This window comes from Aquarana catesbeiana, linkage group LG11 (genome assembly GCF_042186555.1).
Source record: "Aquarana catesbeiana isolate 2022-GZ linkage group LG11, ASM4218655v1, whole genome shotgun sequence".
In the NCBI taxonomy this organism is placed as follows: Eukaryota; Metazoa; Chordata; class Amphibia; order Anura; family Ranidae; genus Aquarana; species Aquarana catesbeiana.
The window spans coordinates 130,297,688-130,369,776 of NC_133334.1; positions in this window are offsets into that span (position 1 = coordinate 130,297,688).

Below are 72,089 nucleotides of genomic sequence, written 5' to 3' on the forward strand. Positions count from 1 at the left end.
TCTTGTTACAGTATTTACAGCTACCTGAAGAAAATTGCTGGTGTTCTTTTGATCCTGTTAGTACCACAGTCAGGCAGCTAGACTATTTACAGTTAGGGTAGTGCATCCTCCTCACAGTGTTCAGTTAACGCTACAAGTTAGTTTAGTGTGACCTCTGCACAGTGTTCAGCTAAAACTACAAGTTAGTGTAGTGCGTCCTCCTCACAGTGTTCAGCTAAAGCTACAAGTTAGTTTAGTGTGACCTCTGCACAGTGTTCAGCTAAAGCTACAAGTTAGTGTAGTGCGTCCTCTGAACAGTGTTCAGCTAAAACTACAAGTTAGTGTAGTGCGACCTCTGAACAGTGTTCAGCTAAAGCTACAAGTTAGTGTAGTGCGTCCTCCTCACAGTGTTCAGCTAAAACTACAAGTTAGTTTTTTTGCGAGCTCTGCACAGTGTTCAGCTAAAGCTACCTGTAGAAGGTTGGTGGTGTTTTCCTGATCCTATCACTACCGCAGGCAGCTAAATAAGCTACAAGTTAGTTTTTTGCGAGCTCTGCACAGTGTTCACCTAAAGCTACCTGTAGAAGGTTGGCGGTGTTTTCCTGATCCTATCACTACCGCAGGCAGCTAAATAAGCTACAAGTTATTTTTTGGCGAGCTCTGCACAGTGTTCACCTAAAGCTACCTGTAGAAGGTTGGTGGTGTTTTCCTGATCCTATCACTACCGCAGGCAGCTAAATAAGCTACAAGTTAGTTTTTTGCGAGCTCTGCACAGTGTTCAGCTAAAACTACAAGTTAGTGTAGTGCGTGCTCTGCACAGTGTTCAGCTAAAGCTACTTGTAGAAGGTTGGTGGTGTTTTCCTGATCCTATCACTACCGCAGGCAGCTAAATAAGCTACAAGCTGAGAAGGGGGGAGATTGTTGTTTGTTGTCAGGTCTCTCACTTACCAGACAGGTGAGTCCGCTTGGGCAGAGGGTAGGCTCCCTTAGGTATCCGACTCGGGGCCCCTGATAGAGCAGACAGGAAGCCCGTGAGTACGGAGTGGTATGAGGGCCTGGTATATGGATCCTGGAGAAAGGTCGTCTTTCTAGCAGAAGGTAGAACTCAAGAACGCTGGAACTGATGCTGAGCAGGAGCTTACTAGGCTGGTCACACACAGGCAGAGGTCGGCAACGGGCTGGCAGCAGAGGTACAAAAGGAGCAGGCAGAAGCAGGGTCAAACAAGCCGGGGTCGGGTTCAGGCAGCAGTCAGGGAGGTCCAAAAGGCAAGCCGGGTTGTAACAGGTCAAAACTTCAGAGATACGGAACACAGAGAGGATCACGGAACTTAGGCACAGAGCTGTTGATCAGGCAGCACCGAACAGGGATTGAGGCAGACGTAAATAGGCAGATTGGCGCCAAACGCGGCGCTCGTGCACGCGCCGATTTGCTCAGGCGCCCGTGCACTCGCACGCGCCCGAACACACCCCCGAACACCGGCGTGCATGCCAGCACTACCAGGCACGTCCGCAGTAATGCTCATAGGCGAATGCGCACTAGCGCGAATGCGCGTATGCACGCGCGCCCAGACACCACCCTGCACACCATGGCCGGCCAGACCAGACACGCTGGCGCCCCCAGGAACACGCGCCTCAGCACGCACAGGAACACGAGGACCAACACGCCCCGGCGTGCACCGGCGCCCAACCAGTTAACCTCTCTGACAGTGCCTCCTCCTCAAGGGCAGACTCTGGATGCTCAGCTGGGCCATCTTCGAGGCATGAGAAGCTTTAAATGACTGTAGGAGCTCCCTGGCATGCAAGTTGCTTTCTGGTTCCCAAGCGTTGTTTTCGGGCCCATAGCCCTTCCACTTTACGAGGTATTGGACTTGGTTGTGTCTTCTTCTGCAATCTAAAATTGCCTCCACCTCGAACTCCTTTTCGCCGTTAACTAGGATAGGCTTGGGTGGGCCGATACTGCGGCCAATAAAGGAATTGGGGGTGACCGGCTTCAAAAGGGACACATGGAAGACTGGATGTATCTTCAAGGCGTTGGGTAAATCAAGTTCATATGCCACATTGTTAATTTTCCTTTTAACCAGAAAAGGACCCAAGTATTTGGGACCTAATTTTCTGGACGGACAGGCCAACTTTAGGTTAGTAGTGGCTAACCAGACTGGGTTGCCAGGTTCCAAGATGAGCTCTCCGTGTCTCTTCCTGTCAAACATCCTCTTGTAATCTTCCTGAGCTTTGGCCATGGTATTCTGCAGTAATTTGTTGTTTATTGAAAAAAAGTCCAAGGTTTCAGATACTGCAGGGACGGAGCAATCAGGTATAGACCCAGGCAAGAAGGATGGATGGAAGCCATAATTAGCATAGAATGGTGACTGATTGGTAGCTGAGTGCAGTGAATTATTGTAGGAGAACTCTGCGATGGGAAGTAGGGAAGCCCAGTCGTCCTGGGAGAACGCAGAGAAACAGCGGAGGTATTGCTCCAAGGTCTAAATCGTCCTTTCAGTTTGTCCATTTGACTGGGGGCGATAGGCCGAAGAAAATGACAATTCAATCTCCAAGGAGCTACAGAGGGCTTTCCAAAATCTGGAGGTAAATTGGACGCCTCTGTCAGAAACTATGTTGGTTGGTACTCCATGCAATCTGACAATTCCTTTGATAAAGATGGTAGTGGTTTTCATAGCCGAGGAGGTGCCCTTCATGGGGAGGAAGTGGGCCATTTTAGACAGCCTGTCTACCACAATGAAGATGGAAGAGAAACCTTCTGATGGGGGAGTTCAACAATGAAGTCCATTGAAATCATGGTCCATGGCCTCTCTGGGACCGGTAAAGGTTTTAACAGACCCCATGCCCTTGCCCAGCTATTCTTGCTTCTGGCACAGGTATTACAGGACTCAACATATTCCTTGCAATCCTTAACATGGTGAGGCCACCAGAAGGTACGTTGTACTAGATCGATTGTCTTTCGTGCGCCAAAGTGACCGGCCAATTTGTGGTCATGGCACAAGTTTAACACCCGTACCTTTAGCTCCTCAGGGACCACAATTTTGTTTTTGTAACAGAACAGCCCGTTTTTGGTACAAGCTTCAGCAGGTGATGTCATTCCCATAGAGGACCGTCTGATCTGAGAGATCAGATCTTCTTGCAACAGCAGGAAATTCCCAGAAGGGAGGATGGTGTCTGGAGGTAGGGATTTTTCTGAATCAAGGAACATGCGGGAGAGAGCGTCGGATTTGACATTCTTGGATCCGGGTCTGTAGGTGATGTGGAATATGAATCTGGAAAAAAAAGTGCCCATCTGGCTTGCCGGGGTTTTAGTCTCTTAGCCTTTCTCAGATATTCCAAATTTTTATGGTCTGTGTAGACCAAAATGGGGTGAGCAGCACCCTCCAAAAGATAACGCCATTCTTCCAAAGCTGCCTTAATGGCTAGAAGTTCCCGATCTCCCACGTTGTAGTTCCTTTTGGAAGAAGAAAGTTTACGTGAAAAGAACCCCACAGGGTACAGGAGCGCTTTAGCGCCTTGTCTTTGTGAAAGCACGGCTCCTACCGCAACTTCGGAAGCATCCACTTCTAATACGAAGGGTAAGGCTGGATTGGGAGGTTTGAGGATAGTGGCTGAAGTAAACAGAGCCTTGAGGTTTTCAAAGGCCAATTGCGCCGGGGTCCAGCAGAACCGGGTTCCCTGTCTGATGAGTTCAGTAATGGGAGTTATTATCGAAGAGAATCCTTTAATGAACTCCCTATAAAAATTGGCGAAGCCAATAAAGCGCTGTACTCCTTTTTTGTCTACAGGTGCAGGCCAATCCAAGATAGCAGATACTTTTTGCAGGTCCATCTTGATACCATCGGGAGAGATGACCAGGCCTAGGACCTGAATAGATTGGAGCTCGAACTCACATTTTTCGAGTTTGGCATAAAGCCCATGTTGTCTGTGTCGGGTAAGTACGTTTCGTACGTGTTTGCGGTGGTCAATCAGGGAAGCAGAGAAAACCAGGATATCGTCCAGATAGACAATGACGTATAGGTCCAGGAAGTCACGGAAGACATCGTTGACGAAGTGCTGGAAGGTGGCTGGCGCGTTACACAGGCCAAAGGGCATGACGAGGTACTTGTAGTGCCCGAATCGAGTACGAAAGGCCATCTTCCACTCGTCCCCCTCTCTTATGCGGATCAAATTGTAGGCTCCACGGAGATCCAGCTTGGTGAAGATGGTAGCGGATCCTAATCTTTGAAATAGTTCAGGCACTAGAGGTAACGGATATCTGTTCTTTATAGTAATCTTATTTAGTTCCCGGTAATCGATGCAGGGACGTAAGGAGTGATCTTTCTTCTCCACGAAAAAGATGCCCGCACCTGCTGGAGATGTGGAGGGAAGAATGAATCCTTTCTTTAGGTTTTCGTCGATATAGGCTTTCAAGGTGCCCAGCTCCTGCTCAGTTAGGGGAAAAATCCTCCCGAAGGGAACTTCAGTTCCGGGTAAAAGCTCTATCGGGCAGTCGTAGGGTCTGTGTACCGGGAGAGTTTCTGCCCCCTTCTTGCTGAACACATCCAGGAAATCCCGGTAGGTTTCGGGAAGATTTTGACAAGACTTGGCATCCGAATCTAAGCAAAGGCACTGAGATGGTGTCATGGGGGTTCCCAACAAGCAGTGTTGTTTGCAATAATTGGACAAAAACTGGATCTTGCCTGTGGACCAGTCGTTACTGGGATTGTGAGCCTGTAGCCAAGGCATTCCTAAGATGATTGGAAAGAGATGAGAGGAGATGACATCCAGGCGTAAGAGTTCCTGATGTTCCGGGCGAATAGTGGCCAGTAAAGGAACGGTCTCCTGGGTAACTGGTCCGGAGCTGAGGGTGGAGCCATCCGCTAAGAATACTGCCAGTCCCTGGGCCTTGGGTTGGATAGGAATGTTATGGTTTTCGACGAAGGTTCAGTCAATGAAACCGCTGCATGCTCCCGAATCAATAATGACTGGTACTGGGATGTTCCTTCCAGGTAGCTGTAACATAACAGAAAGTGTTAAATGGTTACCGGATCTGGGTGAGACAGGTGCACACAAAGAAGAGGACGGCAGGCACTTACGTTTCTTGTTGGGACATGCCCTTGCAAAATGTCCTGGTTCTCCGCAATACAGGCACAGATTGAGTGCGCGTCTGCGCTTCTTCTCCTCTGGGGTCAAAGAGGGACGGAGCAGTCCTAGCTGCATGGGTTCTGGAGCTTCCTGGGTCGAAACAGATGAGACAGGAGAAGCTTGATTCGGGGCACTAAGAACCCTGGGCAACATCCAAGTGGGACGTGGGTGGCCAACGGAACTCTCAGAACGTCTCTCTCTAAGACGGCGGTCAATCTGGATTGACAGGTTTATGAGCTCATCCAGCGTCTGAGGTATTCCCACACGTGCCAATTCGTCTTTAAGGGGGTCGGATAACCCCAGCCGGTATTGGTGACGCAAGGCCGTGTCATTCCACTCCGTATCAGAGCTCCAACGTCTAAACTCTACAGCGTAATCTTCGGCCGCTCTGCGACCTTGTTGTAGAGAGTGCAAGGCGGCTTCTGCAGTAGCCGTTAGTTGGGGGTCCTCGTATAGCTGAGACATTGCTATGAAGAGGTCATCCAAGGAGTCCAGAGATCTGGATTTTTGCTCCAGTAGACGGTGGGCCCAGGTCTGAGGCTCGCCGGTCAGAAGTGAAATAATGAACCCCACCTTAGTGGCTTCCAAAGAAAACGTACGGGGTTGTAAGGCAAAATAAAGCTCACATGCATTGCAGAATGCCCGGAACTTGCAACGTTCTCCAGAAAACTTTTCAGGTGTAGGCACCCTGGGCTCCGGTGGGAGCATTACTACAGAGGGTGCTGCGGAAGGGTTAGCAGGTGCTGCTCCCTGAGGAGATGCTGAGAGGGCCTGGACCTGTCCTTCCAGTCTTGTATAGCCTTCCTGTAGGCTTTTAACCGCCTGGGTGAGGCCTGCTAGGTGCCTGCAAAGTTCATCCATGGGGGAGGCCCCCTGCCCGGACTCAGTCATGGCTGCCTGATACTGTCAAGTCCCTCACTTACCAGACAGGTGAGTCCGCTTGGGCAGAGGGTAGGCTCCCTTACGTATCCGACTCAGGGCCCCTGATAGAGCAGACAGGAAACCCATGAGTACGGAGTGGTATGAGGGCCTGGTATATGGATCCTGGAGAAAGGTGGTCTTTCTAGCAGCAGGTAGAACTCAGGAACGCTGGAACTGATGCTGAGCAGGAGCTTACTAGGCTGGTCACACACAGGCAGAGGTCGGCAACGGGCTGGCAGCAGAGGTACAAAAGGAGCAGGCAGAAGCGGGGTCAAACAAGCCAGGGTCAGGTTCAGGCAGCAGTCAGGGAGGTCCAAAAGGCAAGCCGGGTCATAACAGCTCAAAACTTCAGAGATACGGAACACAGAGTGGATCACGGAACTTAGGCACAGAGCTGTTGATCAGGCAGCACCGAACAGGGATTGAGGCAGACCTAAATAGGCAGATTGGCGCCGAAAGCCGTGCTCATGCACGCGCCGATTCGCCCAGGCGCCCGCGCACCCGCACGCGCCCGAGCTTGCCCCCAAACACAGGCGTGCACACCAGCACTACCAGGCACGCCCGCAGTAACGCCCATAGGAGAACGCGAACGCGCACTAGCGCAAACGCTCGCACGCCCGGACGCCACCCTGCACACCATGGACGGCCAAACCAGACACGCCGGCGCCCCCAGAAACACGCGCCCCAGCACGCACAGGAACACGCGCACCAACGCGCACCAACGCGCCCCGGCGCGCACTGGCGCCCAACCAGGTAACCTCTCTGACATTTGTATTGTTCATTGTAATTAGCTCCTGCTATTGTGTTTATACTACTGTGTGAAGCTCGGTGCCCACAAGTCTGTGTCCTACAGGTCATGTCTCTGAGTCATCTGGTCTGGGTAAATTTTTTAGTAAATTAGCTTGTTAATTAATTAATGTTAATTAATGTTATTAAGTTAGCTTTGAGTCATCTTGCTGTATAAATGTGTGTGAGATCTCAAATAAAGAGTTAGTCCTAATGTACTCCAAGACTGGTGTTGTCTAGTTCTTGGGGGTTCCTATAGCCAGATCCATTGGACTCGTGTTCCAGAACTTAGGAAGCGGTATACTGTCGGAAGCACTCAAGCGGAGTGTGGGACGTTGCGTGACATTGGTGGCAAGCAGCGGGAAGCTTCCGGCAGTCTGGGAAATCTAAACCTCCACCTGGATCCAAGATCAGGATAGCAGACTTCAGTCACCCCAGTGGAGATATGGACCTGGCATCAGAGTTCCTGGGGCTGCTGCAGATCATCCTTTCAACATACACCAGGACTGTGTCTGAGGATGAATACCTGGAGCTTAGGCAGCAAATTCGGGTGGAGCTCTGGATTGGAGCCCTCCAGCTCGCTGGTATAAAACAGGGCAAGTGCTTTCCAACCCAAGAGCAACGGGCCAGTGACCAACGGGCATTGAGGATGGCATTCCTGGGAGAGCGGCCCCAGGAGCAATGGGTGACTGAGTTGGACAGGCTGGTCCAGCAGGAGATAGAGCTGGACAATCATTATCGGGCTCTGCAATGGCACGCAGAGGAGGGATATTTAGGGGAGACAACAGAATGCTCTCCAGAGGGATATGACTGGAGGCCCTGGATTGCTGTGGGAGAGCCTTACAGATCATTTTATGTTTGGCGATGAAGGGGAGCCTGATCTTGAGGACCTGCGAGAATATAGAGAGGCTATGCTCGGTCTTGCAGGGGTCACAGAGCTCAAACCTGATCTGGACCATTTGCTAAGGAAGGAACAGCATCTGGAAAGGGCATACAGGAAACTGCTAGAACACATTCAGCAGCATGCCAGAGAATCGGCAGTGGAAAATCTTAAGATTGCCGTCCCCAAACCTGAAGTGCTGACCACAGGGCAGAGCTCTGCTAACCTCTGTCCAGCACTGATAACATCTTCTGGGTTCCATGGACAGGAGATGGTGAACCTCTATCCCCAGACACCAATTATAGAGATAGGGGATTTAATAGACTTTTCTGCTGAGGAAGAACAACCTGATGAGCCTCCAGCAGAAGAGCTGGTATTAGGGCCAAACTTCACTGTGCTCTGCCCAGCACCAACAGCAGTATCTGTGGAGTTACAACAAACTTCTCCAGCTGAAGATCTGGCAACTGGACAGAGGGTCCAAGACCTCTGCCCCACACCTGTGGCAGTTTTGGAGGCCCAGGGTGAGAAGGTGGCAATCACTTCCCAGCAGCAGATACAGGGGGAGAAGAGAGAGGAGGTGTGTGTTGTCCCTCCCCAACAGTTGGCCAGGGTGGAGGAAGTGGCTTTCCCTCCCCAGCAAAGATCAGTGCACCTGGGAGACAGTACCATAGACATGTCGTCCAAGCAACCAGATGAGGGAATGGAGAAGGAAGCAGCCTGCTCACCTCCCCAATGGCAGCTACACAGTTTGGGAGTGGAGGAAGCCAGCCTCCTGCCCCAACAGTTAGCCAGAGCGGAGGATGCGGAGTCCCCAGCAGAAGTGCTGGCAACAGAGCAGAGTGTTACCAACCTCTGCCCAGCACCGGCAACAACTACAGAGTTCCAGGGAGGTGGGGCAGTCGGCCTCCCTCCCAACAGTTAGCCGGAGCAGATGGTGTGGGGTTTCCAGCAGAAGGGCTGGCAACAGGGCCGAGGACTGCTGGACTCTGCCCTCAACTAACAGAGGATGGGACTTCAGTCTCCACCTGTATACCCCAGGGATGCTGGGCAGTTGGCCCAGATCCCCAACAGCATGACAGAGTGAGCCCAGTCACCCTGTCTTCTCTCCTGCGGCAGAAAGGACTTCAGGGAGAAGGGCCAGTCCAGGCCTCTCCCCAGTGGCAGATATGTTCTCTGAGAGAGGCAGAGGTTGGCTGGGTGAGTAATGCTTTGTTTGGAACAATTTATTTGGGGTACTGTGTGGGTACAGGCATTAGAGGACTGGAACTACTTACTAACTTCAGAGTCAACCCGTCTAGGGTCTCCTCCTGTGTTAGTCTTCTGCTGAAAGGGGAGAGATGTGACAGGAGGGCCAGTGGAACTCAGAATCCCTTGGAAAGTAGGGGATGTCCTTGTTTCAGCTCCCCATATACCTCTTATGTCTAAGTGAGAAAATATATCTTGGACTACTTAAAATGGGACAGTAATATTTGTCCACAATATCTCCCAGGATGTATGTAGAGACTATTATTTGTTTGATTCTGAACTCAACCTGTTAATTGAGTGAGCTGATCACATTAGCCTCCAGGACTGGCTAGGAGACGAACTGTTGATGACTAGGCTGAGGAGGGGGGGAGATTGTTATTTGTATTGTTAATTGTAATTAGCTCCTGCTATTGTGTTTATACTACTGTGTGAAGCTCGGTGCCCACAGGCCACGGTGCCCACAGGTCATGTCTCTGAGTCATCTGGTCTGGGTAAATATTTTAGTAAATTAGCTTGTTAATTAATTAATGTTAATTAATGTTAATTAGGTTAGCTTTGAGTCATCCTGCTGTATAAATGTGTGTGTGAGATCTCAAATAAAGAGTTAGTCCTGATGTACTTCAAGACTGGTGTTGTCTAGTTCTTGGGGGTTCCTATAACCAGATCCATTGGACTCGTGTTCCAGAATTTAGTAAGCGGTATACTGACGGAAGCACTCAAGTGGAGTGTGGGACGTTCCGTGACAGTGGTGTTCTCATACTACAGGCAGGCAGTTGATTTTGCTAGCTGCAGTATCATATATATATATATCCCAGCTTAGTGTAGCTACAGGCCATTAGTATGTCTGGAAGGCCAACAAGGAAAGGCAGACAGTCACAAGCCAATAAAAGAGGGCTCTGTGTCTAGAGGCAACAGTGCTGGTCGTGGAGACGGTGCATCCTCATCAGCACGTGGCCGTGGGACACGCTTGGCCTTTTTTTCGGCAGCTGGCCGTGTTGAGCCGCAACATGCGGAAGACTTGGTCGAGTGGATGACCATGCCGTCCTCATCCTCCTCATCCTCTCTCACCCATGCTCAGGGGACTTTGTCTGGCAAAGCAGCTGCCAACACAGCCTCTTCCCTCGGCTCAATGGCATCAGTGACTCCTTCCCTAGCCCCACCATGTCCTCCTGAGGAGTCCCTCAAACTGTTTGACCACAGTGTTGGGTACATGCTCCAGGAGGATGCCCAGCGTTTAGAAGGCTCTGATGATGATACTGAGCTAGATGAAGGCAGTAACGTGAGCACGGACAGAGGGGGTGCCCAAGAAGGACAGCAATCTGGCAGTCATGCTCCCCCTGCTGGAGCATACTGCCAGATTTGCTCCAGCGATGAGGAGGGAGGGGATGATGAGGTCACTGACTCAACGTGGGTGCCTGATAGGAGAGAGGAGGAGGAGGAGGCACATCACCAACAAAGCAGGATGCCCTCCAGGGGCCAGCCTAAGGGCAGCACACTGACTGCATCACACCCCAAAGCTCTGCATGTGCAGGGCGCTGCTGTTGTTGCGTGTTATTCCAAAAGTTCTTTGGTGTGGGCCTTTTTTGAGACGAGTACATCAGATCGCACCACTACTATTTGCAACATATATCTCAAACGTATCTCGCGTGGCCTAAACATCTCCCGCTTGGGCACCACATGCTTGACCAGACATATGTTGACCTGCCATGCAGTTCTTTGGCAAGCGTATCTAAAAGACCCACACCAAAGAACAAAGAGGACCTCTCCTTGCTCCTCATCAGCTGAGATCCCCAACCCCACTATACCTTCAGTCCTCTGTGAGACCTGCAATTAGAGGAATGAAGGTGTAGAATTAGGTGTATCACAGCCAAGTACTTGTGGGCAATCTGCTTTCGGTACACCGATGTCAGATTGTACCAGGCAAATTTCCCTGCCCCAGCTGCTGCACCGCCAAAAGAAGTTTGCTCCCAGCCATCCACATGCCCAGCGGTTGAATGCTAGCTTGGCAAAAGTGCTAGCACTTCAACTGCTGCCTTTTCAGTTGGTAGACTCTGCCCCCTTCTGTGAGTTTGTGGAATGTGCGGTTCCTCAGTGGCAGGTACCCAAACTACACTTTTTCTCACGGAAGCCGATTCCGGCTCTCTACCGGCATGTGGAAGGCAATGTCTTGGCCTCGCTGGACAGGGTGGTCAGCGGTAAGGTGCATATTACCGTATTACCGCTGATTCATGGTCCAGCAGGCATGGACAGGGACGTTACCTAAGTTTCACCGCGCATTGGGTGACTCTGCTAGCAACTGGTAAGGATGCAGGACAAGGTGCAATAGTGTTGGAGGTTGTTCCGCCACCACGCCTCCAAAATGCCACTACTAATGATTGTGACACACCTCTCTCCTCTACCCCCTCCTCTTCTTTTTCCTCCATGGCCTCTTCCTGTGCTTTGTCCTCAGATTCAGCGGTGCTCCGTAGCTGTTCAAGGGGCTACGCAAGTATGCAGGCCAAAAGATGCCATGCGGTGCTTGAGCTGGTGTGCTTGGGGGACAGGAGCCACACTGGGGCAGAGGTTCTGTCAGCTCTGCAGGGGCAGGTTCAGAGGTGGTTGACGCCACACCAACTTAAGGCAGGAATGTTGGTTTGCGACAATGGCACCAACCTCCTCTCTACCCTCCGACAGGGACAAATGACCCATGTGCCCTGTTTGGCTCACATCCTTAACTTGGTGGTGCAGCGGTTCTTGGGCAGGTACCCAGGCTTACAGGATGTCCTGAGGCAGGCCAGGAAAGTCTGTGTGCATTTCCGCCGGTCATATAATGCCAGTGCTCGGCTGGCTGACCTCCAAAAGGAATTTAACCTGCCCAAGAACCGCCTAATCTGTGACATGCCCATCAGGTGGAACTCAACGTTGGCCATGCTGCAGCAGCTGCACACGCAGCAGAGGGCCATCAATGAGTATCTGTGCAACTATGGCACCAGGAAAGGGTCAGGGGAGCTTGTTTTTTTTTCCCCACGCCAGTGGGCTATGATCAGGGATGCATGCACTGTCCTGTCACCATTTGAGGAGGCCACGAGGATGGTGAGCAGTGACAGTGCATGCATCAGTGACACTGTCATCCTTGTCCACCTGTTGGAGCACACGCTGCGTGGAATAATGGACAAGGCACTTGAGGCAGAACAGAGGCAGGAAGAGGAGGACTTCCTTAGCTCTCAAGGCCCCCTTTATCCAGACAGTGTTCTTGCATGCCCGCCGATCACACAGGAAGAGGAGGAGGAGGATTGTGTCAGTATGGAGGTGGAGCCTGGCACTCAGCATCAGCAGCAGTCTTTAAGGGATCAGTCCCAAGAAACACATGGACTTGTACGTAGCTGGGAGGAGGTGGCTGCGGACCATGTCATCCTTAGTGACCCAGAGGACTCCGGACCGAATGCCTCAGCAAACCTACGCTGCATGGCCTCCCTGATCCTGCAAAGCCTGTGTAAGGATCCTTGTATTCGTGGTATCAAGAAGAAGGACCAATACTGGCTGGCAACCCTCCTTGATCCACGTTACAAGGGTAAGGTTGCGGACCTTATCTTGCCATCGCAGAGGGAGCAGAGGATGAAACATATTCGGGAGGCCTTGCAGAAAGGTCTGTGCAACGCGTTCCCAGAGACTGGGAGGTTACAAACTCCTGTTTCTGGACAATGTGTTGCTGAGGCTTCGGTCAGTCAAAAAAGGAGCGGTGGAGAAGGTGGCCGTCTGACCGATGCGTTCAGACAATTTTTTAGTCCGCAGACCCAAGATATGATCGGTTCCAGCAACCATCGCCAGTGTCTGTTTTACATGGTGAAGGAATACCTAGGGGCAAGATCTGACTTGGACACCTTTCACACCGAAACTCCTCTGGGTTACTGGTTCTTTAGGATGGATCACTGGCCAGAGCTTGCACAGTATGCAATCGAGCTACTGGCCTGTCCTGCGTCCAGCGTTCTTTCAGAACGCACATTCAGTGCTGCTGGAGGCTTTGTAACTGATCACAGGGTGCGTCTGTCCACCGACTCGGTCGATTGACTGACCTTCATAAAAATGAATCTGTCTTGGATCACCACCAGCTACCAAGCACCTGATGCTGATGTAACCGAATAATTTTTTTTGAAATCTCAGATCCCTTCAAAGACTGCCTATGCTGATGCTGAGTGACTATCCTGAGTAATTATCCTCTTCCTCCTCAATGATCACGCTGATAGCTTGTAAGAACATTTTTGGTTCTGGGTGCCGCCACTAGTGCCTAAGGCCCAATTTTTCAGCCCCTGTTTAACAGGGGATTGTAATTACAATTTTTGATGCAATACTTTGCAGCAGAGCTCGTTCCTGCATTCCAACTAGAGTATCTGTGAGGGGTTGCAATGTTGTGGCACCAGCACCAGTGCCTAAGTCCCAATTTTTCAGCCCCTGTTCAACAGAGGCGTGTAATTACAATTTTTGATGCAATACTTTGCAGCAGAGCTCGTTCCTGCGTTCCAACTAGAGTATCTGTGAGGGGTTGCAATGTTGTGGCACCAGCACCAGTGCCTAAGTCCCAATTTTTCAGCCCCTGTTCAACAGGGGCATGTAATTACAATTCTTGATCTAATATTTCACAGCAGGGCCCGTTTCTGCGCCCACCAAGAGTGAGTGAGGACTTACAGTGTTGTGGCACCAGCACCACCACCACCACCACCAAAGGCCCAATTTTTCTGCCCCTGTTCAACAGGGGCATGTAATTTCAATTCTTGATCTAATATTTCACAGCAGGGCCCTGTGAGGGCTTACAGTGTTGTGGCCACAACAACACCTAAGGCCCAAATTTCTGCTGAGTACATAAGGCAGGCCCCTACTTTCAAACATCCAACTTACAAACGACTCCTACTTGCAAACGGAAGGAGACGACAGGAAGTGAGATGAAATCTACCCCTAGGAAGGGAAATTCTCTCCTCTAAGAGTTAATATGGGAAAAACATTTCTCCTTTCCACTGATGCTTTATCACCAATCCTTGTTTCACAAAAAACCCAAATTTTCAAAAAACATTTGTCATTGGGACAAAAAGTTAGGTGAAATCTTCTGAAGAGGAGCACAGACAGCAAAACAAATGTCACAGGGGTGATAACCCTTCCCTATGTTTTCCAAAAAGCTTAAATTGATTTTTGGAGCTAAACACGTTAAAAATGTACCAGTTCAAAATTACAAACAGATTCTACTTAACCACAAACCTACAGTCCCTGTCTTGTTTGCACCTCCTGTGTACTGCTGTTCAGAATACTGAGCCTGTATACTGCTGTTTCCTTTTTTAATTTGGGTGTGGGGTTCCCCTTAATATCCATACAAGACCCAAAGAGCCTGGTAATGGACCGGGGTGTACCCATGCCCTTTGTCTCACTGATTTTCATCCATATTGCCAGGACCCGATATTACATTAAAGCCGCAAGCAGATTTAAATGACTTTTTTCCCTTTAAAAATGACATTTTGTGCAGGGACTGTTCTAAGCCCGGGAAACATGCGTCATTTTACAGGCATACTATAGACACCCCCCAGGTACGATATTTAAAGGAATATTTCACTTTTATTTTTTTTACTTTAAGCATCATTAAAATCACTGCTCCCGAAAAAACTGACGTTTTTAAAAGTTTTTTTTGCATTGATACATGTCCCCTGGGGCAGGACCCGGGTTGCCAAACCCTTTTTAGGACAATACCAAGCAAATTAGCCTTTAAAATGAGCACTTTTAATTTCAAACATTCGAGTCCCATAGACGTCAATGGGGTTCTAACGTTCGTGCAAATTTTCAGTCCGTTCACAGGTTCTGGTGCAAACTGAACCGGGGGGTGTTCGGCTCATCCCTAGTCGCCAGTACAAAAATGTAAAGAAAGACTGGCATGGGGGTCTCCCCCAATCCATACCAGGCCCTTTGGGTCTGGTATGGATTTTAAGGGAAACCCCACGTCAAAATGAAAAAAATAAAATGCAGTGGGGTCTCCCCCAAAATCCATACCAGACCCTTATGCGAGCATGCAGCCTGGAAGGCCAGAAAAAGGGGGGATGAGTGAATGCCCCCCTTCCTGAATAATATCAGGCCACATGCCCTCAACCTGGGGGGTGCTTTGGGGCGGGGGGCTCCAAAGCACCTTGTCCCTATTTTTATGGCGACAAGGGCCTCTTCCCCACATCCCTGGGTGGTGGTTGTGAGGTTGGTGGGCGGGGAGCTTATTGTACCCCTATTAATTCACCAAAAAAGTGTCAAAAAATAAATAAATGCACACACACAGTTTTTGACAATTCCTTTGTTAAAAATAATAAAAAACAATGTCCCCTGATGTAGAACCATTGTCAATCATGACACCACCCCACCTGAGTAAAGAAAAAAAAGCTCCACCCATGATGAAATGGAGAATAGTAGGTATGAGCGCTTCTGCTAGAAGGGTCCTCCGGGGGCTATATACATTCAGGATCATTTAACGTAGCAGGATTGCAAGCTGACAGGCACTCAAGCAGCACTTACAAGAGAAAAGCAAGCTCTGGATAAACAAAGATATGCAGAAAAAGGCACTCCTAAGTGCAGTATGTCAGTGATTTTATTAAATGCGAACGGTTCAAATCACTTACAGGATTACAGAGTAAACAGGCTTATCATTGTATAAAGTCCTCCTGAGATGGTATTCCCATGTCACTGTGCTGGCCAGCAGCTGCTGGAACTGAGGGTCTGGAGGAGCAAGATAGCTTCCGCACTTTCTGAAACCATCGTGGAACACAGGGCAAAATTGACTAGTGACTAGTTTCAGAGCGTGCTCAAAGGCTTCTTCTTCAAAACTTCTTGGTTCCTGCAGCTGCTGACCAGCACAGTGACATAGGAATACCATCTCAGGGGGACATCATACAGTGATGAGCCTGTTTACTCTGTAATCCTGTAATGCGGCGTACACACGAGCGGACTTTACGGCAGACTTGGTCCAGCGTACCGGATTTCGTCGGACAATTCGATCATGTGTGGGCTCTAGCGGACTTTGTTTTCTCAAAAGTTGGACAGACTTAGATTTGAAACATGTTTCAAATCTATCCAACGGACTTGAGTCCGGTCGAAAAGTCCGCTCGTCTGTATGCTAGTTCGACAGACAAAAAGCCACGCTAGGGCAGCTATTGGATACTGGCTATGAACTTCCTTATTTAAGTCCGGTCGTACGTCATCACGTACGAATTCTTCAGACTTTGGTTGATTGTGTGTAGGCAAGTCCGTTCATTCAGAAAGTCCGTTGTAAAGTCCGTTGAAAAGTCCACCGGCAAAGTCTGCTGTGAAGTCCGCTCGTGTGTACGCGGCATAAGTGTTTTTAACCATTGCCTTTTAATAAAATTGCTGACATACTGCACTTAGAAGTGCCTTTCTCTGCATATCTGCCCACAACCAAGGCTACCGCCGTCTGCCTGCTCCCCCATCTGACAGTTTCTAAATAGGTAAAGGGTAGGGCCACCTACTAATGTACCTCTACTCATTCACATAGTGGGGGCTGGGATCTGGAGGCTTCCAGATTCCAATAAGCCTGCAGACCCCACAACCATCACCCAGGGCTGTGGGGAAGATGCCCCTGTCCCCAACAACATGGGAACAAGATGCTTTGGGGTGGGGAGGCATTTTGCAGGCATGTGGCTTGGTATGGTTCAGGTGGGGGGCTGTCATGAAGATCCTGCCAGAAACAGAAGATCGGGACAAGCTGGTGTGTGATTGCGGGTGCCAATGTGCATGCATGAGTGTGCACGCGCAAGCACGGGAGTGCGCATGGTTCCTAATGCCAGGTGGGCTATTTAAACCAGGCTGACATACAGAAGCATTGCTGTCTGATATACAGCATTCCCGTGTGTTACCTGCTATCCAAATCTGTTCCTGTGTATTACCTGGTTTGTCTTTTGACTATTCCTGCTGTCTGCCTGCATCTGACCCCGGCCTGTCTTGACGTTGCATCTGCCTGCTCCTCTGGTCCTTCTGCCATCTGCCTGATACCGACTCGGCTTGTTCCAGTGACCCTGCTCCTACTTCTTCCTTGTCTAAAATTTACCTGTCTGTGTATGACCTGGCTTGTCTGACCCTTCTTAGTTGCAGTCCTGTGGGATCCTCCTTCCAGTCTGCTCCAGTCTCCAGTCTGCTGCTTCTGTCTGCTGTTCCAGTCTGCTGAGTACCTTGCACAGTGCCATCTGGAGTTCCGGACTCACCTCCTTGCTGTTGATCCTGCCAGGCACTCGTGCTACTCTGCACTCCTGCACCTTCTGTTTACTCTATCAAGGGCCTCGAGTCAGAGGCATAAGAGAGGCCTTCCTCTGCAGTTTGGGCTCATTTATGTGACATTGGCATTTGCTTGTCCCCACCTTTCCTGGCCTGCCAGGCTGCATGCTTGGATAAGGGTCTGGTATGGATTTTTGGGGGGAACCTACACAATTTACTTTTACAATTTGCTGTGGGGGTTCCCCTCAAAATCCATACCAGTTAGGTCTGGTATGGATTGGGGAAGGACCCCCATGCCATTTTTAAAAAAAAATTGTATTGGCGGCAATGTTTTTTTTTTATTCAGCTGTCAGCGGGGAATCCTGCTGATAGCTGATGATTCATCTGTTATTAACGATGTGGCGGCAGGCTTCCTGGCTGGCTCCTTAACAATCAGCTATTCACTGTACAAAGCCTTGTGGTCAGGTGCATTGCTTCAGCCAATCAGGGCATAGAATGCACTGTACAGCGTGCAGTGCATTGTGGGATGCTCGGCAGGCAAACATCATGCTGGGTGCTGTGCAAATTTGGGTGGTTGCCGAACACATGACCAGGCTCGCCCAACACAACCAATCACTAGTTTTGAGCACTGTTGCATGACAGAGAGGTGATATCACAGCTCCCTATAGACCAGTGGTTCTCAACTCCTGTCCTCAGGACACACTAACAGGCCAGATTTTAACATTACCTTGGGAAGATGCAGACTAGAATAGTGCACTTGCTGAGTAGCAAATGATATCACCTGTGATGTATTTCAGCTATCTTGAAAACCTGACCTGTTAGTGGATCCTGAGGACAGCAGTTGAGAACCACTGCTCTAGACCTTGACACTAACCAACACTGGATATTTTGGTAATGGCTGAGATGGAAGAAGAAAAAGCAAGGATTGCTTAAAAGAAGTATCAGTGGATTCAGGGGGAGAGGGTACTGATGGAACAAAGTGTCAGTGTTTCTTCAATATGCACTATTTTTGCAATAAAAGCAAGAGAAATTCCCCTGGCGGACTTTAAAGGCACATTTAAGAAAATAATATTTAGAAAGGTATGTAAAGTAGGTAACAGTTTATTAATTACAAAAAATAATCAAGTAAGTCACATAATCACATAGTTAAAAACAAGGAATGCAGTTCCATAAATACAAAGATCAATGATACCAATACATTTGCACCCGACGCGTTTCGGAGTTACTTATGCCTCCTTCTTCAGGGGTGATTGTAGGGTTTGCAACAAGAATTTTATTGGTATCTATGGATATAGATTATGCATTCCAAGATGAGTTTAAAAGAAACATAGAAGTATTGACGTACTGCCCATCGGACGCGTTCCCTGGTTGTAATGTGTAGAGCTTTAGTAAAGTATAACAGCAGTGTTCACAAAGCCACTGTCGAGGTGGAGATAGGAAGGTATGGATATGTAAGATGGTTTTGTTCTTCCTTCCAATGGGAAGGAGGGCCCAATGTTAACGGGCGTATGGCAGTTTAGATCTGAGATCACACTGGGGCCAAATGTGTATCCTGGTCCGCCTAAAATTATAAAGAACAGTAACTGATGGTGAGTGTGGATCAAGTGTGGTCCAAGTAGCAAGTGTTACAGCACCTCACACCGAAAGCGTCCTGTCAGCAGCAGATGACGTTTCTTCAATATGCACTATTTTTGCAATAAGGTGTTTTGTGTTAGGCAGCCCAATCCTATTTTGAATGGGGTGCCCACACAGTATAGTGCACTAAAAAACATGACTCTTTCCTTTTTTTATAATGCAGCACACAATGCTGAAACACATTAATTGATTTATGCTGGCAAGGTGCATTAGAGTGAAATTTTAAATGAAGGGCATTACAACTTGCAACAACAATCTGTTGTTGATCATGCATTACCACAAGGTGTAGGTGTGAAGTTAGCTTCAAGATTTTTAGCTTAAGTTGCTGTTTTACAGTTTTAAAAATAAAAAGATAGAGCTCTAGAAATGCAGCTAGTGCAATATGGAAATGGTTCCAAGGTCCAGGTGTGTCAGTAGGCAAAGTTTATTCACTGCTGAGACCAGAACGGGGTTTAGGGGTTCTGGTATATATCAGTGTTTGCAGCCAGCTGTAGAGAGCAGAAGCGACTCTGTGGATATGGATGAGAGAGAAAGAGAGATAGAGAGAAAGGAGCGGCACCACTCTGAGTGCAGTATGTCAGTTAAAATTCAATGTTTACTAAAAGTAATATAAACTCACATTTTTGGTGAGATAAATTGTGCATGGCATAAGTAGCTTGGGCTCCTGAGGTTCAGCTGGGCATCGGTGGTGGTCAGCAGTTCCCGGTGGATCCAGTGGTTCCCGAGGCTCTGAAGCTGAAGACGGTCACACAACAAGCATGTCAGCAGTGATGGACAGGAGGCGTGGTCAAGCTCGCATTCAGCTTGCATGCTCCTTCATCAGGCATATGGAGCAGCCATCTTAGGTGTGGGTTTTATGGGATTGGAGAGGGGGCGGTACTTGTGACTACAGCACACAGCTGACCAATGTCAGCAATGGATCTTCTGCTGGTCACTTGTTGCTGGGTGTGCAGATGACTGGGTGATAGTGCTAGCATTGATGCCGATTTTACACGCTGTTAGCATGCTTAAGTTCATTAGTAGGATAATTATATAGGGATCAAATTAAGGAATATAAAAAGTGAAAAGATTTATAGAATAAAATCAAAAAGAAAAAAAATATTATGGATTATTATCAACATGATTGCTAGTATCATTATGTCCACCGTGGTATACTTGCAAACGGAGTTTGCAGAAAAAATGACAAACACTAATGACCGTAAGGGCCTGTTGAAAAATATATGTAAAAGATATATATTGAGAATATAAAAAATTATCTATAAACAATTATCTATTAAAGTCTCATAAATTATCTATAATGCCCCGTACACATGATCAGACATTGATCAGACATTCCGACAACAAAATCCATGGATTTTTTCCGACGGATGTTGGCTCAAACTTGTTTTGCGTACACACGGTCGCACAAAGTTGTCAGAATTTCCACTCACTAAGAATGCGGTGACGTACACCACATACGACGAGACTAGAAAAGGCCAGTTCAGAACCAAGCGCGGCACCCTTTGGGCTCATTTTGCTAATCTCATGTTAGTAAAAGTTTGGTGAGAGACGATTCGCTACGCGTGACTTTGTCATTGTGTTCTTGTTCGTTCGTTACTGTTTTTCAGGTCGCTCTTCACAGGCCTTGCTGTTCTTTAGTGCGTTCTGTTACTGCGTTCTGAGCAGCCGACCGTTTTCTAGCCATGTTGTGTATACATACTCCTCGTAGAGTTCATGCTGTGCGGGGGCTTGGTGTTGGGGTCCTGACACTGACACAAGTCCAGTCCATGAACAGGGTGGGGAGGAGTTCATGGACCAAGAATTGGTTGCTTCAGCATGACCAGTTCTGTCATATGCCTCAAAAGGGGATTTTGGGACTTTATATGAAGCAGTCAGAATGCAGAGGTATAGATGAGAACATTTTAATAATAACATGGTATAAATTATTATAAAATATTTTGCATACATATACAACTGTAATTGCACAAGATATGGACATGATTATATCATAATGAATACATATCAATAATGAAATTGATCAAATATTACACAATGGCATAGCCTGCAAACACCAAGTGACTTGCCCGACACTGCATCTGTGATCATATGATGTAAAAGGTTAGACATGGTGAGTAAATTGTAACATCGGATGTAGCTTATGCTCGACGCGTTTCGTGACTAACTATCACTCATCAGTAGCAGTTACATTGTGTTGCCTGTAGAAGATATAAATATAAGGTAAACCAACTCTGTATAGAGGAGGAAGGGAATCAGATAATTTATATTGACCGTGGCTAGTTGACTAGGCACACTTACCGAGGCAGCAGTGAGTACGGCATGTGGCAGCCTGCATGAGATGCATGGGAGGCATAGATCTCGCCACGGGGGCTGAGGGTGCATATAGGGTTGCAGCAACAGATGGCATGGGAGGTGCATGGGTGCATGAAAGGTGTCCATGTGGGAGGGGAGGTGATATGGCTCATCGGTTGAGGTATCTGAGAATAAAAAAGTGTTGGTGTTATGACAAAAAATGTGAAAGAGGAAGATAATTTGTTACAGGAAAAAATGATAAAGTGAGTGAATGAAGAGATAGGTACATGATATGTGAATAGTGAACGTGATAACTCTAAGGGTGTGTGGGGTTGTGTAAAATGAGATGGTGAAAGGTGAAGAAAATATACCCAATGGTAGGTGAAAACCTATTCTAATGAAAAACTGTTCTAATAAACCCATGAAGTGAACTAAACCAAAACAAAACCAAAACAGGGAATACTTACCCAAGGGCTGCATTAGATGCCGTTCCAGCGGAGAATTCGCCAGTACGCAAGAGACTCCAGGAGGAGACCGGCCGTGGAGACAGCCCGCTCCCAATGGGGTATGTATATATGCACGCCACCAACGCCACGTGCGTGCCCGGTGGGAGGAGCAGCGACCGCACCCGAGCTAAACCACCGCTCAGTGTTTGGCACCAACTCCTCCCCACAATGGGCACGTGGGTGGTACTAAGAGCGTCAGTGCGGCGGCGTCAGGGATGATGTCATACGCACGACGCAGGTGTCGTGGCGCCGATGCGCCGAGAAGTGTCCTCCCGACCCTCCGGCCACCCTGAGAGTGTGCAAGGAGGAAGGGGGAGGACCCGCAGGGTGCATCGCAGCCCCTGCGGCAAGACTGAACGCCCCCAACAAGCATCAACACTGCTCGGCACGCCACAGAGGCACATAACACTGAACCAGGGGAAGGAATGCCTGGAACAAGGACATGGTGTTCATGTGGATCACAGGGCTAGTGTCAGGAATGCCAACTATGATAGAATAAATATAAACTGATTGTAAAAATACATGAACAAAAACAATTACAATTGATTAACCTGGACAAGCCCGCCAGGGCATGTAAGTCTCAAAACAAACCTCACGCATGGGTGGCAGGGGAACACTGCCAACCCAATTTTCAAACTGCTTCCATCCCTAACTTACTGTAGAAAAAAAAGAGGATTTTGGGACTATATATGAGGCATGGGTAGGTGCCTCCATCTCTATTTCCAATACATCAAAAGGGGATTTTGGGACTTTATATGAAGCAGTCAGAATGCAGAGGTATAGATGAGAAAATTTTAATAATAACATGGTATAAATTATTATAAAATATTTTGCATATATATACAACTGTAATTGCACAAGATATGGACATGATTATATCATAATGAATACATATCAATAATGAAATTGATCAAATATTACACAATGGCATAGCCTGCAAACACCAAGTGACTTGCCCGACACTGCATCTGTGATCATATGATGTAAAAGGTTAGACATGGTGAGTAAATTGTAACATCGGATGTAGCTTATGGCTCGACGCGTTTCGTGACTAACTATCACTCATCAGGAGCAGTTACATTGTGTTGCCTGTAGAAGATATAAATATAAGGTAAACCAACTCTGTATAGAGGAGGAAGGGAATCAGATAATTTATATTGACCGTGGCTAGTTGACTAGGCACACTTACCGAGGCAGCAGTGAGTACGGCATGTGGCAGCCTGCATGAGATGCACGGGAGGCATAGATCTCGCCATGGGGCTGAGGTGGCGTGCATATAGGGTTGCAGCAACAGATGGCATGGGAGGTGCATGGGTGCATAAAAGGTGACCATGTGGGAGGGGAGGTGATATGGCTCATCGGTTGAGGTATCTGAGAATAAAAAAGTGTTGGTGTTATGACAAAAAATGTGAAAGAGGAAGATAATTTGTTACAGGAAAAAATGATAAAGTGAGTGAATGAAGGGATGGGTACATGATATGTGAATAGCGAACGTGATAACTCTAATGCCCCGTACACACGGTCGGACTTTGTTCGGACATTCCGACAACAAAATCCTAGGATTTTTTCCGACGGATGTTGGCTCAAACTTGTTTTGCGTACACACGGTCGCACAAAGTTGTCGGAATTTCCGATCGCCAAGAACGCGGTGACGTACACCACGTACGACGAGACTAGAAAAGGCCGGTTCAGAACCAAGTGCGGCACCCTTTGGGCTCCTTTTGCTAATCTCGTGTTAGTAAAAGTTTGGTGAGAGACGATTCGCGCTTTTTCAGACTCGTGGCTTTCAGATTGTTTTCTGCCATTCAGTTTGTGCTTGTGGGTTTGTATCTGCTCTTCAGTGCGTGCAGTCAGTTCGTATCGGAGTTTTCTGTGCGATCTTGCCCGCTCATTGCTGTTTTTCAGGTCGCTCTTCACAGGCCTTGCTGTTCTTCAGTGCGTTCTGTTACTTTGTTCTGAGCAGCCGACCGTTTTCTAGCCATGTTTCGTATGCGTACTCCTCGTAGAGTTCGTGCTGTGTGGGGGCTTGGTGTTGGGGTCCTGACCTTGACACAAGTCCAGTCCATGAACAGGGTGGGGAGGAGTTCATGGACCAAGAATTGGTTGCTTCAGCGTGACCAGTTCTCTCATATGCCTTTGCTCCGTGAGATCCGTGAGAATAATCCTGATGATTTCAGGAACTTTCTCAGGATGACGGACCCCGTGTTTCACCGTTTGTTGGCTTCGCTGACCCCCTATATTAGCAGGCAGGATACCTGCATGAGGCAAGCCATCACTCCGGAGCAGAGGCTGGTCGCTACCTTGCGGTATTTGGCCACAGGGAGAAGTCTGCAGGACTTGAAGTTCTCGACAGGCATCTCCCCCCAGGCTCTTGGGATCATTATCCCAGAGACCTGTTCTGCCATCATCCAGGTCCTGCAGAAGGAGTATATGAAGGTAAGATTTTTATCCTTTTATATCACATTTTATTGTTTTGAATGTTTGATAATATATTGTATTTCTTCCCTCATTCCCTAATTACTATGATTGTAATATGCTGTGAATGTCCCCTTTGTTCTCATGCATGCTGGATTTTTAGGTAATTATTATTTTATGTCCTTCATACATATTTGCCCTTCACTAACCTCCCCAGCATGGTCTTTCCTGGCCTATATTCACCTCATGTAGTCACTTAACAATGTATTTTATCAGCTCCATAGTAGTGCTTTACCCCAAACACCCCCTAAAATGTTTGGAAATGTTATTTTTGATTTAAATTCAGGCAGAGTGCCAGAGGCTTTTTTTGTGGTGTCCTCAAATTTTTTTTAACCCTCCCCCCCAACTGCTAAGTCAGCTGATCCCAATTCTCTATCCTCAATCATCTATCTGCTGACTTTGCCAAACCCATACACACTATACCCATCTCTTTACTGGTCAGATTTATGGATGAATTCCCCAAAGCATGAAGTGCAAGGGCCTGCCTGTATACTTTCCAATGGTACTGTTTAAAGTTTTTGTATCGTATTATTATCTTGATAGGTAATAGCAGAATGTTCAAATGTCCTCAAATGTGTACAGTGTGTATTTATATCTTTGTATTATGACACTTCTTACCTGTCCAGTGGTCTGCCAATAGTGTAACTAAGGAGGGGCTGTTCCAAGTAATACCCTGTATTTAGGCATTCATCTCTCAATGAAGTGAAGAGGGTTACCTGTCCAAGAGTTCCCCCCTATAATGTTAGAAATGGCCCATGAGAGGGGGGAGGGGGAATATGATAGGTGTACCTTATACTTTGTTGTTGTTAAATTCCCCTTAGTAAATGCTATCTGGAGGTTGCCCCATAATGTTTGTGTCTAATCTGCTTGCCATGTTTCTGTGAAAAAATAGTAATTTTTTTTTTTCTTTCCTCAACAGTTTCCTTCAACGCCACAGGAATGGCAGACTGTGGCCTCCCACTTTGCCCAGCGGTGGGACTTTCCTAACTGCGGAGGGGCAATTGATGGGAAACACGTCCACATCGTCCCACCACCCAACTCGGGGTCGTATTATTATAATTACAAGGGGTTTAATAGTATAGTGATGTTGGCGGTGGTGTCGGCTAATTACGAGTTCTTGTATGTGGACGTGGGGAAGAATGGCCGGATGTCCGATGGTGGAGTGATCGCCCAGACGGAGTTCTACAGGCGTCTCCAGAATGGCAGCTTGGACTTGCCACCTCCAGAGGACAATGTTGAAGGTCTCCCATTTGTGTTTGTTGCTGATGAAGCATTTGCGCTGGGGGACCACCTGATGCGGCCATTCCCGATGAGGACCCTCACCCCGGAACAGAGGGTTTTTAATTACCGGCTGGCCAGAGCCCGAAGAGTGGTGGAGAACACATTTGGAATCCTGGCCAGCCGGTTCCGATTATTTCTGACACCCATCCATATGGCGGAGTATAAACTGAACCATATAATACTTGCCTGCTGTGTTCTCCATAATTTTTTAAGAAAACATTCAGCCAACTATGCTGGCTCAGTTGGGCCTGAGGCCGGAATCCCTAATCCATCAACACTGACGGCGCTTGAAAGTGGCCGTCCTGGCTTGCCCTCCCTGAATGCCCGTGATGTCCGGTTACGCTACCTGGAGTTCTTTGTGGGTAGGGGGGCTATCAATATGCCAGACAATCTGTGACACCTTTTTCAAATAAAAAACAACCAAAAGAAATTCTTTGTGGACATTTACTGCTTGTGTTTGTTTTAGCTGACCCTGACAGAAATGTGTTGAGTGCAGAAAATGTCGTGATTGGGTAACCTTATAAAAAACAGTGTTGGCTGGTACTTCCTAAATGCAAAAACACATTTCACTACAAGTGCACTTGCAACTGCACTGAACCTGCACTTGTAGTGCAAAGAGGATTTGCCCTTAGGAAATAACCCCCATTTTTGCATAAAACAGCAATTACATCACCCCAAAAGTGTTGTAGTGTTGAGACAATAATCCACACATTCTTGAGTAAGGCACTTTTTTATACCTGCACAATCACATGTGCATTTCCCAAAGGTTTTTAAAACAAACCAACATGTTTGTTGTATAACAATGTTTGCAGTAGCATTATCAAAAATCGAAATATCCATTTCAGATAAAACAGGCCTGTGTAAAACCAACAAGAAAGCCAAAAAACTTGAACTTACAAAGTTCACATATGGTAAAACCTGAAGGCTATATCAGACATGAGTATTTATGAACTGTGTTTGATATAGCGTTCAGATGGAGGGAAATCACCCCTGGAAAAGCCAAATTTGGAAGATGCACACCAATTTACGAATGTCAACATGTGCTATCTGCCATCAGGGGGGATCAAGGGACGTGTTTTGGGGGAGCAAGCCCTTCCTCAACGCTATTTTATAATTGAGGAAGGGGTTGCACCCCCAAAACGCGTCCATTGATCTCCCGTGATGGCAGATAGCACATGTTGGCACACTGTGTGCATCCTCCAAATTTGGCTTTTCTAAACATTGAAAAAATGTTGGTACGATAAAACAGGTGATTTTGTGTGGTTTAAATTCTCCCCAAAACATCAATGATGTTATTATTTTTTTTAATAACATCACTGATTTGTTGCTGGATGTTTTGCAATTGGAGATTACACCCCATGATCTCCCCAATCAGTATCTGGGCACTTTCAGATGTAAAGCGTTCTGGATCACGATCACCTAAAAAGAGATAAAGAACAAAAAAAAGGTCTCAAAAATCTGCCACCATCCATCTCTTTTACCTGAGCCTGTGGTCGCAGACACTCACCTGTTGTGGTGCCAATCTCCACCACGTCTTCTTCTTCCTCCTGCTCTTCTTCTTGTGTTGGTATTTCCCCTTCTTCCAGGGGGGGGGTCCTCTGGTCTCCTGGGATGAGGGGTGTCCGAGTCTTTTCTCCCCTATGTGAAACAAAAATGGTATAATTAGCACACAGATATTTGATGGCAGAACTAGAAATAGGAAACATTGCTTGGAAGTGGGGTACAATTGTCTATTTTAGCAGAGTTCCAAGATGTATATTTTTTATTGCCCTTTGTCAAGCTGCAATACTTTACCTGTTTGGTACAAGCTTCACAGATGTAGCCCCCCCTATAGTATACACTGGAGCACCTGTGTGCCCCCCCTAATAAAAATGGTGTTCTTGTGTCCCACACTAGTGCTCCAGTGTCCAGATGTGAAAACAGCTGCTCAGTGTCCTCTCCTTACACACAATCTAGTTTGCATTTCATTCTAGTAACAAACCCATTTACACAAACAAATATTTGGCATCCAAGTAGGCCCCCAAAAATGTGTGAAAATGCATATGGCCTAAACAATGGTGTTCTAGAGGCCGAAAGAAAAATGTTTGATACGAACAAATAATGTGCCCATGAACATTAAAGTTGACCTTTTTAAACGTTACAACTAATAAAAGCATATGGAGCAGAACGAACGTAATAAAGACAGAAAGAATAGGAACACAGCACAACTACTTACTTTTTTGCAGCACTCTCCGGATCTTTCGGTACTGCTCTGGCTCTCTCAACTTCAGGTCCGACCACCGCTTCCTGAGCTGATCTTTAGACCTTCGTACCCAGAAATTCCGCTCTAGACTCCTGATCACTTTCGCCATGATCTTGGCCTTTCGGATGTTCGGGTTGGGGTAAGGCCCATATTTTCCGTCATAGTCGGACTTCCTCATGATGTCGACCATCTCCAACATCTCCCCAAACGACATATTTGTGGCCTTAAAACGTCTCCTTCTGGATCAGGACGTGCCTGGATCCGCCCTTTCCTCCTCCTCCTCCTCGTTGCTACAATTAGCCCGCACCTGCTGTATGTCCGCCATCATGCTCTTCCCCCACTGCGCCGAATGAAAAGGGGCGGGGAATACACTAGAAAGAACGTCAGGGGCGGGCGGAGTTACACGCATGCGCAGTGTGTATAAAGCGTAACACGTGTGCTTATTACGTTTGATCTGTGAGCGGAGGAAGGAGCATTGGACGCGCCGATCGTAAGAACGAAGGTAAGAGACAAACTTGTGCCTATACTGCTTCTAGATTGAGGCCTATATTGTAACAAGATTAGGAGAGTTTTGTGTGACATTAGGCTTTGTCTTGTGTTGTGTCTTGCAGTGAACATGGATATCTTAAGGAAAGATAATGACTTCATTTCAGTATTCATAGAGATGCTAAGGGAGCTGCCCTGTCTGTGGGAGATTAAACACCCCCATTACAAGAACCAAGCAAAGAGGAAGGCAGCACTGGAGCAATTGTGTGAAATTGTGAAGCAGGTGATCCCCACGGCAGACATCACTTATTTAAAGATTTTCATTGGTGGCCTGAGGGAGCGCAATAAAGTCCTTGATTCGCAGAGATCCGGAGCAGCAGGTGACATCTATGTCCCCAGGATGTTGTACTATGACAGGCTGCACTTTCTGGCAGGCCAGACTGAACCCAGGCCATCCCTCTCCAGTCTTCCTTCCACGCTTCCTTCCCCCCCAGCTGAGGCTTCTGACGCCCAACCTGGGCCTTCCAGGCCACATGTGGAGGAGCCCAGATTGAGCCAGGTATAGCATTCCTCTAAATATTTCTGCTTGTCCAATCAATGATGTGAACTATATGTTAGTTGGGAGTACTAATTAAGGATTGTGATTGATGATGCAAAACATTACAACTATGTCCCTTTTTCATACACAGGGAAGTCTCAGCCAGGAGGTGGCCGGGCCGAGCCGGCTGGCTGATATCAAGGTCCCTCCAACCCCCCTGAAAACAGAAAGTGGCAGTAGGACGAGTGCCCTAGAGGAGGCGGCTATCAGATTCTTTTGGAGAGCTACAGAGGTCCTGGGAGCACCACACACCAGGCAGGAGAACATTGCTGCATTCATAGCCTATAAAATGCAGAGGATGGAGGAGGGCCAAAAAGCCATGTGTGAGGCCCTCATATCGGAGGCTCTGGAGAAAGGTATGAGGGGCCAAATTACACCTCACACACAGCTTTGGGATGGTCCTCCTCCTCCTCCTGCAGGTCCTACTCCTCCTCCAGGTCCTACTCCTCCTCCTGCCACATCTCCAACTGCACAGCCACAGCCGGGAATGAAGCGTGAAAGGAAGACCAGACAGTGAGGATCCTGGATCCAGTCTGTTGGGCAAAAAAATGCAGCCTCTTGTGGTACCACAGCCTGCGGACACACATGTCATCTGCTGCTATCCAAGTCTCTGTGAATCCCGGACCAGACTGCCCTCCCTTACATATGGACTCCTCAGGCCACCAATTTTGATGTTGAAGAATTGATGTCTGCCGTGGGGGTCCCAGGCTTCGCTAATTTCTCTTGTTGATCCAGTGTTGCCTCCCTCTTTGTTTGGTTCTGATCCCTTAATAAAGGATTTTTGTTTTGAATTATACTCTCCTATGTGTTTTACTTCAAAAAGGACAGTTTGTTTGTGAGGATTCAGGTACATTTCAAATATACAATGTGAAATGAACAAGGGACACCAACAACAAACAATTTCCTTGAGATTAAATAATAAAAGATATCAATGGTGTTGGGGTAACTTGACACACAAAACACACCCAAAAATATTCTGGAGTAAAAATAAAAATAACATTGAACAAAGATCAGCCTTGGAAAAAATCCAAACATTAAAGAAAAAAAAAGGCTTAAAATCCAAAATAAAAAAAAATTAAAAAATATCAAACTGTCAGATGTGACAACTAATAACAATATATTCAGGGAATCCCACTAAAAAAACCACAAATAAAAGTTTGTGAGAAGTGTGTGTGAATACGAACAGAAAAACTACTTAATTCTTGTCACATTATAAAGAAGAAGAGAGTGCGCTGTATTAAACCATTTTTAACATTGCAGCGTGACGAAAGTGCTGTATCCATTGCGAACGCTAAGTTTACCAGAACGAGCTGTCCCGTGTTGGAATTTCTTCTGAGCATGCGTGGCACTTTGTGCGTCGGAACAGGCCACACACGGTCAGAATTGACGCGATCGGATTTTGTTGTCGGAAAATTTTATCTCCTGCTGTCAAACTTTGTGTGTCGGAAAATCCGATGGAAAATGTCCGATGGCGCCCACACACGGTCGGAATTTCCGACAACACGCTCCGATCGGACATTGTCCATCGGAAAATCCGACCGTGTGTACGGGGCATAAGGGAAGTGTAAAGTGTGTGTGGGGTTGTGTAAAATGAGATGGTGAAAGGTGAAGAAAATATACCCAATGGTAGGTGAAAACCTATTCTAATGAAAAACTGTTCTAATAAACCCATGAAGTGAACTAAACCAAAACAAAACCAAAACCAAAACAGGGAACACTTATCCAAGGGCTGCATTAGATGCAGTACCAGCGGAGAATTCGCCAGTATGCAAGAGACTCCAGGAGGAGACCGGCCGTGGAGACAGCCCGCTCCCAATGGGGAATGTATATATGCACACCACCAACGCCACGTGCATGCCCGGTGGGAGGAGCGGCGACCGCACCCAAGCTAAACCACCGCTCAGTGTTTGGCGCCAACTCCTCCCCATAATGGGCACGTGGGTGGTACTAAGAGCGTCAGTGCGGCGGCGTCAGGGATGACGTCATACGCATGACGCAGGTGTCGTGGCGCCGATGCGCTGAGAAGTGTCCTCCCGACCCTCCGGCCACCCTGAGAGGGTCCCAAAACCCTCTTTTTTTTCTACAGTAAGTTAGGGATGGAAGCAGTTTGAAAATTGGGTTGGCCCACTTTTTAACATGGTTTAAAGCATTATATAATAAACCCAAAGCCCATATAAAATATGCTGGATACAAATCTGATGCCTTTAATATTGAAAGAGGTACCCGACAGGGTTGCCCATTATCTCCCTTATTATTTGCTCTTATACTCAAACCCATGGCCCAATACATCAGAACAAACCAAACTATAACTGACATTGAAGTAGGAGGTATTACACACAAATTATGTATATTTGCAGACATAATACAGATATATTACTTTTTCTATCATCACCACAGGTCTCTGGTCCTAACTTAATACCAGCTCTTGATGGATTTGCAGCCCTATCCGGCCTTATGATTAATCCTAAGAAATGCCTAGTGCTTAATATTTCACTCACAAACATGGAATTGATCCCGGCTAGGGCTGCACTCCCATTCACATGGGCAGAAAAATCCATCCCATATCTTGGAATTCATTTAACAGCATCTCATTCTGACTTATTCTCAACCAATTATCCTCCTGTATTAAGACAGATCACAAATCTAATAAAACAATGGTCGCAACTTCCTTTATCCTGGATAGGGAAGATTAATGCAATCAAAATGACTATTCTACCCAAATTGCTTTATCTATTCAGAGTCCTCCCTATTCCAATTCCTTCCTATTTTTTGAGAATAGTACAAAAAAGAGCAACTTCGTTTATATGGGGTCTTCTAAACCACGTATACCTATACACACACTACATCTTCCCAAAAATAAAGGAGGCCTGGGATACCCTAATTTTACTAACTACTACAGAGCAGCACATTTGGCCAGTCTGTCCAAATACCATGCAAAACAGGAAATCCCATTATGGGTATTTATAGAGGCTTCAGAAAATGACCCTCTATTAATATCAAACTTATTATGCCTTGATCCTAAAGACCGCTTTAAAATTCATAATCCCATAACTAAACACTTCTTATCTCTCTGGGATAAACTAAAAACCAAATATCAGTTACAATCTCCACACAATCCTCTCCTTTCTTTTATCAGAAATCCGGCCTTTTATCCGGCATGGATCTACCCAAATTCTTTTAAAGCTTGGACAACATCAGGCATTCAGACACTAAATGACTTCATAGCATCTAAATCATTCCTTTCATTCCCATCGCTTAGAGAAAAATATGATCTACCAAACTCTGAGATATTTAGATATCTCCAAATCAAAAATTTCTATACACCATTCCTAAAGGGGGATACACCATTATCCCAATTATCCATTTTTGAATCAATCTGTACAAAAGATCCATTTGCTAAAGGTACAATTTCATCACTTTATAATCAATTATATGGAGTAGCAAATCCTAATAGACCCTCTTACGTTCAGAGGTGGGAGGAGGACCTGGGACGAACTTTAGAAGACACGGACTGGTCTAACATATGGCTCACATCTAAATCATCTTCACCCAACATCTTAGCACTGGAGACAACTTATAAAGTCCTAACTCGCTGGTACCTTGTACTCGCTAGAGTGGCAAAATATTCACCTAATACCTCAGCTCTTTGTTTTCGAGGATGCCCAGAAATAGGCACACATTTGCACATATGGTGGACGTGCCCAGTAATCCAAACCTTCTGGAAGGAAGTCTTCATGATTGCATCTAAAATATTTAAAAAAAATAATACAACCAGATCCATATATAACTTTACCTAATCTAAAACCGGAATGGTTAACACTCTCTCAATTCAAACTTATGATCCAACTAATAACGGCTGCAAAACAAACAGTGGCCAAGGCATGGAAATCTCCTACATTGGTACTAGCAGAAACAATTCACAGAATGAATAATACAATGTCCCATGCTAAGATGGTAGCCATCGACCAAAATCAAATTCCAAAATTTGAAAAACTTTGGCATCCTTGGATAAAACAACAGTTCCTGTCAAACTTCAATGACTCTGTCCTGTTGCCATGGTAACAGATTAAATGACTTACAGAGACACCCATTCTAAGGCTTCAAAGAGAACTAAAAAGAATAATAAACTGACGAGCGGGACAACCTTGTGGACCATACCTCTACCTTTCTACCCTTTTTCTTCTTTCTCTTTCCTTTTCTCCACCTTACGATTAAAGCTCATTATCAGAATTTATTTGACCTATATACACTCTACCTGTAAACAATATGTATAGTAGGTATAAATCATTTAAATACCTACAAAAGTAACTAAGGAAATGATATATATCTTTAATTTAGGTTTACGTGAACCCAATGTTTAATATTTGAAATTTCATGATATTTACCTATATAAACCCTACTGTAAAACAATGAGCTTACTTTATAGATCCTTGTAAACTTACTTTATGTATCTTTATAATATTGTATACTCAATAAACTTCTTTTGACAAGGAAAATTGGGTTGGCAGTGTTCCCCTGAGGCGTGAGGTTTGTTTTGAGACTTACATGCCCTGGCGGGCTTGTCCAGGTTAATCAATTGTAATTGTTTTTGTTCATGTATTTTTACAATCAGTTTATATTTATTCTATCATAGTTGGCATCCCTGACACTAGCCCTGTGATCCACATGAACACCATGTCCTTGTTCCAGGCACTCCTTCCCCTGGTTCAGTGTTATGTGCCTCTGTGGCGTGCCGAGCAGTGTTGATGCTTGTTGGGGGCGTTCAGTCTTGCCGCGGGGGCTGCGATGCGCCCTGCGGGTCCTCCCCCTTCCTCCTTGCACACTCTCAGGGTGGCCGGAGGGTCGGGAGGACACTTCTCGGCGCATCGGCGCCACTACACCTGCGTCGTGCGTATGACGTCATCCCTGACGCCGCCGCACTGACGCTCTTAGTACCACCCACGTGCCCATTGTGGGGAGGAGTTGGCGCCAAACACTGAGCGGTGGTTTACCACGGGTGCGGTCGCCACTCCTCCCACCGGGCACGCACGTGGCGTTGGTGGCGTGCATATATACATACCCCATTGGGAGCGGGCTGTCTCCACGGCCGGTCTCCTCCTGGAGTCTCTTGCATACTGGCGAATTCTCCGCTGGTACTGCATCTAATGCAGCCCTTGGGTAAGTGTTCCCTGTTTTGGTTTTGGTTTTGTTTTGGTTTAGTTCACTTCATGGGTTTATTAGAACAGTTTTTCATTAGAATAGGTTTTCACCTACCATTGAGTATATTTTCTTCACCTTTCACCATCTCATTTTACACAACCCCACACACACTTTACAATTCCCTTAGAGTTATCAAGTTCACTATTCACATATCATGTACCCATCTCTTCATTCACTCACTTTATCATTTTTTCCTGTAACAAATTATCTTCCTCTTTCACATTTTTTGTCATAACACCAACACTTTTTTGTTTTCAGATACCTCAACCGATGAGCCATATCACCTCCCCTCCCACATGGACACCTTTCATGCACCCATGCACCTCCCATGCCATCTGTTGCTGCAACCCTATATGCCACCTCAGCCCCCGTGGTGAGATCTATGCCTCCCGTGCATCTCATGCAGGCTGCCACATGCCGTACTCACTGCTGCCTCGGTAAGTGTGCCTAGTCAACTAGCCACGGTCAGTATAAATTATCTGATTCCCTTCCTCCTCTATACAGAGTTGGTTTACCTTATATTTATATCTTCTACAGGCAACACAATGTAACTGCTCCTGATGAGTGATAGTTAGTCACGAAACGCGTCGAGCCATAAGCTACATCCGATGTTACAATTTACTCACCATGTCTAACCTTTTACATCATATGATCACAGATGCAGTGTCGGGCAAGTCACTTGGTGTTTGCAGGCTATGCCATTGTGTAATATTTGATCAATTTCATTATTGATATGTATTCATTATGATATAATCATGTCCATATCTTGTGCAATTACAGTTGTATATATATGCAAAATATTTTATAATAATTTATACCATGTTATTATTAAAATTTTTTCATCTATACCTCTGCATTCTGACTGCTTCATATAAAGTCCCAAAATCCCCTTTTGATGTATTTGAAATAGGGATGGAGGCACCTACCCATGCCTCATATAAAGTCCCAAAACCCTCTTTTTTTCTACAGTTCTGTCATATGCCTTTGCTCCGTGAGATCCGTGAGAATAGTCCCGATGATTTCAGGAACTTTCTCCAGATGACGGACCCCGTATTTCACCGTTTTTTGGCTTTGCTGACCCCCTATATCAGCAGGCAGGATACCTGCATGAGGCAAGCCATCACTCCGGAGCAGAGGCTCGTCGCCACCCTGCGGTACATGGCAACGAGGAGAAGCCTGCAGGACTTGAAGTACTCGACAGGCATCTCCCCCCAGGCTCTGGAATTATTATCCCAGAGACCTGTTCTGCCATCATCCAGGTCCTGCAGAAGGAGTATATTAAGGTAAGATTTTTATCCTTTAATATCACATTTTATCGTATATAATATTTGCTAATATATTGTATTTCTTTCCCCATTTCCTAATTACCATGATTGTAATATGCTGTGAATGTCCCCTTTCTCCTCATGCATGCTGGATTTTTATGTCATTATTTTTGTTGTCCTTCATACATACTTGCCTTCACTTACCTCCCCAGCATGGTCTCCTGGCCCTATATTCACCTCATGTAGTCACTTAACAATGTATTTTATGAGCTCCATAGTAGTGCTTTACCCCAAACACCCCTAAAAAAAAGTTTTGAAATGTGATTGGTGCTTCAAATTCAGGCAGAGTGCCAGAGGTTTTTTTTGGGGTCCCCAAATAATTTGAACCCTCCCTCCCCCCAACTGCTAAGTCAGCTGATACCAATTCTCTATCTATCCTCAATCATCTATCTGCTGACTTTGCCAAACCCATACACACTATACCCATCTCTTCTGTGCTCAGATTTATGGAATGGAATTCCCCAAAGCATGTAGTGCAAGGGCCTGCCTGTATACTTTCAGATGGTACTGTTTAAAGTTTGGGTATCCTATTATTATCCTGATAAGTAATAGCAGAATGTCCAAATGTGCTAAAATGTGTACAGTGTGTATTTATATCTTTCTATTATGACACTTCTTACCTGTCCAGTGGGCTGTCAATAGTGTAACTAAGGAGGGTCTGTTCAAAGTAATACACATAATACACATTATATAGGTATTCATCTCTCAATGAAGTGGAGAGGGTTACCTGTCCAAGAGTTCCCCCCCTATAATGATAGAAATGGCCCATGAGAGGGGGGGAGGGGGAATCTGATAGGTGTACCTTATACTTTGGTCTTTAAAAATTCCCATAAATAAATGGTATCTTGATGTTGGCCAAGAATGTTTGTGTCTAATCTGCTTTCCATGTTTATTTGCAAAAAGACTAATTTTTTTTTGTTTTACTCCACAGTTTCCTTCCACGCCACAGGAATGGTAGACTGTGGCCTCCTACTTTGCCCAGTGGTGGGACTTTCCTAATTGCGGAGGGGCAATTGAAGGGAAACACATCCACATCAACCCAACTCGGGGTTGTACTATTATAATTATAAGGGGTTCAATAGAATTGTGATGTTGGCGGTGGTGTCGGCTACTTATGAATTTCTGTATGGACGTGGGGAAGAATGGCCGGATGACCGATGGTGGAGTCATCGCCCAGACGGAGTTCTAAAGGCGTCTCCAGAATGGCAGCTTGGACTTGCCAGCTCCAGAAGACAATGTGGAAGGACTCCCATTCGTCTTCGTTGCGGATGAAGCTTTTGCGCTGGGGGACCATCTTATGCAGCCATTCCCGATGAGGACCCTCACCCCAGACCAGAGGGTTTTTAATTACCGGCTGGCCAGAGCCAGAAGAGTGATGGAGAACGCGTTTGGAATCATGGCCAGCCGGTTCCGCCTATTTCTTACACCCATACATATGGCGGAGTACAAACTAAATCACATTATCCTGGCATGCTGTGTTCTACACAACTTTTTACGGCAACATTCTGCCAACCATGCTGGCTCAGTTGGGCCTGAGGCCGGAATTCAAAATGAACCAACCCTGACGGCGCTTGAAAGTGGCCATCCTGGCTTGACCCCCCCGAGTGCCTGTGATGTCCGGCTAAGATACCTTGAATTCTTTGTGGGTAAGGAGGCTATCAATATGCCAGACAATGTGTAAAACCTTTTTCAAATAAAAAAAAGCAAATCTTTGGTGACATTTACTGCTTGTGTTTGTTTTAGCTGACCCTGACAGAAATGTGGTGAGTCCTGAAAATGGCGTGATTGTGTAACCTTACAAAGCACTGTTAGGTGTTATTTACTAAAGGCAAAGACACTTTGCACTACAAGTGCACTTGAAACTGCACTTGTAGTGCAAAGTGGATTTTCCCTTAGGAAATAACACCCATTGTCACAGAAAACAGCAATTAGAGCACCACAAAAGTGTTGTAGCATTGAGACAATAATCCACACATTTTTGGTTAACAATCTTTTTCCTTGTCAAAAGAAGTTTATTGAGTATACAATGTTATAAAGATACATAAAGTAAGTTTACAAGGATCTATAAAGTAAGCTCATTGTTTTACAGTAGGGTTTATATAGGTAAATATCATGAAATTTCAAATATTAAACATTGGGTTCACGTAAACCTAAATTAAAGATATATATCATTTCCTTAGTTACTTTTGTAGGTATTTAAATGATTTATACCTACTATACATATTGTTTACAAGTAGAGTGTATATAGGTCAAATAAATTCTGATAATGAGCTTTAATCGTAAGGTGGAGAAAAGGAAAGAGAAGAAAAAGGGTTGAAAGGTAGAGGTATGGTCCACAAGGTTGTCCCGCTCATCAGTTTATTATTCTTTTTAGTTCTTTGAAGCCTTAGAATGGGTGTCTCTGTAAGTCATTTAATCTGTTACCATGGCAACAGGACAGAGTCATTGAAGTTTGACAGGAACTGTTGTTTTATCCAAGGATGCCAAAGTTTTTCAAATTTTGGAATTTGATTTTGATCGATGGCTACCATCTTAGCATGGGACATTGTATTATTCTTTCTGTGAATTGTTTCTGCTAGTACCAATGTAGGAGATTTCCATGCCTTGGCCACTGTTTGTTTTGCAGCCGTTATTAGTTGGATCATAAGTTTGAATTGAGAGAGTGTTAACCAGATTAACAATCTTTTTAATACCTGCACAATCACATGTGCATTTAGAAAAGGTTTTTAAAACAAACCAACATGTTTGTTGTATAACAATTTTTGGGGTCACATTAGAAAAAGTAGAAATGTCCATTTAAGATAAAACAGGCATGTTTAAAACCCACAAGAAAGACACAAATCTTGAACTTATAAAGTTCACATTTGGTAGAACTTGAAGGCAATATCAGACATGAGTATTTACAAACTGTGTTTGATATTGCGTTCAGATGGGGTGAAGTCACCCCCGGAAAAGCCAAATTTTGAAGATGCACACAAATAGCCGAATGTCAACATGTGCTACCTGCCATCACGGGGGATCAAGGGATGTGTTTTGGGGGTGCAACCCCTTCCTCTCAGCTACTTTATTATTGAGGAAGGGTTTGCACCCCCAAAACGCGTCCATTGATCTCCTGTGATGGCAGATAGCACATGTTGACACACTGTGTGCCTCTTCAAAATTTGGCTTTTCTCCAATTTGACAAAAAATGTTACAAAATTGTAGCACACCAAAAAACAAAGGGATTTGGAGGGGTTTTAAACTCACCCCAAAACATCAATGATGTTCTTATTTTTTTGAAGAACATCATTGATGTTTTTCTTGATGTTTTCCAAGTCTCTATTACACCCCATGATCTCCCCGATCAGGATCTGTGCACTTTCCGAGGTGAAAGGATCTGGATCCACAACATCACGATCACCTAAAAAGATAGAAACTAAAAAAAACATGTATTATAAATATGCCGGCATCCGTCTCTTACCTGAGCCTGTGGTCGCAGACACTCACCTGTTGTGGTGCCAATTTCCACCACGTCTTCCTCCTCCTGCTCTGTTTGTCTTGGGTGTATTTCCCCTTCTTCCAGAGGTGGGGGGTCTCTGGTCTTCTCGGATGAGGGGTGTCCTCCGAGTCTTTTCTCCCCTATGTAAAAAATGGGTATACTTAGCACACAGATATTTGATGGCAGAACTATAAATATGAAACATTGCTTGGAAGTGGGGTACAATTGTCTGTTTTGGCAGAGTTCCAAGATGTAGAATTTTTAGTGTCCTTTGTCAAGCTTCAATACTTTACCTGTTTTGTACAAGCTTCACAGATGGAGACACCTGTGTGGGACCCCTAATAAAAAGGGTGTTCTTGTGTCCCACACTAGTGCTCCGGCGTCCAGATGTGTAACCAGCTGCTGAGTGTCCTCTCCTTACACAGAATCTAGTTTGCATATCATTCTAGTAACAAACACATCTACACAACCAAATTAGTTTCAGACAAGTAGGCCCTAAAAAATGTGGGCAAACGCATATGGCCAAAACATATACATATACATACACATACATGCATAGCCATACAAGTATGCACATGCACGTACATACAGGCAAAGATACATGTATACTTAAACATAGAAAAACTACCCTCTCCAGGTAATGGGAGTAGGGGGTATAGAGGGACCTTCATACTTATAGTTGTGGATGCAACAATTTAGTGTTGTGAATCATTCATAGCCTGCACAACTAGGTATCGACATGGCAGTATAGGGTTTGTATCTCAAAAGAAGGAGAAGGAGTTGTGCAAGATGGCTGCTCCATATGCCTGATAATGGAGCATGCATGCTCTGAACGCGAGCTTGATCACGCCTCCTGACCATCACTGCTCACGCACTTGTTGTGTGACTGTCTTCAGCCTCGAAGCCTCAGGAACCACCGGAGCTGCCTGAGATGGTTGACCACAACCACTGCACAGCTGGACCTCAGGAGCCCAAGCTACTTATGCCAGGCACAATTTATCTCAACAAAATGTGAGTTGATATTACTTTTATTAAACATTGAATTATAACTGACATACTCCACTCAGAGAGGCGCCAATCCTCTCTCTCTCTCTGTTTTGCCTTCCTTTGATTTTTACCATTTCACAAAAATGCACAATGTGAAATGTACAAATATTTGTAATTTGTTACAATTTATACAGTATAAGTTTAGTAAGAATTTTGGAAGTTGTGTTGTATTTACTGTATATTGGCTAATAATGATATTAGTTTATTAGTAGAAACTATTATGGGAGGTACAAAATGAATCCTTATTCCATAGGGCTTGTGCTTTTAAAATGGAGGAGGTGATTGGCAGAGGGAGGGTTAGTGCAGCCTCCAAGCACATTTTTTAAAAGATGTGTATTTTTTTTTAATATTGTCTTTAAAGCTAAAATAAAAGACCTCCTCACCGAAAAGTATTTTTGAAAAATTGTTTTTGGATGAATACATATCCCCATGATGATTCCTTAGCCTCCTGTGACTTTTTTTTACCAATAGCTTGCCTTTTAGCCACGATAATGAGCATAAAATTACTCTCAACAGACCTTAATTAGGTTCTCAGCAAAATTTGGGGTTCTCAGACATCTCATTGGGCCAAATCTGACTTGAACTAAATCTGGCCAGGTTTGCTCATACCTAGCCTACATGTTATATTAGCAAATTAGTAGCATTTTTTAAATTTTTTTATTGACAAAGTCCTTTTATTTATCTTACTACCGCCATATTGTAAACAAAATGGCAGAGTTATGGATGTTTTTTTCTAGGGTGCCTTTTAAAAGCGCATCTCCAAAAATAGCCCTCAATCAGCAAGTATGCCCATTCATTGCTGAAAACCAAGCAATCTTTGGACTGCTCCATTCACAGACAATGGGTAATAAGCTGATCTGAGAAATAAGACATCTATCTTAATGTGACAATAAACTTAACCCCTCACATTTCTTATCATGCACATATAAACCCCCTCATCTCCATCCTCTCACTGTATGTGACCTGTGCATTAACCCTTTAATTTCCTCGACTCTCTGTTTATGAAGGGTACATTAATAAAGATTTGTATGTAGTGCATCATTGCCAAGGTCCATGTATTAACAAAAATTGATGTATTTCCTCTATTATGTGTGATGAACATGTGTGATATCGCCAGTGCCTTCTATTGTTTAGATTCCTTTTTTTTTCCAGACATACATCAGAAAAAAACACACATTGTGGACTCTAGATGGTGCTGGCAATATAGGAAGTACAACAATGTATACCATGAATGTGCGAATGTTTGGCACTTCCACCCAATGACTGTTTTATTTATAGACCCCTATATGGTCCTATCAATAATGACTGGGGTTCCTAGCACAAGAAGAAGAACTATGCATCTTTATTGAGACCCAGTTTTGTTAGCAAACAGATATATTATGTAGTAATAAGCTATGCTACTAGTAAATTTTACCTAATAGCACAAAAACACAGCAAAAAAATATGTAAATACATGTATTTGGGGATTTACTTATACAGGCAGCCCCCAGGTTACAAACAAAATAAGTTTTGTAGGTTTGTTCTTAAGTTGAATTTGTATGTATGTTGAAACAGGTACATTTTTAAGTAACTCCAGTCAAAAAAATATTTTTAAGTTTTTTGGATAGCATAGGGACGGGTTAACGCCACTGTGAGGTTTGTGTTTCTGTCTTTGCCCCTGTTCAGAAGATTTCACCGCACCTTCTGACCCCGTGACAATTGGATTTAGAAAATTTTGGGTTGTTGTGGAAACAAGGCCCAGTCTGAGGTCCTGAGCACTCTGGAGAAGGTTTTTGTCCAGGATATCCCTGTACATTCATCTTAACCTCGATTGCAACCAGTCGGTCTGTCCCTGCAGCTGAAAAACACCCCCACAGCATGATACTGCCACCACCATGCTTCACTGTTGGGACTGTATTGAACAGGTGATGAGCAGTGCCTGGTTTTCTCCACACATACCGCTTAGAATTAAGGCCAAAAAGTTCTATCTTGGTCTCATCAGACCAGAGAATCTTATTTCTCACCCGACTGGTGGAGGGCTGCAGTGATGGTTGACTTTCTACAACTTTCTCCCATCTTCCGACTGCATATCTGGAGCTCAGCCACAGTGATCTTTGGGTTCTTCTTTACCTCTCTCCCCAAGGCTCTTCTCCCCCGATAGCTCAGTTTGGCCAGAAGGCCAGCTCAAGGAAGGGTTCTGGTCCTCCCAAACGTCTTCAATTTAAGGATTATGGAGGCCACTGTGCTCTTAGGAACCTTAAGTGCAGCAGACATTTTTTGTAACCTTGGCCAGATCTGTGCCTTGCCACATTTCTGTCTCTGAGCTCTTCAGGCAGTTCCTTTGACCTCATGATTCTCATTTGCTCTGACATGCACTGTGAGCTGTAAGGTCTTATATAGACAGGTGTGTGGCTTTCCTAATCAAGTTCAATCAGTATAACCAAACACAGCCAATTCTGTGTTTTTTCTGTCAATATGGGGTGCTGTGTGTACATTAATGAGGAAAAAAATGAACTAAATGATTTTAGCAAATGGCTGCAATATAACAAAGAGTGAAAATTTTAAGGGGGTCTGAATACTTTCCGTCCCCACTGTATATATATTCTTTTTTAATATCCAAAAATGAAAAACGCCTGTAAACGAATCACGGCTAAGTGCGAATTATCACGATTAGCCGCATTTAGGAGCGTTTGGCGCTTGAAATGCTTGTAAATTCCGCTTCTGAGCGCATTTTTTTGCGTTCCAAAAAATGCCTCTAAACTCAACTGCCTAGAAATGACTGTAAACGACCCTGTGTACATGTACTGATAAGATAACATAGAGGAGAGTTCAGGGGAAGTTGAAAAAAACTCCCAACTGCTCCTAAACGTCCGTTTACCAGCAGCAGAGTACATGAGGTCTTACTTACACAAACACATCTTACACTTACACATATCTCAGTGGAAATCTATGGACAACTCTGACTGTAGACATTCATTAAAACTCTGAATATGCCATTTTACAAAATTGTACCTGGTCAGGTTATCCACAGCCTGGAATACAACAGGGTGGTTGGTTTGTTACCAGTTTTCTTTGACTGGATTGCCAGCAACCATTCAAATTGCACTTACAGGTCAATGCATCCTTTGGCATGTAAACTTGAACTTTACATAAATATTACGAAGAAATCACAAATTGCAAAAAAGAATGTCAGAAAAATTAGGTAGATAATTGCATAAACAAGACAATATCAATATGTAACAAAAATAAATGATATTAAAAAATGTCATTATAGAATTTTATGCAATTTGCAATTGTATTATTTACATAATTGAATTGACACTGGCCCTCTTTAGTTTACTGTATATATCAAATAAATTAACCATGCAAGACTGATTTGAAACTATCCAATATTCTGTAAAGTACAAGTTATTAAATTATTGCCCTTGAATGCCATCAGATAATTTAATGCTACAGTTATGCTATTAAGTGCAGATCTATAAATTATTAGGAAATGACACCTTTCTTTTTCATATTTCTTTTAAAGCAGATTTAAAAGCATATTGCTGTTTGTGCTCAGCAAGAAATAATGATCCATTATCATGAAGGCAAAGGAGTTGAAAGCAACACATAAATAAAGAGGCACTGGGCCATCTGTTGTGCTATACTCAAAAAGCTAGGAGGATGCGAGGAGAGTCTTACACTTCTGGCCATCTGCCCTGACGTTATCAATTACAGTTAAATTATGCTGCATGTTTTGAGGCTGGCAGATATGGATTGTAGATTATAGCACCTGAAAAATATAGAAGAAAATACATATGTCAGGAAACAGCTGTTTATTTACACGTCTGCTGACATTTTTCCTCACTTGCCTTTTTGAAGCTTCCTAGAGATTTCAATTTGGTGTGAACTTGAAGAAAATTAGGTGCAACAGCCTAGCACCGCATGTTTAATGTCTCAGGTCTTCTTTTCAGCCTGCATTGCTGGGAAGCAGAAATACGGCAAACTGAACAGATTTTAAATTAAAAAAAAAGTAGTTGTGAACACATCTGAGGCCTGCCAGTCCAGAACGTTTTGTTTATACAACATGTGTGAACAGTAGGGTGAGGAACGCTATATACTTTTTTTTCAGCTGTGTTATGAATAGAAATTCAGCAAGTATGATGATGACTGGAAGTGTTTATGAAATCTTAGGGAGTGAAAAGGGCTGGGGAAGTTAGGGTTATGCAGACATTGCCCTACTAGTGATCGCTCAGACTTCTTACAACATCCCATAGGAATGTAGCTCAGTGGCAACAAGGGACTCATTTTATTGTATGAGTTTTCATTTTCCAACCTGTTTGATGGATGAATGCCAGCTGTGCCTAGTGGAATTTGGCGTTTGGCTAATGGTATTTGACTATCAAGAGAGAAATGAACACTTCGGAATTGTTTGTTTTCTGCAGTGTAAAGGGAAAAAGAATGCTGTCTAAACAAACAGAGTGTACTACCTTATTCTGCATTTTTCCTTTTACCATTCCACACAATAGCGACAGAAAAAAATTATGTTAATATGTTTCTGTGAAGAGAATGCAAATTAAGTTATAAAGTGTGTGTATATATATATATATATATATATATATATATATATACTATATTGTCATTTACTATATTGCCTTTACATGCATATGAACTTTAATGACATCCCAGTCTTAGTCCATAGGGTTCATTATTGAGTTGGCCCACCCTTTTTAGCTATAACAGCTTCAATTATTCTGAGAAGACTGTCCACGAGGTTTAGGAGTGTGTCTATGGGAATGTTTGACCATTCTTCCAGAAGCACATTTGTGAGGTCATGCACTGATGTGGACAAGAAGGCCTGGCTCGCAGTCTCTCTTCATCCCAAAAGTGTTCTATAAGGCTGAGGTCAGGACCCAGGCCAGGTAGGCTGGTCACGTTCCTCCACCCCAAACTTGCTTATCCATGTCTTTATGGACCTTGCTTTGTGCACTGGTGCACAGTCATATTGGAACAGGAAGGGGCCATCCCCAAACTGTTCCCAGAAAGTTGGTAGCATGAAATTGTCCAAAATGCATTGGTATGCTGACACCTTAAGAGTTCCCTTCACTGGAACTAAGGGGCCAAGCCCAACCCCTGAAAAACAACCCACACCATAATCCCCCACCTCCAAATGATTTGGACTAGTGCACAAAGCAAGGTCCATAAAGACATGGATGAGCAAGTTTGGGGTGGAGAAACTTGACTGGCCTGCACAGAGTCCTGACCTTAAAGTTCATGTGCGTGTAAAGGTAGGTGTCCCAATACTTTTGGTAATATAGTATATATATATATATATATATATATATATATATATATATATATATATATATATATATATATATATATATATATATGTATATATATATATATATATATATATATTTATATATATTGTGTGTGTGTATATATGTATGTATATATGTATATATATATATATATATATATATATATATATATATATATATATATTTGAAAATTTACGTAACTGTAGAAATAGCCAGCACGTCCCAGAATTTGGCTCACTTCCACAATTTCAGAATTATTGACTTCAGGTTAGATGGCAGGAAACTGTTGTATTAAAAAAAATAGTATCCCCTGCATCCTTTTAGATAAAAGGAAAGGCCAATTCCCAGTGCAGTAATTTTTTCTACCTACCGCCCTATCTCAGACACAAACCTAAACCACTTAATGATTTTGCTGGATGTTTGAAGACTATTATTCCAAATTTGCAACCTATAGGAACCTATAGGAAATTTATTTAGGACAATTTATTTAGGACATTATTGTGCAGAATTGCTAAAAATCCAATTGCAAAACTTTAACATTGTTTGATCTTGGGGACTCTACAATAACAAGTTTTTATTTTGAGAAAATCAAACAAAACAGGCCATTCATTACATTATTATCATCCAAATTTGTCTACGACCATGGCAAATATACCAAAGTAAATGATTACACAGATAATAAACCACATATGAAATTTGAATGACAGTGAGCAGTGAAAGAATCTGTAATCTTTCTATCTCTAATTCTGAATATAACCTCTAAATTACTTATACAATACTGACCTTTGCCGGCAAACCTTCCGTTCCCCACGTCCAGACACACACAAGCGTTGTGGGAGCAGTTCAAGTCAAAGTTAAACACAGACACAGAATGATGCACTAATTGTCTTTATTTCCTGGTCCAGTATCTTAAGCAGGGCCGGATTTGCCACAAGGCCACCAAGGCCAGGCCTCGGGGCGGCAGTGGTGCAGGGGCGGCGCTGCTCCTGCGGTGACTTCGCGGCCAGCCCCCCTTTCAGGCTGCCTGTTAATGTCCATTAGGGGCACCGGTGCCTGTAGAAAAGATGGCCGCGAGCCGCCCACAAATGCGCATGCGCCGTTCTCCAGCCGGCCGGGCTCGGGAAAGCTCGTACGCGCTCGGCCGGGCAGCGCATGCGCAGTAGCATGTTTGCGCCGCCCGGCGCCATTTTTGAAAAGATAGGTCTCCAACCTGTGTGCCGCGGCGCCTTTGCTGCTGGGCTGCAGAGGAGACCAGTAATGTCAGCGGAGCAGTGGCGAGGGGGAGAAAGATGACATCTCTCATTGCCCGCACCACTGTTCCGCCCTCCTCCATCTGGTGGCAGCCAGGCAGCGTGGCAAGTGACATCTCCATCTGGTGGCAGCCAGGCAGCGTGGCAAGTGACATCCCCATCTGGTGGCAGTCAGGCAGCGTGGCAAGTGACATCCCCATCTGGTGGAAGGCATAGTGGCAAGTGACATCTCCATCTGGTGGCAGGCATAGTGGCAAGTGACATCTCCATCTGATGGCAGGCATAGTGGCAAGTGACATCTCCATCTGGTGGCAGGCATAGTGGCAAGTGAAATCTCCATCTGGTGGCAGCCAGGCAGCGTGGCAAGTGACATCCCCATCTGGTGGCAGGCATAGTGGCAAGTGACATCTCCATCTAGTGGCAGGCAGTGTGGCAAGTGACATCTCCATCTGGTGGCAGGCATAGTGGCAAGTGACATCTCCATCTGGTGGCAGGCATAGTGGCAAGTGACATCTCCATCTGGTGGCAGGCAGCATGGCAAGTGACATCTCCATCTGGTGGCAGGCATAGTGGCAAGTGACATCTCCATCTGGTGGCAGCCGGGCAGCATGGCAAGTGACATCCCCATCTGGTGGCAGGCATAGTGGCAAGTGACATCTCCATCTGGTAGCAGGCATAGTGGCAAGTGACATCTCCATCTGGTGGCAGGCATAGTGGCAAGTGACATCTCCATCTGGTGGCAGGCATAGTGGCAAGTGACATCTCCATCTGGTGGCAGCCAGGCAGCGTGGTAAGTGACATCCCCATCTGGTGGCAGTCATAGTGGCAAGTGACATCTCCATCTGGTGGCAGGCATAGTGGCAAGTGACATCTCCATCTGGTGGCAGCCAGGCAGCGTGGCAAGTGACATCCCCATCTGGTGGAAGGCATAGTGGCAAGTGACATCTCCATCTGGTGGCAGGCATAGTGGAAAGTGACATCTCCATCTGGTGGCAGGCAGCGTGGCAAGTGACATCTCCATCTGGTGGCAGGCATAGTGGCAAGTGACATCTCCATCTGGTGGCAGCCAAGCAGCGTGGCAAGTGACATACCCATCTGGTGGCAGGCATAGTGGCAAGTGACATCTCCATCTGGTGGCAGGCATAGTGGAAAGTGACATCTCCATCTGGTGGCAGGCAGCGTGGCAAGTGACATCTCCATCTGGTGGCAGGCATAGTGGCAAGTGACATCTCCATCTGGTGGCAGCCACGCAGCGTGGCAAGTGACATACCCATCTGGTGGCAGGCATAGTGGCAAGTGACATCTCAATCTGGTGCCAGGCAGCATGGCTAGTGACATCCCCATCTGGTGGCAGGCATAGTGGCAAGTGACATCTCCATCTGGTGGCAGGCATAGTGGCAAGTGACATCTCCATCTGGTGGCAGGCATAGTGGCAAGTGACATCTCCATCTGGTGGCAGGCATAGTGGCAAGTGACATCTCCATCTGGTGGCAGCCAGGCAGCATGGCAAGTGACATCCCCATCTGGTGGCAGCCAGGCAGCATGGCAAGTGACATCCCCATCTGGTGGCAGGCATAGTGGCAAGTGACATCTCCATCTGGTGGCAGGCATAGTGGCAAGTGACATGTCCATCTGGTGGCAGGCATAGTGGCAAGTGACATCTCCATCTGGTGGCAGCCAGGCAGTATGGCAAGTGACATGTCCATCTGGTGGCAGGCATAGTGGCAAGTGACATCTCCATCTGGTGGCAGGCATAGTGGCAAGTGACATCTCCATCTGGTGGCAGCCAGGCAGTATGGCAAGTGACATGTCCATCTGGTGGCAGGCATAGTGGCAAGTGACATCTCCATCTTGTGGCAGGCATAGTGGCAAGGGACATCTACATCTGGTGGCAGGCAGCGTGGCAAGTGACATCTCCATCTGGTGGCAGGCATAGTGGCAAGTGACATCTCCATCTGGTGACAGCCAGGCAGCGTGGCAAGTGACATCCCCATCTGGTGGCAGGCATAGTGGCAAGTGGCATATCCATCTGGTGGCAGGCAGTGTGGCAAGTGACATCTCCATCTGGTGGCAGGCATAGTGGCAAGTGACATCTCCATCTGGTGGCAGGCATAGTGGCAAGTTACATCTCCATCTGATGGCAGGCATAGTGGCAAGTGACATTTCCATCTGGTGGCAGCCAGGCAGCGTGGCAAGTGACATCCCCATCTGGTGGCAGGCATAGTGGCAAGTGACATCTCCATCTGGTGGCAGACATAGTGGCAAGTGACATCTCAATCTGGTGCCAGGCAGCATGGCTAATGACATCCCCATCTGGTGGCAGGCATAGTGGCAAGTGACATCTCCATCTGGTGGCAGGCATAGTGGCAAGTGACATCTCCATCTGGTGGCAGGCATAGTGGCAAGTGACATCTCCATCTGGTGGCAGCCAGGCAGCATGGCAAGTGACATCCCCATCTGGTGGCAGCCAGGCAGCATGGCAAGTGACATCTCCATCTGGTGGCAGGCATAGTGGCAAGTGACATCTCCATCTGGTGGCAGGCATAGTGGAAAGTGACATCTCCATCTGGTGGCAGGCAGCGTGGTAGGTGACATCTCCATCTGGTGGCAGACATAGTGGCAAGTGACATCTCCATCTGGTGGCAGCCAAGCAGCATGGCAAGTGACATCCCCATCTGGTGGCAGGCATAGTGGCAAGTGACATCTCCATCTGGTGGCAGGCATAGTGGCAAGTGACATCTCAATCTGGTGGCAGGCAGCGTGACAAGTGACATCTCCATCTGGTGGCAGGCATAGTGGCAAGTGACATCTCCATCTGGTGGCAGGCAGTGTGGCAAGTGACATCTCCATCTGGTGGCAGGCATAGTGGCAAGTGACATCTCCATCTGGTGGCAGGCATAGTGGCAAGTGACATCTCCATCTGGTGGCAGCCAGGCAGCATGGCAAGTGACATCCCCATCTGGTGGCAGGCATAGTAGCAAGTGACATCTCCATCTGGTGGCAGGCATAGTGGAAAGTGACATCTCCATCTGGTGGCAGGCAGCATGGCAAGTGACATCTCCATCTGGTGGCAGGCATAGTGGCAAGTGACATCTCCATCTGGTGGCAGCCAAGCAGCGTGGCAAGTGACATACCCATTTGGTGGCAGGCATAGTGGCAAGTGACATCTCAATCTGGTGCCAGGCAGCATGGCTAGTGACATCCCCATTTGGTGGCAGGCATAGTGGCAAGTGACATCTCCATCTGGTGGCAGGCATAGTGGCAAGTGACATCTCCATCTGGTGGCAGGCATAGTGGCAAGTGACATCTCCATCTGGTGGCAGCCAGGCAGCATGGCAAGTGACATCCCCATCTGGTGGCAGCCAGGCAGCATGGCAAGTGACATCCCCATCTTGTGGCAGGCATAGTGGCAAGTGACATCTCCATCTGGTGGCAGGCATAGTGGCAAGTGACATGTCCATCTGGTGGCAGGCATAGTGGCAAGTGACATCTCCATTTGATGGCAGGCATAGCGGCAAGTGACATCTCCATCTGGTGGCAGCCAGGCAGCATGGCAAGTGACATATCCATCTGGTGGCAGGCATAGTGGCAAGTGACATCTCCATCTGATGGCAGGCATAGTGGCAAGTGACATCTCCATCTGGTGGCAGGCAGTGTGGCAAGTGACATCTCCATCTGGTGGCAGGCATAGTGGCAAGTGACATCTCCATCTGGTGACAGCCAGGCAGCGTGGCAAGTGACATCCCATCTGGTGGCAGGCATAGTGGAAAGTGGCATATCCATCTGGTGGCAGGCAGTGTGGCAAGTGACATCTCAATCTGGTGGCAGGCATAGTGGCAAGTGACATCTCCATCTGGTGGCAGCCAGGCAGTGTGGCAAGTGACATCTCCATCTGGTGTCAGGCATAGTGGCAAGTGACATCTCCATCTGGTGGCAGGCATAGTGGCAAGTTACATCTCCATCTGGTGGCAGGCATAGTGGCAAGTGACATCTCCATCTGGTGGCAGCCAGGCAGCGTGGCAAGTGACATCCCCATCTGGTGGCAGGCATAGTGGCAAGTGACATCTCCGTCTGGTGGCAGGCATAGTGGAAAGTGACATCTCCATCTGGTGGCAGGCAGCGTGGCAAGTGACATCTCCATCTGGTGTCAGGCATAGTGGCAAGTGACATCTCCACCTGGTGGCAGCCAAACTGCATTGCAAGTGACATCCCCATCTGGTGGCAGGCATAGTGGCAAGTGACATCTCCATCTGGTGGCAGACATAGTGGCAAGTGACATCTCAATCTGGTGGCAGGCAGTGTGACAAGTGACATCTCCATCTGGTGGCAGGCATAGTGGCAAGTGACATCTCCATCTGGTGGCAGGCAGCGTGGCAAGTGACATCTCCATCTGGTGGCAGGCATAGTGGCAAGTGACATCTCCATCTGTTAGCAGGCAGTGTGGCAAGTGACATCCCCATCTGGTGGCAGGCAGCATGGCAAGTGACAAGCGATGGTGGCAAGTGACACGTTCGGGGCTCCCAATGATTCTGCATTATGGTGAGTTGAACTATTTCATTTTATATTACAATGTAATGATAGAAATAATGCGTTTCAATCATCCTGACACCATACCAACCATGGTGACGGGGATGATTGAAGCACTAACACCAGCCATTGCCCTGAAAAATTGCCCACAAAAAATCCTTACCCCTCGCTGGGGGGGGCGGCAATGAAGGACCCGGCCTTAGGGTGGCAAAGGGAGTAAATCTCTGCCTGATCTTAAGTACAATATACTGTTCATAACAGATTATGACCGGGCAATGTTTCTGTTAAACCAATAGAGAATGGTACACTATATGCAGGAAAGGAATGCAGAGGGTATGATAGTGGACACTTTTTTTGTTTTATTGAGGGATATAACTTGGATAGAGATGAGAGGTTATGGGATGCCCACTTCACTTCAAATAAACTTCAGGGACAACTCTTCCTATATACAGTCCTACTGTATATACAACGCCACTTCTTCCTGCAGCACACACTTGCTTGCAGAACACAGCTATGTCACCCTGTAGTTATTTTGTAGTAAAGGCCCATTTCAGGCAGGGACTTGCAGCCCCTATACTTGAAGAGCAGATAGGTTGGCACAGCTCACACTTTCCCAGCACTTCCTCTCTGTGCTCACTGATCCCAGAACTAGCTCTTCAGGCACTGCCAACCTGCCTGGCTGCAGCTGCCCCTTTCCTTAGCCCCCCAGGCTAACTTATCCCCACAGTCCTCCAGACTGACACTCTCTCCACAGTCCTCCAGACTGACATTCACCTACCCACCCGGCTGACTCTCAGGAGATCTCCCATATGTGCTGACCTGCTCCCACTGTCCTCTCCTTGCTCCCATGCCTCCAGGAAGGGCTTCCTATGTGTGTTTTTGTGAATCCCTTTAGCAACCATGACCCAGATCCAAGATCACACCCACAAGACTAGGGGGCACCCTGCAAGGGCCTCTGACAGCCTCCTTAGCACTCCATCTTCCACTCAGCTGCTCCTGCTGGCATGACTCATGCCTATTTATAAGGTGGCCTGCCCCCTTCCAGACCCTTTTTGCTGGGGATTAGTCGAGGCCCTCATAAATATTCCAAACAGCCCCTCTTGGTCTCCACCCACTACATCTAAAACCTTCTCCAAGGTTCCAGAAAACACGGGGAGGCACCAGAAGAGCTGTCTGAATAAGTCATCCAGTTTCCCTGATTCATAACCCAGGCCTGGCTCTCGGCCAAGCCAATTTGCCTACTCTAACAACTAACCTATTTACATCTAGCACACGCAAGTAGGTGTAGCAGAGCAGTACAGAAGGCATGATGAGGGCAGTATCTGCAGGCAAGGACTGCAAAGAATGTGACAGCAGTCAGAATGTGCAAGAGAAGAATGCAGAGAAAATACAGTGTGCAGTGAGTGCAGGAGTGGAGGGTGGATAGTATGATAGCAGCCAGTAGGTTTGGGAGAGGAGTATAGAAGGGTATGGCAAAGGCCTGTATGTGTGCGAGAGGGGGACAGGAATGTATGACAACAGCCTCTATGTGCTGCATAGGATCACACGGAGTACAGTGCAGTAGTATGTGCATGAGAACTGTACAGAGGGTGATTGTGGGTAATGTGTTCAATAGGGATAAGCCAAACTGCTCTGGGCTTAGTGCAAACTTTGGAGAATCCAAACCCACTTGAAATAAATTGGAACCAAATCCGTCAAATTTAAAATACAAATTTTAGGGGCTAATAGACAAAGTGTTGTTGAAAATATAGCTTGGGTAACATGAAACTTGTATAAAAGAGAAAATAATTTAAAAAAATCCATTTGGTCAGGAGCAGCACTACATTTTTAAATGCTTAATGTAATCCTGCCTGTGAATGGTCACACCTTGTTTGAAATTGTTGGCGTAAAAATTAAAACAAAACAAAAAAAAAAAACAGCACACAGACCCCTCCAAGGGTCAGTTATGTATTTTTGGGGATCATTGGAGGGGTATGTGTGCTTTTTTTATAGCTGGCTATAAAATTATATTTGACAGCATTTTAGACTGTATCTTTTTTTTTCTTTGCAGATATCATTTATGCTAAAGCACATCCTATAGTAAGAATAAAAAGAAAAATGTGTAGAGTCCCCCCAAAATACATACAAGACCCTTAATCTATGCATGCAGCCTGCTTTGGCAGGAAATTGGAGGGAGGAGTGTGCACCCTCCCAGAACCATGCCAAGCCACATATCTTCAACATGGGGAGGGTACATTGCCAGGGCCCTCCCATCAAAGCACCTTGTCCCCATGTTGATGAAGACAAGGGCTTCTTCCCCACAATCCTGGTCAATGGTTGTGGAGGTCTGCAGGATGGGGGTCTATTGGAACCTTTAATAATGAGGGGGCCCCAGATGCTGCCCCCTTAATATTTAAGAGTATGGGGTATGTAGCGCTGGTAGATTTGCAATCTACCATATGTTAGGTAAATTTAGTAACTTGTTCGTTAAGAAGGTTAAGTTTGCCTCTGTTCCAGCTTGGCTGACGTTGTGTGTGTGTTTCCAGACTGACCGGTGAGTGTCGCTGTTATCAGTCAGTGTTGGAAGGGCAACGTGTCGAAGCATATGGATGCTCTTCTGTCCCGGAGACAACTCGGTGGGGGTGGTCCTCCGAGTTGCATTCTGGGCGAGGGTATTTATGGGACAGACGCCATATTGTGGGGTTAGTTTTACAGCCACCTGCTGGCCCTCCTGGCCGACAGGTATGCGTTAGAGAGCAATCTCGTGGCCCTCTGTTCCGGAGACCCGCGTCGCTACGGCGCAGGGGTGGGCCCAGAAGCTTGTCTGGGGCCTACCACAGCAGCAGAGGAATGGTCCTGAGCTGTCTATCCCGAGCGAAGAAGCTGGACAACCAAGGAGATCCCAGGGGAGGACCCGTCATGGAAGGATCATGCAGCGTGCTGGTCTGGAGAGGGGCCTGGTGACTCGGTTGGAGGACGTATCCTAAAGTAACTATACAGCATAGTGTTGCCGGGTTGCCTTAAAGGTTCAAGCACTGTGACTGACATTCATTGCAGAAAGACCAATACATCCTGTGGCAGAGGATTGTATGGGTTTATCCCCAAACAAGTCTGTGGCAGAGACTTTTATTCGTGCTACGTACTGGCTGCTAGGCAAGTGAGAGAGGCCTATCCAGGCGAGCAAAGAGTGTGTCCCACGAGGGGAGCACATTCTATTGTAATATCCAAATTCTACCAGGACATTTGTCAAGAACCTTACAGGAAGATATTTGAGTTTCTTCTGCAGATTCCCTTCTGCCTCTTTCCTGCTACTTCCTTAGTAAGTTGTTTAATAAAGCATTGAAAACGTACTCAAGTGTTGGCGCGTGTATCGTCCAGAGGTAAACTCAACGGAACCCTAGACCCGGTGCCGATGAAACAGAGGGAAGGAGAGTGAAGGTAACAAGCCTGCTTAAATCAGAAGCTCCACTGAGAGTTATTGCTACAGGTACATATTAGCTCTACCCATTCTCATTCACAAAAAAAAGTAACCTAAAAAAAGACATTAAAATGTTTGACAAGTCCTTTTTTAACTCTCCAAAAAATGTGACCTTGTAAATTCATTGTCAATCATAATGTGTGCCCCCCCCCCACTGACTCACCTGTGTATGTGACCAAACCCAGCAGTACCACTAGCTAAATGACAGTTGCTGAAGCTGTCATCATTTATATAAGGGAAGGACTGCAAACAGTCATGACATCATTTAGGCATTAATGTCACTGCTTTTGCCACCACCATCTTGCTTACATTCCTGGGAAATCCCAGCCATGCAAGGCAATGTGCCATAACATCAGCTGTTTCTAGAAACACTCACTGCTTCCTTAGGAATAAGTGAAAGGGGGAAACTGTCATATATAGAAATGGAAGGAATACTACATCTATATAGGATGCTTAACTTCCACCAAATAGGGCTTGAAGAGCAAAAGTTTGGGCATTTGTCCAAATGCAGAAACAGGCAAAGTTTTGTTTGAACCTAGGTTTGGACCAATCTGTCAGCACATCTCTAATGTACAGAAGAGGATGTAAAAAGTATGACAGTGGACATACAGTACTGTACAAAAGTTTTAGGTAGGTGTGAAGAAATGTAGTAAAGTAAGAATGCTTTCAAAAATAAATATTTTAATTGTTTATTTTTATCAATTTACAAAATGCAAAGTGAGCGAAGAAAAATATAAATCAAATCAATATTTGGTGTGACTACCCTTTGGCTTCAAACCAACATCAATTCACAGAGCCCCCCCACCCCACCCCAAAGCACCTACCCCCCCATATTAGAGGCATGTGGCCTGGCATGACACAGTGCATTCATCGGGCAAACACCGGCGGAATGTCCTGCAAATTCAGGTGTTCGCCAAACGGGCAAACAGGCGATGTTTGGGCCAAACCTTTGCTAGGCCTGAACTGTTCGCTTAAATCTAATTAAGACCTATCTTCAGCATAAAGAAGAACAAGGAGTCCTGTTAGTGATGGTTTGGCCCACACAGAGCCCTGATCTCAACATCATTAAGTCTATCAGGGATTACATGAACAAACAGAAGGATTTGAGGCAGCCTACATCCACAGAAGATCTGTCATTAGTTCTTCAAGATGTTTGGAACAACCTACCTGCCGAGCTCCTTCAAAATTTGTGTGCAAGTGCACCTAGAAAAATTGAAGCTGTTATGAAGGCAAATGGTGGTCACACCGAATATTGATTTGATTTAGATTTCTCTTGTGTTCATTGACTTTCCATGTTGTGAATCGATAAAAATAAACTATTAATATTTCTATTTTTAAAAGAAGTCTTAAAGTGGATGTAAACCCAATGTCATCCTTTCTAAACTACTGCCATAGGGGTTATCTATAAGGATATACATGCCTCCTGCATGTATCTTTACCTGTCAAATGTCTCCCCTCTCTCTGTTATGAGACCCAAAAAACTGCAGATTCTGTGGGTGGGTCTGTTGTCTGGAGCTCGGTGGGTGGAGTCGTGATGTTAGTAGACTCCCCACCCACCTCTACACTCCCCTTGTCAATATGCATTTTCTCCTGTGTATTTCTTACATTGAACTTCTGCTATGATCTCTAACATCCAGTGAAAAGACAGGAAAGTAACCATATGACTTCAGCATGCCAAATCATGCTGAGGTGTGGAACAGCCAATCTTTGCAGAGCTGCTGAAGAAAGGAGTGGGGGTGGGAATTAAAAAATAATGCATGTCTTAGGCTAGTGCACAAGATATGTAAATCACCTGTCACTCACAGCAAGGGGGAGAATTGACAAAGTTTTTCTCTGTTTGTCAAGTTTTATCTCACTGAACAATAAAAGAGGATTGCTCAGAGCTGGATTAACTCTTTGTGGCATTAAATCAGCCTCAGAACCTGCATAATTAATATGTGTCCTGGATTAAAGGGATGATGTGGCAACCCTAGAGGCAGGAGGCTCTGGCCTGCAAAACAGTAAACATGGATACTGTACTGTATGCATTTCAACTATGTATTTGTTGTTATTCTCAGAGTTCTGCTTAAATTCTTTGCATAAGCATATTGATTAGTGGAGGCATTGTCATTAATGGAAGCATAAATGCTTTTTTTTTTTTTTTGCAGGTAAAATAAATGTGCGTTTACTTTCTTTATTTGTTTTTTTAAGAGCCTGGAAAGTATTGCACCAACAATCAGCAGATGATGCCATGCAGGTTTCCTGCAGACTGGCAGTGTAAGCTGCCTGCCTATACATTGTTTTACACTGACAGGAAGAATCAATGAACTACCAGAGCACTCAACAGCATGGTAGTTCATTGAGAACTACATGCTGACAGCTGCAAAGGCTGTCGGTACTTGTAGTTCATTGATTCACAGGGATCTCTTTGAATTGGGGCAGTGCACGGGGAGAAGATCCCCAGCTCGCTGCCACAAGAAGGGAGGGGGGGATCAAGGGGAGGGGTCTGATGCCGAACATATTATATGTTACACATTACACCCTAAATATGGGTGTACAATGTAACATGTTCAGAAAAGTGAACTTATTCTTTAAAGGTAGTGTGCCCTATTTTTCAAATATTTTAATAAGTTTGTTTTTTTGAATAATTTAACATGCAAAAAAGGAATATAAAGCAGTATCCTCATAACAATAGGGCTGTGAGCTAAGACACTAGTCCATATGGCCAAATGCATGAAGGAGGACCCAAAAGACCAAAACACCAATATAAACAACCAATGTGCCCACAAACATTGATGTGGTAGGTTAAATACTGTCTGCTTTTGGAGTTAAATACTGTCTGCTTTTGGAGAGATCAAGGCAGAGTTTATGCTTTTGACATGTTTTTATGTGTTACTTATAAATGTTTGTAGCATTGTTATCTTCATTGTCAATGTTCTCATTATTGTTGTGCCAAAAATTTACAGTATTTGGCATCTTATTTAATGCTCCAGATCATGCCAGGGTTAACAGAAGCTGTCATTTTGCCACATAAATAGACCAGATGCAGTGATCAAACAATCTGGTTCTCTCTCTCTCTCTTGTCTGATATCCAAATAGCTTAGGATTGTTATGTAATGAGCCCATGCTCGCACGATTCCACTCTCCCGACACTCCTCTGCGGCTATATAATCAGATTGCAGATCGCAACATCTGATGGTTCGGTCATCCAATGCTCTGGAATTCGAACTACAGCTATGTGCCAATCGAATCCAGTTGTGATAGCTCAGAACAAACACCAGGCAGGCTGTATGCAAGTTCAAACAGGGATCTCACTTTTATTGATGCACACAACACACTTTTATACACAGCAGTTTGAACACCCCGCCCCCAACAACCACTTTCCTATTGGTCAATTGTAAAGTACACTTGAGTCTTCACTCAGGTCCTCTTGTCCATGCAGGGTCAGCCAAGATTGGTCCGATAGCTTGAATAGGAGGACTGATATGTTTAATGACACAGAGAAACCCCAGGGGATAATTAAAGTACATAAACAAACGGTCAAACCCTCTCCACGAAGGCCCGAAGCAGCTGCTTCAGGGTCCCGTTAAATCTCTCACACAGCCGGGGGCGGAGCCGGCAGCCAGAGCGGATGGTAGTGTGAGGAGAGAGCTCTGACACAACGGCGTCTATAGGGCGGCTCACAGCGACACTACACGCTTCAAAATACATCCACAGAGAGGGGAGAATCAGGGGAACACAGCGACTACAATGAATAAGAGGAAAATGAGCAAAAGACCGAAAAAACTGACCAACTTCTATCCCCTCACGGCCGGCCGGGATTTCCAAGATGGCGCCCGCCATGAGAACGGTATCACAGCATCCCCTGCACACTCCTGCAGCCATCCGTCGCCATCCTCGGGTGAGTCTAATCTCACACAATACCCACAGCCATCCTCACCCTCAGACAGCCCTGTTAAATAAAAAAGGAGGATTGGGGTGGATGAGGAAAATCAGGATGAGGCAGGGTCAGAGGGAGACACAATGGAGGAATCATCCTCTCACAGCCAGCAGCTAGATGCTTTTCCTACATCCGGGCAGCCCATCCTGGATACCACGATGAAGGAAATGTTATTGACCCTCAGGGGGGCCCTCCAACACGACATATCTGCTTTTATGCATACTACAAAAAAAGAACTGTCAGCATTTGGTAGCAGAGTCAAATATGTGGAAAAAAAAATGGAGGAATTTACAATTGCTCATAATGAGCTGGTGGATGCTCACTTCGATGTAGAAGATGAGATCAAAGCGATGCGCCTAAAAATGGCGGACATCGAAGACAGGGCACGCAGGAACAATATTAAGTTCAGAGGAATCTCGGAATCGATCAAACCAGCAGAACTCACTGCATACCTCCAAAAGCTTATGACAACGGTTCTGCCGTCTCTGGGGCCTAACGACATAATCATAGACAGAGCCCACAGACTAATACAATAAAATATTTAATCCTAAATATCAGTTACAAACCAAATAAGAGACCGCGTCAACAGTGTATTTGGTAACGGCCGATGTGGCCTCCCTATACACTATTATACAACACGAAGATGCGGCTTTGGCCCTAAATTGGGCCCTAAGTAAAAGAGATGACATCCCTAGTGTACAGAAAAGATTTTTGGGACATGCACTGGATTTTTGCATGTCCCATAATTATTTTTGGTGTGATGGCCATTTCTACTCCCAACAGGTTGGCGTGGCGATGGGAGCTAAATATGCTCCCGGCCTTGCCAACCTGTTCATGGCAGAGTGGGAGGACAGAAAAGTATTTAGTCAGAGAAGACCCCAACTTCTATTTTATCGGCGATTCATTGATGACCTCTTGTTTATATGGGAGGGGACTGAGGAATCTGCCATTGATTTTTTACAAGAACTTAACAACAACCCCAATAATATTAAATTGGAATATCAGATCAGTAATTCATCGGTCAATTTTCTGGATGTGACGATTGAGAGACTGGGCAACTCATTAAAAACTAAAGTCTACTTCAAGCCCACTGATCGAAATAGTTTTCTATCAATAAGAAGCGGCCACCATCCGGCCTGGATAAGAAATATTCCGAAGGGGCAGATGTTACGTGTACGCCGGAATTGTACAGAATTGGAAGACTTTTTTGAACAAGCAGATGTTCTTAAAAGAAAATTCCTACAAAGAGGTTATCGGGAGGATGAACTAAATAAAATTACCCAGGAGGTGGCATTAGTACCTAGAGAACAATGTTTGAAGAAATCCGAGAATGCACCCGGTAACAATAAGCACCAATTTGGATTCATTTCCGGATTTCATTGCCAGTATAAAGATATTGAGAATATTTTCAGAAAATATTGGCATATTTTACGTAAGGATAGGCATCTGGGAGAGGTGTTACCAGACCGGCCTATATTTATTTATAGGAAGGCCCCCAATTTTGGTGATCATGTGGTTAAGAGGATACTGGACCCACCTGGAAGGAATCAACTGAAATTTGACTTCAGAGGCTTTTATAGCTGCAGGAGATGTATTTGTTGTAGGACTGTTAGAGTCAACCACAGAGGAATTACCACTGTAACCAATAGGGATGGGGAATCCTTCGAAATTAAGGAATTTAGCACATGTAATTCGTCGCATGTTGTCTATCTTATGTGGTGTCCTTGTGGCCTTTTGTATGTGGGGAGGACGAAGAGATTGTTGAGGATTAGGATTTCGGAACATCTAACCAACATAAAAAATGGTTATAAGTACCATAGTGTCTCCCTACATTTTAAAGATAAACATCAACAAGACCCATCATTATTACAGTTCTGTGGGATAGATACTGTACACCCCTCCTGGAGAGGGTCCAATAGAGTCAGGGACCTATCTCAACGAGAGACCAGATGGATCTTTTTATTGAAAAGTTTAGCCCCTAGAGGGTTGAACATAGAACTAGATCTAAATTGTTTCATTAATAACTTTTAGATTGGGTCACTCAAATCATCTATTATTTGCTTTAGGTAGTGCATCTCGGAGTTATATGACATTTGATCTTTGATGTTTGGCCCCTTATATTGTGATCACCATTATGTTTCAGCCTAACATTTTATCCTGGTGTTATTTTATATTGTAAGTGCGTTTATGTAGGGAGGATCTCAAGATCTGGTAATGACATATATATGCTGTGGTAGGAAGGGTAGGGGGATTGTCTAGCACAGTATATGGGCCTAGTGGTATCCTTATTAATTAATTTATTTATATATCTATAGTGTTTTGGGTGATCAATTAGTCCCAAAGAGGAGGGGAGAGAAGGGAACTGTCCTTTCAAATGGATATTTTGTATGTCTGTTATAAGGTCTTGGTTATTTCCCTGGATATATAGAACACCTACTTAAGGTGGGGTTATTATCGTTGTTCAGCATTTATTTGGTCGATTTAATTTAGTTGAATTTAATTTATTCTAGCTATATATGGGCCTAGTCCGTTTAGGTTGGTATCCGGTCATAATAGTTAAATAGTAGAGACATCTAGTCTCATTTTTAGAAGTCCATTTATATATTTTATAATTCATGATTATTCCTTAAGTGGTAATCAATATCTTAATTGAGGTTTATATTATCCTATGTTTTCTAATGTTTTTTAATATTTTAATATTTTTATATTTAGTATTAACTTTATGAATTTTAGAAATTTAATTCAGCATTTTTATGCAATTTGAATATTATTGAATTTTTGCTATATATGAGAAATGTGGCCCTATATTCATCTTTGTATATCTAATATGTATCAGGAATAAGGTCCTATATTTATCTTTGTATATTCAATATGTATCATGATTGAGAAATAAGTGGTCTCAGACCTACTGATGGTCGATTTCAGTTTCAGGACCATTCAATAGGTGGGCCGTATGCATTGCCGTGTATGAGAAATAAGCGTAGCTGCGGATTTTTTTAAATACCTATTGTCATTGAAATTATTGGAATTTGCCCTGATATAAATATAACATTATAATAGACTACATTTATTAGTGCTACATGATTCCTATATGCCTGAATCCTAATTGTAATTTTCTGTATTGAATGTCAGTATATCCGGCGCACGGGGACGCGAGGTGTGCGCATGCGCAGTACGCGACCCGGTGGGCGTGGGTTTGAGAGCAGATAAAAGGGTTGAGTGGCAGAGTACACAGCCAATCCCATGAAGAAGTCGATCCATGACGAAACATGTCGGGGCGTGGCTGTGATCTGTGACGTACACGCTGTTAGCCATACAGGAGGAGAGGAATACGAGTGCTCTGAAGGACGGAGGTTTCCCGAGGGAGGGGTGAGATTATACCCAGCAGCTGCACACCTCGGGTCCGCCGTGACCATTGGTTATTGTTTTATCCACAAGTTGAGGCTTGCTGTTTACTACACGTTTTATGCCCGTTTTTTATTACACTAATGTGAGTGCGATGTGTGAGGATTGCAGTGATTTTTAATAAAGTTGTTGTTGCTGAATTACACTATTGGAGCATTTACTTTCTTTTATGTGGACCCATTGAATACCATCATTGAACCTCGTATACACCATTTACCCTGGAGTGTGGTAAAGAGAGCGTGTTTTGCCGTGCATGAGAGTGCTGGCATGTTTTTTCGGTGAGTGCATGTCTGGAGAGTGTGTTTCACTAGCACGGCGGTGTGGTGAAAGAAGCACGGAGTCATTCAGCGTGTGACATTTAATCACCTAGGAATCATTTGTGTGGAACATTTGATCTTCACTCTTATCGTCACCATTTTTTGTCACTTGCAACCTGTTTGGATATTGCTTTGGTCTACAGGAGTTTTATATGTTACATCTACAGCACGAATTGAAACACTTGCATGTGTTCTTATTAATTGCTGTCGCATTTATCACTTTATTAGCAATTATTAATGTTTATTTATTTTTATGTTCACGTTATATTTAGGAATAGAGGTTATCACCACTATTGCACAAATTCAAGCACTGATATATTTATATATTGTCACTTAGGTAATCTGCTAATAAATAAGAGATTGCCACTGTTTTTTGTATACCGTAAGGTATACATTTTTTAAAAAAGCGCCTTCCATTTAACCTCTGTGTCGGTTTACCATTTTTTGGTTTGTAACTGATATTTAGGATTAAATATTTTATTGTATTATATTGTGTATTTAAGGGGGGCAGCTCAATAACTTTTTTTCACCATTTACTTATTATTGAATCACTGTCACTGGTGTTGTGAAATATTTTTTAAATTATTCTCACAAGTGTATGTACACATTTATGTAGTTACTTTTGAGGATAATCAGGGAGCTACTGGCGCGGTGGAGGTATTTCTTGTGCAGAGGGCATGAATTTATAGGATACCTGGTTTTCATAGAGCCCACAGACTGCCAAAACCCTCATTCTTGCCTAATCAAATCCCCAGAGATGTCATCGCTAGGATCCACTTTTACCACATAAAAGATCAGCTGATGCGATTTGCCAGACAGCACCCCACGCTCCCTGACCCTTTCACTGGAATCGCATTGTATGCAGATTTATCGCAAGCTACACTAACGGCAAGGCACAACTTAGTCCCTATCACTAAAATCTTACGCAACCATAAGATTATTTATAAATGGGGCTTCCCTGCCAAACTACTGTTGGAAATGAATGGCGAAGCACACGCAATCACTTCACTGGAAAAAGGGATGGAACTCCTCAAAAAATGGCGTCTACTACCGCTGGATGGAGAAGCTGCAGACCCTGACCCACTACCTGACAGACGAAACAACTACCGTCAACACAGAAGGGGCAAGTAAATGCCGATCGGATTCTCGATCGCCGCGATAGATGGCTCCTATACACATGTGGCATTTCTATCAAGATCACTAACCCCTGATGTCTTCCAATTCTTCCACGAACTCAGGTGTAGTCTCTAGAAGCAGCCGTTGTTCGGCTAATATGTTTCTTAATTTTTCCCCTCCTTCAATTACAGGATGACACCTGTGACCTGTTCTATACAAATTTTAATGTTTGATTGGTCCATGTTGCTGCATAATTCAGCTTGGTTTTTCGTTTTTGTTCATGTTTTTCTTTTTTTTTTTATTATTCTGAAATCTCCTTCAGAATATGTACCTCAAATCTTACATGTACCCATCATCAGTCCAAGAGCATATTATTTATTGATGTCTACCACTAGATGGCAGCAGCTAGTATTCATTGAATGAAATGAACCTTAAAATAGTATCACACAATGTGAGAGGTTTAAACAGCCCCTATAAGCGCAGGGCCATGTGGAAATCAGCTCTAGACCTGAACTGTGATATCCTGTGTGCACAAGAAACACACTTCACTAGCAACAACCCTCCAAAGTGCACGCACAAGAAATTTCCTAAGATATTCACCGCCAATGACACTTCAAAAAAAAATGGAGTTATGATCGCTATTAGGGACACATTAACCTTTTCTTTATTGCAGATTCATAATGACCCCCATGGACGCTTTATTATTTTGACTGCAGAAATAGATCGGGTCCTCTACACACTGGTAAACTTATATGCCCCAAATGTTAAACCAATGAAGTTTATCCGTAAAGTTGTTAAACTTGCCAAGTCTTTGCAAAAGGGTAACCTCATAATATGTGGGGATTTTAATATGGTCATGAATGAGGAATTTGATTCCTCCTCGGTGGCTCTGAGGAAGAGGCCCTCTTTAGGTACCTGGTGTCATGAAGAAAGGCTCTTTGATCCCTGGCGCTGCCTTAGATTCACCGAGAGAGACTACTCTTATTATTCCATGGTACACAATAGTTACTCTAGAATTGATTTTTTTCTAACAGATATGTATACCCTGCAGAAAGTGATTAAGGCTGATATCCTCAACATTACGTGGTCTGACCATGCGCCTGTGACCATTGAGGTTGCAGTTAGCAGTAAAACATCCCACAAACCACTATGGCGCAACAATACCTACCTCCTGTCCTGTCCCCACATTAAAGAGGAAATAGAGAAGAAACTCAAAGAATACTTTGTTATCAATACCAATGGGGAATGCTCCCCATCAATGATCTGGTGTGCTCATAAAGCATACGCTAGGGGTATTCTTATCCAGATTGCCTCGAGAGAAAAGAAAAAGAAATCACATCACTTAGAGAAACTCCACAAATCTATTGCAGAACTTGAGGCCCAACACAAAAACCCCAGCACCACATCCCCCAACATACTAAAACGCCTTAATTCTTGTCTGCGACAGGAACTTAGGGCAGAATACGACCTTTACTTCAAAAGGTTGAAACTATCATTCTACTCTCAAAATATTAGGGCAAGCAAACTCCTGGCCTCACAAATTAAAAAAAGACAAGCGAAGTCCAACATTACTCATATTCAACATCATAGCTCCAATACCACACTCCACAACCCTAAGGACATAGCTAATGCTTTTGGGGACTATTACAAATCCCTTTACAACCTCAATAAAGACCCTTCCACCTACCAACCCACAGACAGAGAGATAGATGAATTCCTTCAAGGAATCCAACTGCCCTCAGTAGACTCTACAAATCTTAAACTCTCCAATCAATAATACAGAAATCGAGACAGTTATTAAATCTCTTCCCATGCACAAATCCCCAGGAGCGGATGGCTTTTCTGCTGAGTACTACAAAGCATTCAGCACCCTTCTTGCACCAAAACTAGTAGATGTCTTCAATAAAGCAGCCATAGCAGGATCTTTCCCAAGAGAAATGCTTCAAGCAATAATAGTAACCTTACCCAAACCCGGCAAAAACAACTCGCACCCCCAAAATTATAGGCCAATATCCTTACTCAACTGTGATCTAAAGATATATGCAAAAGTACTGGCCAACAGGTTATTAGAAATTACCCCCTCCCTAATAGGACTGGATCAAGTGGGTTTTGTAAAGGGCAGACAAGCACCGGATGGAACTAGAAGGATGCTAGATCTATTACGATTCGCAAAAATTAATCAAATACCAAGTATCTTTCTTGCATTAGACGCCGAAAAGGCATTCGATAGGGTGCGTTGGGGCTACCTATCAAAAACTCTACATAAATTTGGAATATCAGGAATGATTCATTCGGCAATTATGTCCCTATACTCAAATCCATCCGCCCAAGTCTATACCTCTAGTCTCCTATCTGATCCTTTCCTACTATCTAATGGTACGCGACAAGGATGCCCCCTATCCCCAATAATATTTTCACTCGTTATAGAACCTCTGGCACAAAGCATTAGGTCCAATACAACCATCAAAGGCATAAATATAGGTAAAGACAGTCATGAAATAGGACTTTTTGCCGACGATATAATATTAACTTTCTCCGAGCCAGCAGCCTCTATACAAGAACTTAAAAAGCTTTTGCACACTTTCAGTAAAATCTCCTTTTACAAAATCAACACAAACAAGTGTTTTGCTTTAACTCTCAATATACCCATAGAAGAACAAAACATGATTAAACATATATTTCCCTGTAATTGGAACCCCCCCTCAATTTCGTATCTTGGTGTGCAGCTCACCTCTTCTTCCACTAAACTTTATTCTAGCAACTACACACCTTTGCTTGCAAGTATGGAAGAAGAGATGGTCCAAATTGGTAAACTGCATTTATCATGGATGGGGAGAGTAGCTGCATATCAAATGCAAATACTACCTAAACTTTTATACCACTTCAGAACACTGCCCATACCTCTCCCTCAAACATTCTTCTCACAATTAGCGACAATTTTAAATAAATTTATTTGGGCAGGAAAAAAACCTAGAATCGCACTGACTCATCTATATAAACCCAAACACTTAGGCGGAGTTGGACTCCCCAATGCACACATTTACTATCAAGCAGCTATATTAGAACAAACTCGATATTGGTTCGCATGTCAAACTGACAAGAAATGGTCGGAAATAGAACACGAAATCACCCCCGGCCATAACCTACCAGCCCTGGCGCTAGCTGCTGGTATACACCATAGTCCCATCATTCCACCGTACCCTACGGTACAAGCTTCTATAACAGCATGGTCCTCCTTACTAAGACAACCTTTCACGGACACTACTATACAGGAAATACAAATTCCACTAGCAACATATGAATACTTGATCCCAAACATCTCAACCCAAACTTTGAAAAAAAGAGGGGAACATTTCCTCACATCTGACCTACAGGGACAGGAATGTATGGAAAGATACCAACTGTTTCAAATAAAGCAATACATCAAACATAACACTTCAAGTCCACTTAAAATACCCCAAATACTCTGGCACTATCTATTAAACAAAAACCCGGGGAAACACAAGGGAATATCCTTATTCTACAAATTCGCTACCCCACTGTACTTGCAGGCCAAACTGCCTAACATGAGAAAATGGGAACAGGACCTTAAAAAGGAATTTACATTACACCAGTGGCATCTAGCGGTAAAGAGTAACAGTAAATCCTCAGCTTGCATAGACCACTGGGATAATGCACAAAAGATACTGCATAGGTGGTATCTTACTCCTCTACGTATTCATAAAATGAACCCGAGCTCCTCCCCATTATGCTGGCGAAAATGTGACAATACTGGCAATCTTTTACACATATTGTGGAGCTGCAAAGTAATAAAACCTTTTTGGCAGAAAGTAGCTTCCATCATTCAAACAATTACAAATACCACAAGCACACTAACTCCTGAACTTTCCCTCCTCAGCCTGGGCATAGACAACTTTCCCCATTGGATGAGAAAAGTAGTTATAAATATACTATTTGCAGCACGCATATCACTAGCAAGAGTATGGCGCTCTCAATCTCCCCCAAAAGTCGAGGAAGTAATCTCCAGAGTGAATGCCCACTAAACAATGGAAAAAATGCTAGCGTATAAGGAAAGAAGAGTTCCGGCCTTCCACAAACACTGGGAAGTCTGGAAATCTTCTCAGTATGCTCCCTCTCACTTGTGAAATCGAAACTTGAGTTTCATGATATTCAGGCTAAACAACTAGGCATATAGTGGTAAAAATATTTAAGTAATTAGATAAAGTATTAAGAATATCAATAAATAATTAATATTACTAGAAGTAGTCACATCAGAATATCTAACACAAACTTTATTACTTGGTGACTATACTAAAAGGTATGTGTTGTCTGTTATTATGGTATTAAGATTGTATCAACGTTTAAAGTTCATAGTATAGCTGTCTACAAAGTTCAAAATGAGCAAATATTGTATTACCTTACTATTGACCCTCACTAAGGTCAATGGAGGGCTGCCTTGCTTAAGACTATTAGAGGTTCCTGCTCACAGTTTGTACCCAACCGGGGTGACAGGTCCTACCTCCTGCTGAGGTCGTTAGCTATGTGGTTTTGGGTGGTCCAAGTAGATTTATAGCTTTGTGGAAGTCAGTTTGTCATTCAACACTCACCCTGTTTATGTTATAAATTGTAAACAATGCTTTGTATGTATAAACTGAAATTCTATAATAAAAATCTATGGTTAAAAAAAAAAAAAAATCTCTCACACAGCCTGTTATCTGAGGGTGGTAGGGGGCGCTCTGGAAGGGTTTAATCCTACAGAGACGCTAGAGCTGCTGCGTCAGCTCAGCTGTGAACTGGGTTCCCTTGATCAGACAATATCTCCTGGGGAAACCCTACCCTAGTGAATACCCGCAGTAAGGCATCTGCTACTGTATCAGCCTGGATATTGGATAAGGGAATGGCCTCCGGGTATCGGGTGGTGTAATCCACCACCGTTAGAATATACTTCTTCACAGTGCCACTGGGGCGGGCCAGTGGGCCTATAATATCTACCGCTATGTGGCTAAAGGGTTCTCTAATGATCGGCAGGGGTTGCAGCGAGGCTTTTGGGTGATTCCCTGTCTTCCCTACTTTCTGAGAAGTCTCACAGGTCCGGCAGTATTCTCGCACCTCAGCATGTAACCAGGGCCAGAAGAACGCATGGGACAACCGACTCCGGGTCTTAGCTATCCCTAAATGTCCGGCCAAGGGGATGTCGTGAGCCAGCCACAATAGCTCCCGTCTGTATTTCTGGGGTACAACTAGCTGTTTGTGGGGACCCTGTCGCTTCCCGGTGCCCATTCCCTCAGTGTAACGATAAAGAAACCCCCCCTCCCACTTTATTCTGTCTTCCCCCAACCCCCCTGGATCCTTTCCCGCCCTGTCCTGATAACCAGCTAATGTTGGGTCATTCTGAGTCTCTTGCCTAATGTCGGAGGGAGAATCCCAGGACACAGGGTTGTCAAGTCAGGGTAACGTGGGAGGATTTGGTCTTTCCTGGGTCCCCATAGGAGTGGAGTTGCCTTGAAGTTGGCTCTGACGTTGGGTGGTCACGGCCATGGTGGCCTCTGGGGCATATGAGGAAGTTAAATGCCCCAAATCGTTCCCCAAAAGTACTTCCGCAGGTAACTCACGTAGTAATCCCACTCGCAGTTGTCACTCCCCTGAGCCCCAATCGAAGAGGACTTGGGCGGTGGATAAACATAGCACCTTGCCCCCTGCTACCCTGACTGCAACAGTCTGGCCATTCCGGGCCGACTGGGGAATCATGTGAGGCTGGATGAGGGTAATCGTAGCCCCGGAATCACAGAGTCCCTGGGCCGGCTGCCCATTAACCCATACTGCCTGACGATGGTGCTGCTGATTATCTCCGGCAGCAGCTTGGACGGGATCAGCCTCAAAAAGTTCACCGCACTCTTCCTGAACATCTCGATGGTTGGGCTCGTTCTGGAAGCAATGAGCCACTGGTCTGGATGGATGAGCAGTCTCTCGGTACCTCGTGGATCGGGTAGGGCAATATCGCTGCAGATGACCGGTTTGGTTACAGGTATAGCACTTAGGTCCGGTAGGAGGGTTGGGTTGGGCTGGGGGTCTAGAGGCAGACCACTGAGGTACTGAAGTTGGGTTAGAGGCTGGTAAACTGGGCCGAGATAGTGGATAGCGCTCGCTTTCGCCTCACCTTCGGAAGTCCAGATATTCATTGGTCAAAGTAGCCGCTTGCTGTACAGTCTGTGGTCGCTTATCTCGCACCCAATCCCGTACTACCAGAGGGGTGTGGTTAAAGAACTATTCTAAGAGTACTAGCTGGGTAATGTCCTCTATGGTATGAGCGTGGCTTCCCTGGAACCAGCCCTTAAGGTTCCGCTGCAGACAATGTGCCCACTCCACATATGTTATGTTGGCTTGTTTCCGGGATTCTCTAAACTCAATCCGGCTGGCTTTGGTTGTAATGGCAAATCGGGCTAGCAGAACTTCTTTTACCCGGTCATAATCTTTAGCGTCCTTGTCCTCCAGGGCCCGATATGCATCGGCTGCTCTGCCAGTCAAATTACTCGCCAGTAAGGCAACCCAATCTTGGGACAGTACATCTTGTATCTGGCATAGTCTATCAAAGTCCTGCATGAACGCTTCAATTTCCTCCTCTCCTTCCTTAAATAGTTTGAACGCCCAAAAGGGCAACTTACGGAAAGGTGTTGTATCTTTAGGTGTTGTCTCCGATTGCCGTATTTCTGCCATTCTCCGCTCATGTTGCCGCTCTAGTTCTCTCTCTTGTCGCTCATACTGCAGCTGGATGTCTCTAATGGCATTCTGTATGGCGGTCTCTGATGGGTTAGCACCATATACTGCCAACTGCTCTCGAACTCGTTGCTGAAACAAGTCTTCAACTGACCGGGGGCCAGCATCACCATCCCTCTGATCCATCTTGGCTAGCTCACTGATCAGGGTGGCCTTGTTCTTTGTCCCACCGGTCCCTCTGCGGCTCTCAAGTAAGTCTTTCAGCGTGGCTCTCCTGCAGGCTGCATAGCTGGCCATTCACTGTGGTCGTTTGGAGTGTCCCAGTAACTGGAGAGCAAATCCCATGGCTGCCAACCAATGTAACGAGCCCCTGCTCGCTCAATTCCACTCTCCCGACACTCCTCTGCGGCTTTATAATCAGATTGCAGATCACAACATCTGATGGTTCGGTCATCCAATGCTCCGGGATTCGAACTACAGCTATGTGCCGATCGAATCCAGTTGTGATAGCTCAGAACAAACACCAGGCAGGCTGTATGCAAGTTCAAACAGGGATCTCACTTTTATTGATGCACACAACACACTTTTATACACAGCAGTTTGAACACCCCGCCCCCAACAACCACTTTCCTATTGGTCAATTGTAAAGTACACTTGAGTCTTCACTCAGGTCCTCTTGTCCATGCAAATGAGAACTTGAAACAGGGTCAGCCAAGATTAGTCCGATAGCTTGAATAGGTGGACTGATATGTGTAATGACGCAGAGAAACCCCAGGGGGTAATTAAAGTACATAAACAAACGGTCAAACCCAGAACAATGCCTTCCATCCAGACCATGGAGCCATCTGGAGGGGGTTAGCCTTAAGACAGGGCAGAAGACCCCCCACTGTGTAATAGAATCAAAGGAGAAATACTTCAGTATTCCAAGCTTCATGACAATCCAGGATTCCAAGGTTCATGACATGTTGTTTCTTCCCATATTAAAGTGGCAAATCACAACCATGTTATAAATAAATTGCATTTTAAAACAAGATGCAAGAGAATATCAGAAAAAAAAATTACATTTATAAAAGAAGTATTTCTGATTTATGAAATATTTACATTTTCTATCTGATTTGCATGGAAACTTCCCCCAACCCCCATCAACTTTCTTGAAAATCTAATTAACATGGAGACAGCCTTGTTTGATGAGTTTATAAATGGATCATAGATAGTCGGGATACAGCAACTTTGCAAGACACTGTTTAAAGATCTTGGACATCTGAGAGAGTCACAGAATCCAATAATCCCACTTTCAAAACTGCAGGATGTCCTCTGAGATCAATCTAATATCGAAAGATCACATAAAGAGAGTGCAGTGCCTAGACTTTGTTCTATTGAATAAATAGCACTAGGCATACAAGCTAAATAATCTTTGCCAGTGGGAGAGAAAAATCAGAAATGTTTGCCACTGATTAAAGCTATGTTCCAGAATCTGTTATATTATAAATGAAACAGAAATACATCACTGCACAACATCCATTTAAAATAAAATTGTTAAGAAATTTAATTTAATAGGTTTAAAGTGCTATGTGTGGCCGTCTGGAAAATGCTTGTAAATGCACATCAAACATATTGTTTTTCCCCTGTGAATTAGAAAGATTAAAGAGAAATACTACCAACCTTTTCAGAGCTAAAATAAATAACTTGTGGGAAAAAATAAATTACCCTTACACAGACCATTCAGGGAGGAAGAATAAAATGTCCAATCCACTGTGTTTTGCTTAATCACCAGTATTTCTATTGTTAGTTATTATTATTATTTGTGCTTATATTTTTTTAAAAAGATGCCCCTTACTAAATTTAGCCTGACACACCAGATGTACATGCAGGTATCATCGAGCATGCATATGGGTTCCCAGCTATGTAAATACTAGCCCAGGGTCTTTCAGAACTAGGCAGATTCCCCAAAAAATTGTTTTCCCATCTCATTACAGAAATCTTGTGTTAATGGGAACTAGGCATCTATTAGCCAACAGCAGTGCTAAATAGCTGAGGTGGTAGGGGATCTGGTCTTATTTAAAAAAAAAAAAATATGAGGCAAAGGGGAAGGATGGTTGGATATCCAGATTTTATAAACTTTCTGTCCATCAGTTCTCTGGTTCCAGATAGGGTGACTTAAAGTCAGCATTAGGTCACATGACCTGTAGTACAGAAAATACTTATGAAATCAGAACTGATACATCAGATCATCAATAATCTGCAGTTTCAGGTCACGTGATACAAAAAAAAAGTACAGCCACTTCTACTTAATAGGGATTAACCAAACATACCTGCATTCAGGCGCCAATGGGAGCCAAATGTTAAAAAAAACTGTAATTGCCATTTTCTAGACTAATAGATA